Source organism: Clarias gariepinus, chromosome 24, assembly GCF_024256425.1.
Source record: "Clarias gariepinus isolate MV-2021 ecotype Netherlands chromosome 24, CGAR_prim_01v2, whole genome shotgun sequence".
In the NCBI taxonomy this organism is placed as follows: domain Eukaryota; kingdom Metazoa; phylum Chordata; class Actinopteri; order Siluriformes; family Clariidae; genus Clarias; species Clarias gariepinus.
Genome location: NC_071123.1, coordinates 6,223,932 through 6,282,309, shown reverse-complemented (window position 1 = coordinate 6,282,309; position 58,378 = coordinate 6,223,932). Strand labels below are relative to the sequence as shown.

The 58,378-nt window shown below is 37.9% G+C and overlaps 2 protein-coding genes across 3 annotated transcripts; one reads left to right on the top strand and one right to left on the bottom strand.

Moving 5' to 3' along the window:
• Nucleotides 1–3,621: 3,621 nt before the first annotated feature.
• Nucleotides 3,622–45,369, top strand: abl1 (c-abl oncogene 1, non-receptor tyrosine kinase). Of its 2 annotated transcripts, none has more exons than XM_053485305.1 (11): nucleotides 3,622–5,101; nucleotides 28,859–29,023; nucleotides 33,691–33,986; nucleotides 38,403–38,675; nucleotides 38,761–38,845; nucleotides 39,044–39,221; nucleotides 39,649–39,833; nucleotides 39,923–40,075; nucleotides 41,600–41,689; nucleotides 41,779–41,904; nucleotides 42,008–45,369. In XM_053485305.1, the coding sequence occupies exons 1-11, from the start codon at nucleotides 4,966–4,968 to the stop codon at nucleotides 43,543–43,545; spliced, it is 3,225 nt and encodes a 1,074-aa protein (XP_053341280.1). In that variant the 5' UTR covers nucleotides 3,622–4,965; the 3' UTR covers nucleotides 43,546–45,369. The 2 variants fall into 2 exon arrangements, with proteins under 2 accessions (XP_053341280.1, XP_053341281.1); XM_053485306.1 differs by lacking the exon at nucleotides 3,622–5,101 and adding an exon at nucleotides 23,135–23,712.
• A 1,314-nt stretch (nucleotides 45,370–46,683) lies between these two features.
• rab14l (RAB14, member RAS oncogene family, like) lies at nucleotides 46,684–57,880 on the bottom strand. Its single transcript, XM_053485654.1, has 8 exons — nucleotides 57,741–57,880; nucleotides 53,025–53,083; nucleotides 52,739–52,792; nucleotides 50,501–50,678; nucleotides 49,855–49,921; nucleotides 49,571–49,658; nucleotides 48,964–48,994; nucleotides 46,684–48,383 (listed from the first exon to the last, which is right to left on the bottom strand). Exons 2-8 carry the CDS (start codon nucleotides 53,074–53,076, stop codon nucleotides 48,206–48,208), a joined length of 648 nt encoding a protein of 215 aa, XP_053341629.1. The 5' UTR covers nucleotides 53,077–53,083; nucleotides 57,741–57,880; the 3' UTR covers nucleotides 46,684–48,205.
• Between the last annotated feature and the right edge of the window lie 498 nt (nucleotides 57,881–58,378).

Below are 58,378 nucleotides of genomic sequence, written 5' to 3'. Positions count from 1 at the left end.
CTTTCAGGGGACCAAACATTGTGACTATAGAGACGATGCTTTAATAGCTAAAAAACAAACTTTCAACAATATGCAGACTTATAGGAGATCACAATGCCCTTGGATAGCAATCCTCTGCGTACAGTCGCTTGTCTATTCGACAGAATCATATTAACGTGTACAATATCCTCATCACAAAAAAATGCCAAAAAACTTTTATAACCTAATACTTACTGTAATAGGGTTTGTTTTTAAGTTGTGTACAAATAAAGATAAATTTGCATTCATTAGATAAGGCTTGCTGAATTAAATAAAATTTGTTGTGTCTAATTTTGTACACTACTAAGTAACAGTGACAAATCCCATAATCCTGGTTCACGTTTTCATGAACAATTTGATGTCATACTTAGACAAATCATTTAATTATTATCATAATCACTCTGTAAACTATAACAGAGATCACTTGGTAGCACGGTGCTGTATTAGCGTATTACACAGTGACCTCGCACCCTCAGGGTCGAGGGGTCGACACATGAAGTTTGCATGTCCTCATGCTTGGTGGGTTTCCTCCGGAAATTATCAATGATTATTGGTTTCCTCACACAGTCTAAAGATGTGCAGATTAGGCTAATTGGTGTGTAATTTAGTAGTAGTAGTGTGTGCAGGGGTACCCCACCTAATACACTGAGGCCCCGGAAAAGGTTCCAGGCTTCCTGTGACCTAGTGGTATAGAGAATGAGTGGGTGAGGGAGAACGTTTTTATAAGCTGTCATCATGTACATTTTGTGTGTGTGTTTAGGCCTTTAAATGTAAACTCCCTGGTTTTTGTTCATTATTTTGATATTATAATATATCGATCGTTCTCATCGAGGGAAGCGTCTCTACAAATCAAATACAGTACAAACTTCTTTTGACATTTTTATTCCTGATGGGCGTGTCTTCTTCCAGGGTTACTCCGCCTCCACACAAAGGGCATGAAGAAATCCTTGCATTCACAAGAAGCATTTTAAAAATATATATATACTGTATGTCATTTGGTTATAAATTTATACGCCTGCTACAGGGAACGATTTAATTAGAATTTGTGCATGGGATATAAAAAATTGTTTTGTCTTTTATTTGGACCTTGTACTGAAAAAAGAACCACTGTTCTTCACATCATTTCTATGCAGATGATTGTGTATAGAAAGAATAACAGATTAATTATAGGATCTTTATAGTTATATTTATATAGCCATATTTATTTTAGCATTATACTGTGGGTATAGGTTAAGACGTAAGAACTGCATGCTGCCACAAGAGGGCAGTGTTTACTTATGTTTGATTGTACGACTGCCATCTAGTGGTAATAAATTATATAACCCAGGTTATACATTTTTACCAATAGAGTAAAATTATTGATTGTTCCTGTGTTTTGACCAGGGATTCATATAGACTTTAAGATTTTATTCAATCACCTTTAGCTTTGATTACAGCACACAATGTTTTGGCTGGTGCATGTGTGAAAATTATTCTTTCATAATTTGAGTCCTGGAAAATGCCTGTTCCACTCCACAGATGTATACTCAGTCATGGTCATTCAGTACATTCAGGTCATTTTTCTGGTCTAATCTTTTCTTCTGATTAGTCTTACTAAGTAGAAGTTTTCTAGTAAAGTAAATCCAGACAGTGGTTTAATCCCAATCCTGAGAGTTCTCATCACATTGTGTGTGCATTTGGAAATGCTCTTACAATAACAGCTGTGGATTTTACTGTTGATTTTATTACCAGTCATTTCAAATTTCCTTAGTTGTTGCATTCAGGCATCACTAGATGGATGACCACAGTCCAGATCCGGACCGAGTGACTGCTCTATCCCGAGGCTTTTCTGATAAATGAGAATAATTAATATACAGTAATTTAGCTATATTTTTCCCTAAAAGGTGGGCGTGGCTATATATATGAAAGCAAGACACAGCATGTCTTACTCTAAGAAAAGGAAAGTGGAGAATTTCCTGCGGTAACGTTTAAAACCAGTTTGTCCCATATGTTATAAAACTGCTTCTAATTAAAGCGTCACTATGTGAAGCGTCACTAGGAGAGAAAACACAGCAAATATCCACAGCGGCACTCTGAGGTGAAGGCGTGTAAAAAACCTGAACTGAGAGTTCTTTCACATTCATTTGCACTCCAGCAGCGGGGAAATAAAGGTTCACTAAAGATTGATTAAAGATTGTTGTTTGTATTCCATACAAGTATGTGGAAATATTTAAGGCCTTCAAAGTTCAAGTTGTCCACATGCTTAATGTAGTCACTGAAAACTATCAATAAATATTATGATATTTAACATATTGTTGATATGGAAATGAAATTTGCTATGGAAATTTTAAATAGCTTTTTTTTTTTTTATATGCTTACAATGACTGCATATACAGTATAGCGATCTGAATCCTAACACGAACATGAAATTCGAACTTCGGCTCGAAGATAATTTTATTAAATTTTAATTCAGGAACCCATATGTTAGCATGGTGGCTTAGTGGTTAGCACTGCCGTTCCCAAATTGCCTGTAGTGTTAAAAACACAGTTGTAAAAATGGGAATAAATACAATTGTCACTATTGGCCTCCATGATCCTTAGTTGGACTACAGAGGTTCTTAAATGGATGGATGGATAGATGTGTTTACACACACACACACACACACACACACATAGACACAGAGTGGCCTACTGACATCTTTAGAGAAAACATAATACAGTCGACCCCTGAAATTTGCTGGGGTTACTTTCCTAGTACACTTGTGCATTGAAAAAAAACAAACAAGTAATTTTGGTCGTGATAAAAAACTTCTATTTTTAAAGTTTAAGTCCTAAATATTTATTAAATATTTAGCAGTGCTAAAACGTAAGATATTGATGTTTCCCCTATATGCACTGTAAATCATGCAAGCACATTTTCTTTGGTATGCGCTATCGTTTTATTTGGTATAAGTACTCTAGGCGAAATACAGTAATAATTCACTATCCCAAGCCGCGTTTTCCTCTATGGTTGCTTTATGTTCTCTTTACAGTACTAAAAAAATTTATACAGTATTATATTTAATATGGAAATGTAGCTGGATTTATGTTAATATTTCTGTTACACAATCAGAAAATGTATTGTTAATAATGGTTTAGTGTTAAAACGCATAAAAAAAATATATTGCCATGAAAAAAAGGCAGCAAGTGTTTTTTCCCGGGGTTTCTGCAAACAATTACTAGTTCGGAAAAATCTGTGAATGACTGAGGCTGTGAACTCTGAACCGTGACTTTGCGGGGGTCGACTGTACAACGCATTGTTGCCAAAATTCAACTTTAAAAAAGGCCAACAACCTGAAGGTGAGGTATGTACGTATTTTTTGGGGCCCACACACACAGAAAAAAAGAAGAAGGAAAAAAACTTTATATATATATATATATATATATATATATACACATAAATAAATATTCAACATTTAACCCATACGTATATTCAACATATTAAATAAAATAAAAATAAAAATAGGGGGGAGGGGGAGGGGAAGAAAACCAGAAAGACAAGAAAGTTTTGTTGGCGGAAGTAACAGACGTCATGACGTCAGACGCAATCCTGCTCAGGACCCCGCCCACCTTGCGTATGGAAATATGGCGGCCCCTGCGTCGACGACTACTCGATAGACATTTATACTCCTTAAAACTTCTTTCCACACTCAAAAACACCGAAAGCCGTCAGGGGTGTCCGTACCGGGGGTGTGTGTCTGACTGTCGCGGATAGGGGTTTATTTTACACAAACAGCCTGACAGCGCTCGGACAAGCGCGAATAAAGTCAGGGTGAGTGTCGGAGCTGAAGTGCCTGAGGTGCGGGTGTAACGTTATCTGGAGCCCGGGAGGGAGAGAGAGGGAGAGCGCGAGAAAGGGAGAGCGCGAGAGCCTCTGCACGCGGAAGTCCAGGAGAGGAGTCTGGCAGCACGCGCAGTGTGTTTGAGTTCGCGATGAGTTCACGCGGTGGCTTTTTAACGGCTTAGTGCTCACGAGTTGTTTGAAAAACTTGCCAACTTGAGTTAACCTGTTGTTGACTAGCTGACTAGCGGGTGAAGCTGGGGCTAAGTGCAGACCTGTTAGCTAGGCGATGCTAAAAGTGAGCCCTTTAACAAGAAAGAGTTTCCAGGTGAGTACTGATTTATTGTCAGGGTCTGTTACACTGCACATCAGCAGGACTTTAATGCTACAGCAGGAAGGCTGTGTGTGAAATATGGATTTACAGCTTGCACAGATATTTCAGAGTAACTACAACAATAACAACAACACTATGACATGCACTAATATTAAGTGTAAACTGATCACATTCCCTTAATTTTTTTTATCATCACCCTTTTGATCATGTATTTATTTTAATGTTTAAATGCCAATGAAAAAATCCATCTATACATTTTTAAAATATATGCAATTTTTCAGTACATTTGGTACTGACATTATCCAAATCATCGCTTTAATATTCTATATTATTAACTGTATACGTTCTCAGGATAAATATTTAAGTTAATAATAATAATAGTAATAATACTACTAATAATGGTTCTCCATCAGGTCCTCATATGTGCCTCAGACTTTGAATGCTTTAGTTACGTTGTGCTCTTTTTAATCGGTTTTTAAAAATGCAGAGATTATCGTTTCTGATCACAGAATGTAGCTTTGCGTCCGAATTCCACAATTCATTCATGTACGATCTACTTCCTTGGTAACGTGTAAGAATTCAGCGCCTCTCAGCGGCTACCCAATTCATGACACACATAACGAATTCGGCGGAGATCTGGGTCGGGTTTGGCGGACAGGGAAAAGCGTCACGGTTTAGGATTTGGGATTTCGAGGTCACGCTGACCGAGAGAGCGTGCACCTTCTTGCACACGAGTCTGTTTCCATCAAAAAGCTCCCGTGATCGTAACCGTGATCGGTTGTGATTCCGGGCTCCGGCCTGGCACCCTGCCCTTATGGGGCAGCAGCCAGGGAAATTTGTTGGCGACCAACGGAGGCCGAGTCTGCCTGCTCTGAACTTCATGAAGAGCGGAGGGAAGAGGGACTCATCGCGCCATGGAACTCAACCCTGCAACGTGTTTGCAGTTCACGGTAAGGAAGTTAAAGTTGAAGTTCCTGATTTTTGTTTCCTTTTTGCCATATTTTTGGACAGGAAAATAGGAAGTCAGGGCTCAAAGCATCACTCTTGCATCATGTTCACAGAATAAATTTTGTGTTTATTGCCAAATTGGAGGCCTAGCAGTAAAACATGTAACTTTTGATAAGGATAAGGATACATTGATGGCTTGTTTAAAGGGATATTATCTCTGATGATGATGATTTTGATTTGATTATGAAGTCAGACATTTTTCTGCTTTTAAAAAAAAAAAAAGTATAACGAGCTGTGCACTGACAGCACATTCTGAGGTGGGGTTTATCATTATCATCATTATTATTCTATAACCAACAGTTTATTATTTTTTTTATATAGTCATAAATGTCGTATTATTAAACAAGTTGGTTCATGTTAGCGCTTAGGTTTTAGCAGTTATAAAAATTGTTGGTGGCGGCACGGTGGCTTAGTGGTTCACACCTCCAGGGTGTGGGTTTGTTCCCGCCTTGGGTATCTTGGGTATCCCGCCTCCAGTTTCCTCCCACAGTCCAAAGACATGCAGGTTAAACTAGGTGACATTTCCAAATTTCCCCTAATGTGTGATGTACAGTTGGGCATTGATCTGGCTCCCTGACCCCTTAAGTAATTGCCACAGAAATGATGGATATACCTTCAGGATGGGGAGTATCTGTCGCTTGATGCGCGATGGCACTTGGATGGACCAAAATACCAGGGGAAAAATTTTTTTTTTGACAAAAATTGTAAGACAAAGTACCAGTATCTTTTAGCTTAAAAAAATGAATCTAACTGTGTTTTGTGGGTTTTTTATTAGCTGGTTCAGTATACTGCATACTTTGTACCAATCAGATTTGCGAATTCTTTATATGTAAAGGGGTAAATGTTGCTAGAAAACTGTGGTTTGGTGAGGATGGGGAAAAGGAAACCTCTGTGATTAAGCTAAACATACCGATGGCATTCATGTCAGTGAGGATAAACAGTGCGACCCGATCACTGAAGAGCTCAGACTCGTTCCCCAGACCGTCTTTACATCCTGCTCTCAGCTGTCCATCCGCAGTTTGCTATGACGCGCAGTTGATAACAGGGTCAGTGCTGACACCTCTGTTTTGTTCAGGACGTACGCCGAGCGCGGCTGTCCTCAGCAGTTCCTTCCCATAACATGCTCATTGTCACGGCAGGCAGAAAGATGTCAGATCTGCGGATCCGCTCTTGCGCAACCCGAGGCTGACAACTCGCAGGCGGGTTGGCAAACACACACACACAAGCACACAGAGACAAAAAATTATAAAACCCTCCTGCCAGCTGCCAGTAAGCTGAGACCGAGCGGCCTGTCCTGTAAAGTAGGCAGGAGGGTCAACAGGGTTATTCAGGCTGTCGTTCAGGGCCGTTTATGAATCGTTTCAGCTCTTTTGTTAGGAGTCCCAAACGCTCGCTAAAGACAGCGCCGTTTCAGTATTCGCTGAAGTGGTGTTATAGAGGCTTCTCCTGGCGGGAGCTGTCTCTCACCAAGCAGGTTTGAACGACACACATTCTCTGTTCAGCGAAACACTCGTATAAAGAAAGCTTCATTTACAAGTCAAAGCTGTACAGTAAGATTACCTGCATGTGTGTAAACACTCTGGAAGCTTTTATGAAAAAAAGGTCTCTGAGTGTGCATTTGTATACATTATTTGTGATTGTGTAAAAATATATTATTCTCTTTTATTTTTTTATCATAAACTTTTACGTAAACATTTCATTTGTATCAGCTATAACAAACATTTTGAGTAAAGAAAAATAAATAAATAAACACAACAGGCTACATCGCTTTTTAAATCATGCTGCAAGATGGATAGATAGATACTTTGTGTTTTTTTGTAATAGAAAGGATATAGACAGGTAGTCTCAGTTATAAATCGTCAGTCGTGAAGACAATGGTAAAAAAAAATATATATATATATTTGTAGTATTTGTATTGTAAAAAAAACTACACAAGAAAAGAAATGTTGCTCTCTTGGTTTGCCAAAAATCTATTTAATTTTAAAAAAAAAGGTCAAATAGAATAAAACACTCTTGCCAAAATCTAATTCTTACATTCTTCTTGTTTTTTTTTTTTTTCAATTTATGCGATCCTTCATAATCTCTCAAGTAAAGTAGGCTTTTATTGTTATTTCAACTATATACAGTTCAGAACACAGTGAAACGAAACAGCTATCCTCCTGAACCAAGGTGCTAAATACAAACCAGATAAATGAACAAAAACTAGTTAACAAAGACACCTAATAAACTTTCTAGCTGAAACAAAACATATTAACACCATAAATTAACTTAAAAAAAAACCTAAGTACTGATCTCTAAAGTGTTCACACATTGACAGGCTGTCCAGTGTCCTGTGTGTGTAGGAACAAATTATCTCCCGGGTTTGTTTAGAATTGAAAACTAAGGAAAAAATCAATTAAGATTTTTATTAAATTGTGTACTTGTAGAATCGCAATACAAATTGAATCGGTACCTGGGTATCCTGATAATATTGAATCGAATGTTCCCTCGTGAGTACCATCCCTACTAGTTACCAGGTTAAATTTTAAGTTAACCAAAGTATAGTTATCTTCTGGATGCTAGAGCTGTGTGATTTGAAATCGTTTTCTTGATTCGGGTTAACAGATTCGGTTGGTCAGTTTCTGATGCGAGATCATTTTCTTAGAAAACACCACACCTGCTTACATCTGCATTTTTCATCCTAGAGTTTAATGGTGGCTGGTGCAGTACTGCCACCTACTGGACTGGAGCGTGGAGAGGGAGATCAATCTGCAAAAAAAAAAAAGATTAGCATTTTATCTGAGACATGACGTTTAAATCAACAACAATGCAAATTACGCAGCATTTGGATATTTATTAATTTCCGTTTTATTTTATATTTCCAAACATATAACAGAAATAAAGTTGCTTGAGACAAATCGGACAGTAAACATTAGTGCCATTAAATCGAATCGAAGATCACAACAGCCAAAAAATCAATTTGGATTGATTCCCAGCTCTACTGGGCACAAAAAGTTGCTCAGGATAGTAATTTATTCACCACTGATCAAAGTTCTCTTCATAAAACTTTAATATATCTGAATTGTTCATAATAGTTACGAAGAGTTTACAGTTAGTTTGATGGGTTTGACATGTGAATGTCCAATGCAGTTCTGCCCGCAGGAGCAACCGTGGATCGAAGAATATATTGTCTATAAAAATGGTTGTTAAGGGATACAAGCAAGTGGTCTGGGGTCCAGAATTACCCTGGCAGATCAGCCATAACATTAAAAATGACTGACGTGTAAAGTGAATAACATTGATTATCTCATTTCAGAAAAAGTTAGGTTTTCTACTTTTTTTTCCTGCTTGATCGATCTTCCACTCTACGCTCCAGTCGAGTAGGTGGCAGTACTGCACCGACCACCAATAAACTCAAAATGCAGATGTATGAGGTTTGTATTTTCTGCGAAATGTGTGATATTTTTTAAGCAAACAATCCTGAAACAGAAACTGACCAATCGAGTCTGTTAACCGAATCAACCGACAAAACTTAAACATTTTTAAAATCTAGCATCCAGAAGATAACTACACTTTGGTGTTTGAACAAAGTCAGCATTTTGTGTGTATGCTTAAAATAAACCCCGTAATCACGAGGGAATACGGTACGATATTATCAGGATACCCAGGTACCGATTTGATCTGTCAGTGGTATGGAGCTTGGTGTGAAATGGTTCGATCTACTGTGTCACAAATTGATGAAAAGGTTTATCCTCGCTATGATAGAAAGGTGAATAAAGACAAAGTGCATTACCGCGTGCTGTATATAAGACTGCATAGCTTTAGACCGGTCAGAGTGCCCATGCTGACCCCACGTACACCACCGAGAGCACCTACACAGGGCGCGTGAGCATCAGAACTAGACCGTAGTGCGATGGAAGAAGATGGTCTGGTTTAATGAATCACGATTTCTTGAACATCTTGTGGACAGATGAGTGTGTGTGTGTGTGTGTGTGTGTGTGTGCGTGCGCGTGTGTCTGCAGAGATTGCTTGGAGAAGAAATAGTGCCAGCGTGCACTATTGAAGGGGGCAGTCTGATGCTCTAAGCAGTGTTTTGACACATACAGTGCTGTGAAAAAAAAATTGTCCCCATCCTGATTTTTTTTTTGTTGCAAATTTGTCACTCCTAATTTATTCAGATCATCAAACTAATTTTATTTTGACATGTCAAGAAACCCGAGTAAATACAAAATGCAATTTTTAAATGATGATTTCCTTCATTAAAGGGGAAAAAAGTCACTCATACCTACCTGGCCCTATGTGAAGAAGTAATTGCTCCCGCTTGCTAAACTTTAATTGTTAACCACATGATTTTTTTTTCCTTTTGAAAAGCTGAGGTGAATTTTCCTTGCCATACCCAGGCCTGATTACTGCCACACCTGTTGAATAAAAAAAAAAACTTAAATAGGCCCTGTCTGAAGGTGAAATTGAAGCACTCTTAAAAGATCTCAAAAAACGTCATGCCGCGATCTAAAGAAATTTAAGAATTTGTATCCGATCGAGATGCCGTGGCATGACCTTAAACAGGCCGTTTATGCTTGAACCCCCTCCAGTGTGGCTGATTTAAAACAGTTCTGCAAGAAAGAGCGGGCTAAAGTTCCTTCACAGTGATGTGAAGGATTTAGATATACAGGTAGTCACGGATCTATATTCCGGGAGCATTCATAAGCCTGATTTGTTCCTAAGTCAGACAAAGTAAGTCTTATGCGCCTTTGACACGAATATACAATAATAAAGCATATCAATCCACTTGAATAAATCTGTCTCCTTTCCCCACACTGCCGTCATGTGGCCAAAAACCATAATGGCGCCTAATGAAATGCATTTCACACAAATTACATGACAGGTATTTTCTATCATCGTGCTCTCAGACTGATACATTAAAACCAGTGAGGCCGACTCATTTCTTCTGCACCCAGCCCCCCCCCACACACACACAGTATACCAGGCTTTGGACATTTTATACATTCTTTTACATACTAAAAATATTGTATAGAATTGTAAATATATGTGTCTGGTGCACTGCAGTGTCTATTTCTTGTACAATACACGTGAGCTACTTCCGTGATTGAAACGGAAGTAGAACTGCAGTCCGTTCGTATCTGCGGAATGTTTGTAAGTCAGGGAATACCTGTAGTTATCACAAAAGCTTGATTGCAGTTGTTTGCAGCTAAGGATTTCCCAACCAGTTATAAAGTTTAGGAGCAATTATCTTTTTTATTTTTTACTTTGGGTCAGGCAAGTTTGGACAGCTTCCCCCCCCATAATAAATAAAATCATCGTTTAAAGACTATATATATTTCTTTTTTATTATTATTATTATTTACTCTGGTTATCTTAGTTTAAGAAAATTTGACACAAATGAACGTATGCAGTGGCCTGTTTCAGCACCCTGCTGCACTAAATTGGTTCAAAGAACGCAATAAAGAGTTTGACCAGATCTCATTCTGATTGTATGTACAGTATTTTCTGGACAAACTAGTTCCATCCATGGAACCTCCGCCTTACGACTTACAGGTTTTATTAAATGATCTGCTGCTGGTATCTACATACCTATCTGATTATTTATAAGTAATAAGGAAATGACTGACTAGTAAACCCTGAGGATACATTACTCTTTATTTACTACTGTACATGTGCTTAGTACATAGTAGGGCTGGGCAGTGAGAGGATGTATTTGAATGACTTTGATGGAACCAGTGCTGAACCATGACAGCGAAATAGCATGAAAACAAGATGGTTATCACGCCAGTGGAATGCCAAATATACACCAGTGCCGAACATACAGTATACCGAGCCTTGACTTCAAAACGTTCTGAAACAAAGCCCGCAGACGAACCGCAAGATTAAAAAAAAAAAAAAAACATGACGTAACGATGCTTTTAATCCTGGTTTTCATTGTTTATATACAAAACCTAGAAGAATATTTTTATCAGAAAGTGGAAAAGTTTGCTTCAGTGGAAATCTCCTCAGGTAAAAGATATAATATAATGTGTGTTCATCATTGGTGTCACCTTGAGTAAAATATGCACAGTGCAACATTAAAACTACAGTTTTCAAGTGATGACTTGCAGGGTTGTTTGTAGGTCTGAGCGATAGAAGCATTCACTCAGGGCTCCAGTGCCACCAGGGGGCCTCGTTGGAATTCTGGATTTATTTATTCCTGTTTGAATTTATTCACTTATTTACTTTTAGCCAGTGTATTTATTTGATATCAAGATACTACACAAAGTATTGATTCAAGACAGGGTCAAAGTGATAACTCTCAGTCTGTACTTCCTAATAGTCATTTATATTTTGCAATGTTCAATATTAAGTTTCAGACTTTTTTGTGTTTGGCTGGTTTGTTTTAATGCTTTGTGTCAGCTTTATACCCGGGTTCCTCTCTAGGCCAACAGTTGTTCTGAACATGTATGGACTGTGGTGGAGTGGACCTTGTCGTGTGGGGTTATTCTTTGCTTTTTTTTTTTCTTTCTCTTCAGTCACCCATTTTCTTTTCTTCTTTTTGGCTGGAACTCTTGGAATCTGCACAGTCTAGACGCCAAACTCTCACCCCATGATTCCTAAGGGTCTCGAATACATGGGTTTGTTTTCAGCTAAAGGAATTGCGATGCAGGCGCCTCGGCCTGGTAATTTGCTGTTGAGCTTTTGAGAGACTCTCTGCGTTGTCCAGCTTGTACCGCTTGCGCTGGTGTGTGTGTGCGTGGGTTCCTCTCACAGAGGAGTGGGGCAATGAAATGAAACCAATGTGTAATCATTGAGAATTTTATTTTCTGAACTTTTTGTGGAACCCCTGTAGATCTGGGATGGTCCTCAGCACAAGTTATTCTGATTAAATTGCTTTATTGTATTTTTATCATAAATTATTTTCTATTTGTTAAATTATTTAAAAAAACGCGTATTTATTAGAATTATATATCACAATTCATTTGTATGGTGATATATATTTTACTTTTTTTTTTAATATTATTATTATTTTCAGTTTGCAAGTGGTTTAAAATGTTGCAGTTCTTCTATAGTCCTGCAGGTGGTGCACTTTAAACATCCTGTGTGTAGGAGCAAATATTCCTTTGTGATTCCCATCCCTAATATTTATTCATGCTTATTCACTGACTGTTTTTTATTTAACATTTAACATTTATTTAACATGTTTTATTTTTCTAAAGATAATCTCACACACATGCTACAGATGCAGTTGTTGCAACATTGAGATAGGTTTCCTATGTGCAAAAAAAGAGCTTTATATGCTTTTTCCACTATTATATGTCAACTAGGACCTGAACAAGGTAATTTGATTTTTCCCCCCTTTTGTGACCTCACAGAAGGAGAACTCTCTTCCCTGGTACCAGACACTATCAGAAACGCTTGCTTTATGAAAGCAAAAGTTTCTAAGACTTGACATTCTTGATAAAGAAATTTGGGACCTTTTTAAAAGTACATACACTTTTATTTTAATGCAATTAAACAGTGAAGCATTTACTGTCCTAGACTGTACTGTCTAAAGGAATAAAAACAAGACTAGAGCAAACACTGATTTTAAAACTGTAGTATTTAGTTCCTGGAAATATTTTTTTAACCTGATGTGAACCTAAGAAATGGTTCACTGGGGTTTCTATTAAAACTTGATATCTATGGTTTGAGGAAAATAATACACATCAACCCCAGTGATGACAAACATTGGAATGTCTTACTAACCCTGTTTAACAGAGACATTCTGGTGTTTCTAGGGCCAGTAAGAGGGATTGGTGTGTGTGTGTGTGTGTGTGTGTGTGTGTGCGCAGAAGTGCAGAGCTCAAATAATACAGCCTGTTTTGAAGGCAGAGTTAAACATGGGGCAAGCCACAGCAGTGGAGTCAGGAATGTGACCTCCTGTGCATTCCTCTCAAGTGTCTCTCTCTCTCTCTCTTGCATTTTTTTATTGCTATCTTTCTTGCTTTGTTGTTCCATCTCTCTTTCTTTGATGCTGGCTCATCAAGAAGGGTCGTTGTATATTAACATTTCCTTGAAGAGCAGATGTGGGCATCTTATTTGTTTGTTTGCTTTGTTTTCATTCTTTTATACAGATAAATATTTCTCCAGGGTTAATTAGGTATCATTTGTTTATAAACAGTGTCTTTTGATAAGGGGAAAAAATATCGAACCGGGACTATCCTGATACGATATTATCACGATACTTTGATGACTTGTATATAGCGATGTCAGCATCATGATGTCCCGATGCAAGCATTTATTTTCTTCAGATTTTCTTATAATTCTAAACAATATTTGCTCCTACACACTGCCATTTAGAGCGCATCACCTGCAGGAAATCAAGAAAAAAAATAATGGTTTTGGAGTCCTGGTTTGACTTGAACACCTCGTAAAACATATATAAAGGTATATCTAAATAAATAGAAGGCTTTTGAGTAGAAATGCTGCAATAAGCAGGTGTCATTCAAAGCTCTGTAGCTATCGAATATTTTCGATAATCGAGTATTCTACGAAAAATTTAATCGAGTATTCGGAAAAAACATTCTTTTGCCTAATTAAACAGAAATGTAAAATATATAAGAGAAGCAATGATTTATTTGTTTTCTTTTTAGAAAAATCAACTTTTATTTTTTAAATGCATACAGCATTTTATCAAAAATAAACATTGTCATTATTCACAATACTAAGAATAGCTTAAAGTTGACTGAGATGAATTAAGTGCATTACAGAGCCATACATTATTTTAAAGCCTTTTCTCAGGCGCAAAAGCTAAAAAAAAAGGTATTTCAAATGACTAAGTATCAAAAAACTAAGACAAACATTAAGATAAATAATTATACAAAAACACTACGTTGTGCAACTTAGCTTTCAAAACTAAAAGCTTCTAAATTAACAGCTCAGACATATTATAAGCCTTTACTGACAATTTCTGTTGTTTTCTCTTGTTGGTTTCTTCTTCTCTTGGCTTGCTGATATTTTTATCGCTTCTTTCCATTTTGCAACTCTCGATCAAATCAATACACCGCTAACGGTTTGCATCTTCTTCCGCTTTTTGGGTGACGTATGCGCTTCTTCTTTGTCTCTGTTTACTGGCGGCTTACATACGGAGGCGCGCTGTGTCACGCCAAACAAATGATTGCGCAAAAACATATTGCAAGCTTTTAAAATTAATCAAAAGAAGCTTCGAGGCAGAAGATTTTGCCTCGAACATGTTTTTGTAATCAAATTACTCGAATTACTTCTAGGCTTAAGTTTTCAGGGACAGTGTTTTAAAATAATTAGTTTTTTTAAATAAGTCTTTAAACATCCCAGTCTGTACAACTAGTTCAATAATATGCAACACTAATTGTTTCTGACTCTCGGAGTAAGTAAGTAGGATGACTATTTATTATAATAATTGTTTAAAATATATCATTGTCTAATATGATAATTGTCTGGGCAGACGGAAATTTAACTTATTTTTGAGATGGAACGTGATCCCAAGAACCTACATGATACCTACAGAGAAGTAAGAAGATGTGAGCTTTATGATATTGAGCTGCTTCTCTGCAAACGGTGTTGGAAAGGAACCACAAATGGAGCAACGTCCAAGAACGTATTAGTGAAGGTCTCGGAGGTCTCATCAAGACCAGAACTCCCAACATGAAGCCAAAATTTCCCAATGAGACCATTTGGAGTTCATTTTGCCAATCATGACTCAAGTCCTGAATTTACACAGAAGACTTATGGGGGGTTTCGAAATTGTGAGTCCCATCACAACAGAGACCCTTGTAAATTTTAGTCCTAGTCCTGGCTCATTATTTCTCCAGGTTTGCCACAGCACATTTCTCAAAAGTGTAGCTTTCTGTTCCGCTCTTCTAAACGAACCCATCCAATGGGTTTATGATGAAAGCACTTCTAGGATGCTTCTGTAGGCAGGTCAACCCATCGAAAGATCGGGTGAAACTTTCCTCATGAGTGTTGATTTCAGGCCAGAAGTTTTTATTTCTCGTTTTGTCTGAAATCAATTAAGATCTTGTAATTCTGAAATGTTGGATATTGTTATTTATTAAGCAGTGTATAATTTTTTTTTCCTCCCCCCCCAAACTATTAAAAAGAACCTCGTGATAACCCTTGTGCTAATCCTGATGATCACATTCGCACCAAGTGTTTTAAACCGACTGTTTAAACATGACGACCGTCCTCCGAAAGGATGTTTGGAATTACAGATTCGGCAATGGAATGATGAAAAACATCCCAGCTTTGCCTCCTGCATTTCCAATGCGTCTCCCCAGCACAGTGTGTTGTAAGCAGAGTCGCCAGGCTTCAGCTGGATTTATTTAACTCTAATGCACTCGAAGAATATGAGAGAAAGAGAGAGAGCGCTCAAAGCTGTAGTTATTATGCATTTCTCTGCTCCTCTGGCCTCTGCTGTCTTTGCCAACACAACATCTGTAGGACATCTCAGCATTGTCCTGCACGCATAAAGCGTCCCATTGCCTCTTTTCGGTCATCATTTAAGTTCTAGGTTGTAAAAGGACACATGGTGTGTTGCTTTACAACCTAAAATTTTAAACAATGAACGATTATTCAATTATATCATTTTATACGGGTCAAGTGCTTTGTAGTTCCATTAGCATTTGGCCTTGAGCTTGTTTTTTTATTTTTATGTTTATGGAAATGGATCCTGTATTTATTAGCCATGTCATTTGGAGATTGAAATGCGTGTCTGCAATACTCCCAAAACATCATAGTTGGAAAAACACTTTGGTTAACTGGTTTGCTTTTGATTAAAGTAGTTTACGTAAGAGGAACATTTTATCTATTTATACATACGTAAATGCATGTGTGTATGTACAGATGTATGTATAGAATCATGGATTTTATGCTGCTGCTGCTGCTGCTGTTGTTGTTGTTTATCAATATTATAAACTGACAAGTAGCCAGAAGAAAAATTTTGATAACTATGGAACAACATGAATCCTGAGAAACTTTTCCTTTAATTTGTCACCCAAACATGAGGGTGTCGCCTTCTGTATTGTACTTGAGAAAAATGTCTAATGTAATCCCTGCACAGTTTAGAAAAGTGGAACCTCGGATTACGAGTAACGCGGTTTAGGAGTGTTCCGGAAGACGAGCAAATATTTTTTAATAACTTTTTACTTAAAAACGAGCGTTGTCGTGGTTTATGATATCATGTATAATGCATGCGCTTCTTGTTTTGACATCAAGCGTCGCGTCATCACAACTGAGCCAACGTTACCGGCGGGTATTCATCTCCCCTGCTGGGTCTTAGTGCTCGTCTCTCACTGGTATAATCAATCAGTGTGTGTGTTTGTGTGTTTCTTTCTCTTGCGCTGCAGAGCGTGTGTGTTGTGTGTACGCGCATAATTTGACACCGCCGGTTCTCACACACACACACACACACACACACACACACACACACCCATGCTCTCTTTCTCTCTCGCCTTTACTTTGTGGCAGTGTTTGAGTGTGTTTGTTGTGTGTGTTTTTCTTTCTCTTGCACTGATGAGTGTGTGTGTGTTGTGTGTGCGCGCATAATTGGACTCCGCGCCTGTTCAAACACACAAATGCTTTTTTTCTCTCTCACCTTTACTGTGTGTCAGTTTTTGAGTGTTTGTGTTGTGTAATTTGACACCGTGCCGGTTCACTCTCTCTCTCTCTCGCCTTTAATGTGTTTGTGTGTCAAATTACGCTCGCGCACACACATGACACACATTCAGCAGCGCAGGAGAGAGAAAAACACACACACACACACAGCGCCTGTGCGCATAATTGGAAACACTTATTGGTCGGGATTTATTTTTAAGGACTTTTTTTAAGGTAACATGCAGGTTATTTGGTTTTATTTTTACTTTATATTTTGTTTTATTTATTTTTATGTATTTGTTTTTTTGGGCTGTGGAACGAATAATTTAAATTTTAATTATTTCTTATGGGAAAATGTGATTTGATTTACGAGTGTTTTTGAATACGCACCAGCTTCCGGAACGAATTATGCTCGTAATCCGAGGTTCCACTGTATATTGAATGTGAGTGAGAGGGTGTGGGAGTGCGGAAGAAATGAGTTGGCCTTACCGGCTTCAATGAATTCATCACAGAGGACGATGATATAAAATGTCTGTCCTATAAAGCTGTCCCGATGGTGAATAATCCTAATTTTGGAAAATCCTCAACAAAACAGTTCAATACACAGACCAATACAGTTGGAAACAGCTCTGAGGAACATTTTATCTATTTATTAAAGACGTAGACACAACACTGTTACATTTTACATTGGTTTACATTGTGATTTATTTCCTTTTGGCCAGTGTGGGGAAAGGGGACAGATTTTGTCAAGTGGATTGGTATGCTTCACATTGTACATTTGTGTTTAAGGTGTAAAAGACTCACTTTGTCAGACTTAAGAACAAATCCGACCTACGAACGTGCTCCCGGGACGGCAACTTGTTTGTAAGTAGGGGACTACCTGTAAAAACTACTCTATATATCTCTATATGTAAGCTAGTTTTACTACTAGTGCCTGGGTACCATCAAATTAAAAAGTTTTCTCAGTACCCCAGAGACATGTCTCTCTTGAACTCCTTTAATGGCTTTCTTTTAAAAGGAAGTTACAGGAACTTGCATGGGATTTATTGCCACATCCCCCGAACAGTCCTGACCTTGCTCAAGGCTATTTCCTCATGTTTGGGCCAATAAAGGAGTTCTTTGGAGGATATCGGATTTCTTTCAATAGAGGAATAAATTGTTTTTAGTCATTTTTACACATAACTATGTTCTGTTTTTATGCACAATTAAAGTCCCTTTTTGACTTGAACACACTACTTCTAAAGAAATAGTAAAAAATGACTAGCGCATTGATTTGTTTATCGAATATAAAAAAAAGCCACATAAAGGGACAAGGCTACTTTAGATCTAGAAATTACCGCCATAAACCATTTACTCAACTTGGTTTTTAGTTTTTCAAAGCCGTACTGGAGTTGAGATCATCCCGAATGTTAGCGTTCTCCGCTATCTTATCTGTCCTGTCTTTGTGTTACAATGTTTCTGGAAAAACGGTCCTGCGTGTTGGGCCCCGGCTCCGATACTGGCTTTATCTTTCCTCCCGATCCCACTCTTAATTTCTTCCATGTGACTGTGTTTGGTTTTGTCATGTCACCCACGCAGTGATTTTGAAAACAATAGCCTTCCAAGCTGCGCCAAAAGGATAAGAGATATTGGAAGAGATGAATATCCTGCATTGTTATGTAATTTCTTAAATTATGTCAGGGATGGATGGATCTAGTCTTTGCTTTTTTTTTTGATAGCATTTTAAAGTTAAGGTGTATAAGATTTCCATTGTTGATTTAGTGCCATGTACAAGTGTCGATATGATCAGTGGTGGAGAGTGTAATTGTGTATAAATGAGATATTTAGTAGTGGTTTAAAGAAAAAAAAAGATTGAGGGAAAACTACAAAGACAGCTGATCTGATTTGTTTGCCTGTTACAGAACAGTGGCAATAAAATGCGTGATTAATCTCTGGGGAATTTTACTTTAAATGGGGTTAATGAGTTTTGATTCCAGGAGAAGGAAGCTCGGTTAGAAAGGACCAATCATGCTTTAGGCAAGTTCAGCCTGAATAGTAAGTTTAGCCTTGTGCAGTAAGTTCTCTGAAAGTTTTAACATAGTACTAAGAGGTAGAAAAAAAGATACATCCTCAAGCTTTTACTTTACCGATGAACAAATAGATTAATACTTTTTCTACTTTGAAGTTGGCCAAAAAAATTCATACACAATTCAGGAAAATAAAAATAATATGATGTATATTATATTAACATAATATTAATAAAAATATCATATTATTATCACTATGATATCATATATCAATATATAACGTATAGCTGTAAATTTTGTATTAAAATATTTAGACAAGTTTTTCTTTTCCTGAAGTGTGTATAATTTTTTTTTCTCAGAATCTGTAAATATATATAATTATTTATTTATTTATTTATTTATTTCCTACTAATCTGACTCAGTGTTATGAATTCTCAACTCTTACACAATGAAGTTACTTTGGCCACCCTTGTTGGCTCCAAATCGATTAGCGCCCTTCATTTGTTACACATTGCACCATGCGACTTAAGATCTTGGCACTGAACAGGCTAATCCCTGGCCTGAAATGACCCAGATGCCCAGACGGAATTCTGAGAAGGAACCTCGGATAAACACTGTCACATAGCTTGGCTGGTTGCAGCGTCTCTGCTATTTGGGACTCGCCAGGCTTTTTTTTTTGTGTGTGTGTGTGTGTGTGTGTGAGCAGTGTTAATGTAATAGATGTGCAGGAAATGTGCACAAAACACTCGTGAATCATTATTAGGCCTCTTAAGGTGGTGTTTATTTATTATTTTTTTTTAAAACACAATAGTGTATAAAATATGGATCTTAAATTTGTTACAAAAATATGTCTCTTTGTACCAGTCAAAGGTTTGGACACGTTTTTCCTGATTTTTATTTATTTATACATTGTAAATCAGTGCTAAAGGCGTCCAAAATATGCGATAATCTCTTTTAATCAGTTGATATTGAGACGAGATTTTCATGAGGGACAGTTTCATTGTGGTGTTTGATGGGTTTTGCGAATGCACTTGACTTATAAGAACCGTTCCAAAACTTCAGATCTCTGTTTTTAAAAGCAGGATGTTTCGTCTTGCATGTGCTGTGTGTTTAAAATAAATAAATAAATAAATGTATGCAAGGCTACGTTTGTGTTAGCAAGCGAATGATGTCAGGCGTGCTGTGATGTCCCTGAGGCCTCCTGCACCTGGCTCATGTTTCCCCTCTCCATTAAACCGCAAAACTCTACTGACTTTTTAATTTAGCAGAAATGGGTCTGCATGAAAGAAAAAAAAAGAAATGAGTAAAAGTTTCCTTAAAGCGTGAGTATCTAGCTGTTAGTAGGTGTGCAGAAAGTTATTTGTACTTATTTACTCGTGCTCCAGGTTCTGGAAAAAGAAGAAGAAGAAGAAGAGAGCCAAAAAATAAAGGGATGGGAAGAAAAAAAAATAAAACAGAGGGAAGTGAAGGATGGGGGGGTGAAAGAGCATACCACGGCCGTCAGCTAACTGTTAACATACTGAGCGTAGCATTATATAAATCGTAATGAAGTGACTCTTGTGTGAGCTCATCACCAAACAATGTGCTTCATGTTTCTCCATTTGAAATCTCCTCCTCCTCTTCTTTCGGTCGGTTTACTAAACCTTGCGCTCAGAAAACCTAAAACTTAAAGGTTCTCAGGTGCTTTTTAAACATCCCCCTAATGCCCCCCATAATTAGCGTTCAAGCCCGGCGCTACATGTTTTGCATTCTTTTCGTGTGTGTGATTCTGATTAAAGGTATAAATCTGCATGCAAAACACTCTACTAATTACTAATGAAACCAGGGTCATTTAGTGCATCTAGTGCATCTATCTTTTTTTTTAGTTTAAATTGTTTCCAGAGTTTCATATTGTCGATGATACGAACCAGGTGTTTCGCAAGACCCTGAAGCAAAGTCCTTTTGTAAAAACGTTAATCCCTCGAACAAACGTTCTAAAAGCGAACAACAAAATCATATACGTTTTTTTTAAAAAATAACAAAAAGGAAAAAAAAATTATAAAGCGTGCATGCAGTTGAATTGATTAAATCAACACTTTTACTGTTTTTGTTAAACCGCTTAGGAACATTTGAAAGTGCCGTAGCTGGAGTGCCGAGGAAGTCCGCGTTGCAGACTAGGTGGTACGGCTCATTTCATACCTCAGCTCCGTTCTCATTCCCTTGGCCGGACTACAGACATTAACTTGTATCATTGTCATATTTTCTGTTGTTTTCGCTCCCACAAGACTGGAAATTCAAGAGAATGTCTTAGCAGGCCAACGCGGCTCTGGACTCCACGGCCGCCCAGGTTCCCGTCTGTCTGGAGACTCCAGTTGACTGGTATAGAGCACGATGATGACAGCTCCAGAAACATTAATACCTCTTTTCCACATGCTCATGGAGAAGGATAAGAGCATGGGAATGTATTTTAAGGAGGGTTAAGAACGAATCTTGCGTACATACTGTATGTTCGGAAATCAGATTATTATCTTATTGCTAGAAGTTGCGATTTATCACAAGTAACATATACAAGGTGCAATAGTCAGCAATTCATCTAAGGTTTTCCATAAAGTATACTGAATGTGACATGACCTACGGTATGGACTCGTGTTCCAGACAAAAGCCTCATTGTTTGTTTTAGACTAGCCGTGTGCGAGTGTGGTTTTGGTGACCAAGACTAATTTGGTGCTTTTGAATATTAAAGTAGAAGAAGAAAACCCCAGATCACAGTGGCTCAGAAACTAATAAGCATGTGTGACACAAAATACAAGTTTAAGTTATTGTGTTTAGTCTATATGAACAAGTTTGAGTTGTAAACTGAAGCAAGTCGGTGCGTACCGCCACCTGGTGTATCGGAGAGCGTAAACACGCAAGCGTACCCATGTGTGGAGAACTACAGGCCCAAACCCCAGCCACAGTTCCGGCCCCAAGCCTGGATAAAATGGGAGGGTTAGATCAGGAAGGGGCTCCAGTGTAAAAACCTGTGCCAAGTTCGGATTAGATGGTCCACTCTGGCGAAAATGAACAACAACCCTAGTACGCAGAACCAAAATAAAGTGAATGATACCCTGGGCAGTCTATAAATCAGTCGTGCCTAATATGAAAAAAAAAAAAAAAAAACCCTGAATGAACATCTCCTCTTCAGCAGAGGTAAGTTTTCGTCTTGTTTCCCTGTGACAGTCTTCATAAGATCCAGTTTCATCATGATGCTCGATGGCTTTTGCGAAAGCACCTGACACAACAGAGTTCTCGCAAGAACCATTCCAGAATGGCCGACCTTCCAGTCTTAAAATAACAACTGGCTGATGTTGTTGTTTTTGTTACTTAAAAAACCCTAATGCCATATGTGTCATTTCATAGTTTTGAAATTTCCAGTATTGTTCTAGAAAATGTCCCAAAAAAACGGCGAAGTGAAGAGGTGTCCAAACTTTTGCGCTGGTACAGTACACTCCATTAGAATTGGATAATGCTTATAAATGGATAATCTAATTTGATTTGTGTTGCACGCACATAAATGGAAAAGAAATTCATGACCAATACACGTTTCGCGTTTACTTCAGCTGAGTAATTTACATTCAGAGCACTGAACCATGCTGATTAAAGACTTTTATTTCATATTGTTCTCCTCGGGTAATTATCTCATCGACAAAAAATGACCACGCTTTGTTGGACTTGACAAATTCAATTAAAAAAAAAAAAATGTATCCAAAATAGTTGAGCACGAATATGACAATAGCGTTTTATATATATATATATATATATATATATATATAAACTGATTTGGTTAGACCATTGTAGGAAAACATACCACAGAAATTACAGTACATAGAGGTCATCGCTTTAGCTTGGCTCATGACAAACAAGCTGTGATCGTTCAACTACGCACAAATTGCAAAAAAAAAAATAATTTTTTTTCAATGCTTAGTCATTTTGGATTTTATTCCAGTTGTTTTGCTAGTTCTCAAGTCAAGCCCGTTGCTTAGTTAGCCTCGCTACTTAAACAAAACAAAACAAAAAAATAGAGTTACGCTTGCCAGGACATTTTACAGCACGCTGGACGCTTTTCTATTCTTCTGAGCTGTAAACATTTCGAGAAGTGAATCAGAAGGGGCTAAAAATCTTTTTGTTTCATGCGACAAAAGGCAGATTCCCGCTCTCTCACAGGCTGACTTATGGCCAGAGAGAGAGAGAGTGCCTCGCTGTCCCACTCTGTTGATGTGTGTGTTTGAAATTGTGTACATTTCCGTGTGTGTGTGTGTGTGTGTGTGTGTGTGTGTGTGTGTTTTGGGGGGAGGTGGGAGGATCCAGCCAGCTGATGTCATTCAGTTCAGCAGGCAGCGCCTGAAAGGGGCCCTTTGTTGGCAGAAAGCAGCTCCAGCGCTCGGCTTCTCCTGCTATCACTCTCCCAAGACGTCAGAATGGCACCATCGAGAGACAGAACCTCTTCATGACAAACTCTTAACGTTACTCTTTGATCGACTTTAAGAGGTTTTTTTCTGGTCTGGATGTTTTTTATCCCCAGTAAAAGTAATCAGGCAGAGCTGGAATGGAGAGAAAATGGAGCCTCTCACACTGGAAAGTCGGTAGAAGAAATCCATAAAAGTCGTAAAGTGGATGCAGCTGTGGAGTCGTGCGATGTGGAGCCCAGCTTTTACTTTGAAAAATTGATGTCTAAGGTTTTTTTGACTTTTTTGTTTTTGTTTTTTGTTCAGCTTTTGATGATTGATTTTTTAATTTATTTTTCGTTGTTATGGGTTTTGAAGTCAGAAGTCAGCTTTTGGATGAGCATTAACTAAGACGCTAAACTTGGCGGAAAAAAAAGGTCCTGAGACTTTTTTTCCCTTTCGAGCAGGATTGTACAAATCAAATGAAAATGTTGGAAATCTGTCTGAAATTGGTGGGATGCAAATCCAAGAAAGGCCTCTCTGCAAATTCCACCTATAACCTTCGAGGTAAGAATTTGAGATTGCGTGGGAGTAGCACAAGAAATTTAGCACGGCTTGGTTTAAAGTGTGTGTGTATGTATGGAGATATATATATATATATATATATATATATATATATATATATATATATATATATATATATAATGTGTGTGTATCTGTGTGTGGGTCTTCACGAAGAATCCGTTACGGACAAGCGTAGTCGAGGGAACTTGGGGTTGATGGTCTTTTGAAAATCATAGGTTTTGGCAAATCTCAAGGCCTCTGAGCCCTTCTATGCCTGGTTGCTTGGAAAGTGGAGGAGGGGGAAGAGAGAGAAGGAGAGAGCAAAGCCAGACACTCTGGCTCACAGCAAAGAATCGGGGGAGGTAAAAAAGTCAGGGAGGAGAGAATACTAGGAAATCTGACTCCAGCCTGATTGCCTGCATATGTTCAGTGTAAGCAAACATTCAATTGTGTATAGAAATTCACACTCCCTTGTGTATGTATAGGAAAAGGTGTTCTGCTTCGTGTTTACATGTGTGTATGTTGTCACGGGGTTTCTTCTTTAAAAAATGTAAAAAGAGGCAATAAAAAAAATGTGTGAGGGGGTGTTGAACTTTTCCTAAGATATTTAGCAATTGAGGAGTTTTTCTGGGAAGGTCATGCTTCATGTGTCCTGTTGTGTTGTTGCGCAAAAAAAAAAATCAAAGATGGAAAAAAAGTAAGTTGGATTAAGAAAGTGTAACAAAAACAAAATAAAAAGCCAAAGAATAATGAAACTTTAAATAAGTTCAAATAAAAACGTTGACAACTTTTTAAAAACCTTTTCCCCCCCAAAATCTTTTTTTTTCTTATCGCTTACGTACATACAGTTTATTTACCTTATTGCAGGCCTTATTTTTCTTCTTCTTTCTACTGGTGATGTTTTTTAGGGATTTTGCCAACTCTTTCTCCAGCCTACATCTATCTTTCCACCGCCATCCCGGTTTTTCTTTGTGAACGCTCCACTAACTTTGAATTCAGTGTTAAGATAAAGAAGCCAAGTGGTCAGCCGGCGCTTTAGAAGTTCCCAGCACAAATTACGCTTTTTACCCTGAGGGGGAAAATTAGCAAAGGAAAAGGAAAAAGAAACAACAACTTAAAGCTGTAGTATTTTTTAACAAATTAAGGGAATTCAAGGTTAGGTTTGAACAAAGGGGTGTTTAGGTCAAAATGGAACTTGTGATAAAATATCTAGAGAATGAGGGCGTAAAAACTGATTGACATTTACAGAAGATTTCAAGCACAGTACGATGAGATTCTTAACCGCAGTAAATGGTAAACATATTTGCCTGGTTTTAAAAGAAGGCCGGACGTCCGTGAATGACGATCCTGGCCCTGAATACTCAGCGAGAGGAACGTCTGATCTTTGAAAATCAACAGAAAACTTCAATCGTCATCTTGTAGGAGACGCGCATCTGTCTGTGGGAGCTGTACACACGATGATTTACACGTTACAGAAACCTGGCTGTTGCCGCATCCCCCTACGGTCCTGACATCGTTCCAAGCCATTTCCACATGTTTGGGGCATTAAAGGAGTTCCTGGCAGGCCAGCGTCTGAGAAGCGTCTGGTGTACTGAGAAAACGAGAAATCTTCCTTGATGGTGTCCAAGCAGTAGTGAAACACTGGAATGAGTGCATTAGTGTAGCAGGGGATTATTTAGAGACATAAAAAGAGTTTTTAAGTTTTCAAAAGTCCCAGTTTGACTTTTTATAATTTTTATAATTAAATTTGTCCCATCAAAATTGTTGTTATTTATTTTGCAAGATTTTTATTTATTTATCTATACTAAAGCCTCCAGGTCATGTCGAAGCCTCACATGGCTTTTACAGTCTAGTAAAAAAATATATATATATATTGTTTTTATTGATGTATATAAAGATCAATCATTTTGCTTAATAATCACAGCTATACAGTTTGGGTTGCTATAGGTTACTGTGGTACGGATGTTAAAACTTTTTGTCATTTTGGTTATGTGTTTGATGGTTTATTTCCAGATGAAATGACTAGTCTGTATGGTTATATCAACATCACTGGTTAAAAAGAAACTTTTTTTCTCCAGATTTTTCCAGATTCATATAAACTTTAACTCGAGAGAAAATCGAGTTCAGTTTTTTTGTTTTTTTTTAAACAGGAACTCAAATGACCAGATGTGCACTGACCCCAGATGTGTAATGTTCTTGCAGTAATGTGAGTCACCTCGAAAAATCTTAAAATAGTAATAGAATTTCTGAGCTGTTGGTCGAATTTGGCTCATGCTTTCCTGCCCATTTTCCACCGACTCAGACACGGAAGAAAGTCTGGTTCCAGTGAATGACCATGAAGCCAGCATTTAACCCTGAGACGTTCTCACAGGAAGTGCAGGAAGATGGAGGTCAAATCTTTTCATCCTCTGCTGTGAACAAGGCAAAGCTTAATGACCTATAAAGGGCTAGCAGAGGAAAAGGAAGCGTGACGAAGTAAAGATAAATAGTAGTCTAGATGTTGAGATGTGGCTGGAGTTTAACTTTGAAGTGGGCGGATGGAGATATTCTGTTGTAGGATTGTTAGAGCTGAAAAGAAAATTATAGATCATTTTTTCATTAAATTAGAGATGTTATTAAGTAATCCTTAATAAATTCATTGCCATTTAAGAATTTAACCGATTAAAAAGTATTAACCAATAAGGTTTGTTTTGTTTGTAGCGGTAACCTCGACAACATCCTTACTAGCCGGCTAATACAATGCTTTGTTAATAACTTAATTTGAAGACCCGGGTCTCACCAGTTTCTTCCAGGAACACCACCTCAGCCTGCTTACAATCTACTTCCTCTTCCACCTTTTTTATCTTCCATGGAAAGCTCAGTCACAAAACCGATCGCGTTCATTCCAAAACAGTTTCGGGAAACCGACCGTTAAACATCACGACCTGCCATATGTTCTTCATGAGTGCTTTACAGATGAGTCTGAGTTTTATATACTGAAAGAGCGAGAGAGTGCCCGAGCGAATCAATACTTCGCACGCGTTTAAATAAGATTTTACCCATTTTAAATAATGAGAAATGTTTTTTAACACATGGATTGTGCAGCTAGAACTTTTTAAATAAAACATAAGGCAGGAAATGTTGTCACTAGTTTAAATTTACATTTACAGCATTTGGTAGACACCCTTATCCAGGTCGACTTGCGTTTGATCTCATTATACATCTGAGCAGTTGAGGGTTAAGGGCCTTGCTCAAGGGCCCCACAGTGACAATTTGGGGTTTAAACCTGGGATCTTCTGATTATGGTCCAACGCCAACGTAGCCCCAAATTATTACTGACTTATCGATAATTTATTGTTAACGTTTCAGGATGTTACTTAAGAAAAACATGCTCTAGTGAAAATATCCACCTTTTTTAAATATTTTAATTTTTTTTACATTATTCAGCAAAACAACAGCAGTGCTACAGGTCTCTGGACAACAAGAATTTTGTTACACATTCCAAAGGCTATAAATGCATAAGAGCAGAGACAAAAATAAATGAAAATTATAAATCAAGTTTAGAAAGACATAGTCAATGGGTACCCTTAAGAAAGTTTCAGAGAGAGAACCAAATTCGCCAGAACACCTCAGATTTTTTCCAGTGGTAAAAGTGTGGTCACCTGACTCAACCACATATTGACCGAAGGTACCTGAGCAGTTGACCATAATAATAGTATACATTTTTATACAGAAATTCAGTACACAATGAATTTCTACATTTTTTATTACGTGTTAACAAAAGATAATCAAGACTGATTTTGTGGGACACAACCATGATTTGGCGATTACGATCACTATGTACAGTAATGTTTTGCTCTGAATATCTGCTCTAGTAATTTTTCGATCAAAAGCTTAGAATACACGACTTTAAATTATCAGTGCACAATATGCCGAGAGAGAAAACCCCTGAAACGAGATGCGCCGGTTGATCTGTGATTCAGGAATGATTTGCGCAGGTATTTTGCCATTAAATAACATTTTCAGGGAAGGAGATGTTTTGTGGGCGATGAAACGTTTATAAATAACCCAAGAGACTAACGAAAAAGTTTTCTAGCTGATGACATTTTTTGCGGTTGCTTAACAGCCACTGAACAGTTCCTGAGTACACGGTTAATAAGCTTATAATAACAATTGCATAAACGTAAAATGGTGGATTTTTTTTTATAGATTATTTACAGCAGGCTAAGCACCATTGCAGAATATTTTTCCTTGCTAAAAAAATTAAATGTTTGTTTATGTTGGTCCAATTGTTCACATTAGTTTCCTGTTAATCAAGTAAAAATTTGCCAGCTGGTTTGCATACATTTGGTTGACTCTAGTCTTAATATCTCGGTCGTGTCTAATCAAACAGTATTTGATCTCCGTTCTGAAGGGATACACAATGCTTGTGCTTCTCCAGACTTGCATGAGAAATATGTGAAATCTTTCCGCTCTCATCTTAAGGAACATTACATATTCCGTCATGAGCCGATTTAATAGCATATTTTTCAACACCCCTAAAAAAAACCGCAACAAAGGGTTACATGCTGCGCCTCCAATCCGACAAACTGGAGGAGGATTCACACTCTTCTCTGATGAGAGAGTATCCATCTCTTGTTTGTCTGGTTCTTGCCTCATAGCAACATCACAGCCAGTTCTTTGTCATTTGTTTATCTTCCACTATCGCTGCCTCATTTCCTTGCCAGACCTCTTTCTTATGTCTCATCGAACAAAACATGTTTTTCCAACATCACATGATGTGTCATTAAAGCTTTATGGAGTTATAAGATAAGAACAAAGAAGAGCCATGTAAAAATCATAAAGTTTCTCTGGTTAATTGACGTCAACAAGGGATTTCATCAACATTGCAATTTTATATCCAGATGTGACGGTTTATTAGGTTTTGATTATTAGAACGAAGCAGTGTGTATGTTGCGAAAGAGCCTTGAAAATGGATGTTTTGGGACAGCTAAGGTCACTAAAAGTTTTTTTTTTTTTTTTTTTTTTTTTTTTTAAATGAGGAAATTCTTCGTAGTTAGTCAGAGGAATAAATGAGATCGTGGTGATGCCTAAGAAAGCTGATTTAACGTTACAGGTTTTTTTTGTTTTTTTTCTTGCTATTCACTCTACACTTTCATTTTTATTACAGAAGCTCTTCAGCGACCGGATTTTGAGCCCTCTGGTCTGTCTGAGGCGGCACGCTGGAACTCCAAAGAGAACCTGTTGGCGGGACCCAGTGAAAATGACCCCAATCTGTTTGTAGCACTGTACGACTTTGTGGCGAGTGGTGACAACACGCTCAGCATCACTAAAGGTAAGTTAACGAGAGCTGTGCGATTTATTTGACAATACTGCTTAATTTATATTTTGACGCTTGATTTAATTAATGGAAGCGCACTTCGCACCATTGATTTGCAGAAAAATTGTTTATCAATGTGCAAATGTTCCAGTCTGAAATTGATGAATTCCTTAATAATAGGCCACAGTTTGTGTAGAAAATACAAACCGCTTCCATGTTCTGGAAATATTAGAATTTTTGAAAGTGTTTCTTTGAGTTTATGAACAGTTTGTTCAATGAAAAAAGAGGAAAAAAGAAAAAAATCACACACAACTCTGTTAATGCGTCTTTCATACTTTTAGTAGTTTTAATACTTTAAAAACTGTATAATAAACAGCTGTTTGAGACAAATCAGACAATAGTGTAATTAAAGCTGTAGTCTGATCTGAAGCAATTTTGAATGTATAAACTTTTACTTTCTTCAAAGGCGTCAATGCCAATTTTAGTCTTAGTTTGTGAAGTCTGTAATAGTTTGCACTTTTATGTTTTAAGGTACTTCAAAAAGTAAACTTATCAATTAACGCTTGTTCTACCTTTTATCACTTTATTCATTTAAACTAAAGACAGCACATAGGCTCGAAAGAGCAAAGCGTTTCTCCTTTGTTGTCTTTTGAAAAGCTTGTTATAGTAAAAGATTTCTACTTCAGTTTAACCCTTTGTAGGGCCCTCAGAGAAGGTACTAGGTAAGGGAATTACCAGGAACCAGACCATACAATATTATCACGATACCTGGGTGCAAATTCGATTTCTATGTTCTTTCACAATTTTATAAATATCCCAGTTCGACCTTACATTTTTCTGAAAGCACTTTGTAAATAATTGCTCCAACACACAGGATGCTGTGCCTTTTGCCAGTTTGTGAATGATATAGAGCTAGCTACTTACAGGATTATAAAAGACCGGCAACATTTTACCAACTAAAATGCCACCCTAGATAAATTTAAAAATAATTAATCAGCGCAGTCATCCCTCGAAATTTGCTGGGTTATGTTAGAGCACCTGGGAATTAGGAAAAAAAATTGGATGTGGTAAAAAAAAAAAAAAATGCCTATAAATAAAAATTTTAGAGTTTAAACATATATTTTATATACATAAAAAATTATATATTGGCATGTAAAAAGCTTTAAAAAATTGTGAAGGATATTTGCGGTTTTCACAAAATTTCTAGTTAGGTTCTAAGGAAAAGTTCACAGACAACAGCGAACTCTGAACCCGCGACTTCGCAGAGTTGAATGTACATGAATTGCCACACGTGTAACCAAATCGAATTTTTATCCCCTCTTTAGAAGTGGGAAATAATTTTTCTCCAAAAAATGCATATATAGAGAGAAATCTCAAACTTTAAGGCATATTTATTCAAAGATAAAAAATGTTCAAAAATACGTTTTCTTCAAATGTATTTTTTTTCTTGAGGTACTGATACTGACAAAGTTTACCAACTGTGGTACTTCTCCTGATTTAGTGTTAAAGCAGCAGATCAGACTGCGGTTCGGAGTGAGTTAATAATTGGTGACGTCAGACTAATTATAAACTCAGTGAGTCAAGTTTGTTTACTTTTTTCTCCTCTCAGAAAAAGTACTCGTTTCTTACTGACCCAATGATTTTAATGCTAATCAAACCATTATATTATAAAAATAAAAAAAAATTCTCTCTATTTTTTTTTTTTTTCACAAGATCTGATGAAACATTCCCCACAAACACACTCCGTATTTACATTTACAGTTAAAACGCTCTCTGAATGAAAGCGCACTGGACAGTTGGTTCGGTAAGGAGTTAAGTGACTGGCACAAGATGTCCATTCTGGGCAGCCGAGTGACGTCACTGTCTGGAAATCCACATATTTATCTCACATTCTCCATCTCCCCTCTGCTTTCTTTATCACGCGCAACATGTGCGTTCTTTCCACCCGACTAGCTGAAAAACACCATGGCAGCTGCAGCTGTGGCCGGGCTAGTCACGGCTTTTCATGTGGAGAGCATAGTCTACTTCTTTTCATTTTCCTTTAGTTTACACGATAAGATTCGCAGCACGGAACGGACCTTTGATGCTTAACGCAGAAAACTGTAACCTCTTTTTGTTTCGACTACTTTAAAGAAATTGATCCAAGACTAATTTTTTTTAAATAATGACTAGGCTTAATATTAGAACAAAAGTAATGCCACCTTCTACATAGAGGAAGAGTATATGTGGTGCTGTACAGCACAGTGGATGAGCTGTGTCGCTTGATGTTAAAGCACACTCCAAGGTACCGCTCTGTTTGGGATTTCTGTTTGCTTGAAATCCGATCTGTGGAGTCTTCTAGTCTGAAACACCACAGAAAAGTAAGCGAAGATGACTCCCAACACCGATACCAAACAACATTTAGACAAAACATACTATAATAAATACTTACGTCTTACAGTTTTGAGTTCAGAGAGCCTCTGGGTGTTTTATTTTAAGACGCTCGTGCATAGCTCTTGTGATTTTTATTGAGTTTTATCTTTACCACTGAACGTGAATCAGCTGTTCGCCGATCACGCTCGGTAATGTCGTTTAAAGACCTTTATCAATATGCTCATGAGAGCTCGTTAAAATACATATAATTCTGGTTAATTATGTTAGAACTTTCTAAAGCTCTGAATTTGTAAGAATGTAAGAATAAGGGCTTGATAATAAACACGATTCTGAATTTTATTTTATCAGTAATTAACGTTTGAAGTTTTTGCATTAAATGAATTTCCTGCAGCATTTTTTTTTTTCTTTTTTGTATCAGTCTGCTAAGTAATGATGCGAGTGGTTTTTATTCCATGGACGGAAAATAAGAAGAAATTTGCTGTAAAAGTGACCGTGTTACCATATGGGTTTATTAGGTCATGTAACCATCTTTAAATAAGTAGTTATATATAATAAAATGTATATAGTTACAGTACCAGTCAGACGTTTGGACACACCTTCTAATTCAATGTTTTTTGTTTAGTGATTTATTTTCTACATTCTAGAACAATTTACAGATTTCAAAACTATGGAATAACATGTATGGAATTAGGTAATTAAGCAACAACAACAACAGTCAGTGATCATTTTAACGTCAGCAATTCTGGAACAGTTCTTGTGAGAACCTTTTTTCTGTCAAGTGCATTTACAAAACCCATTAAGCACCATGATGAAACTCTCTCATAAGACCTTCCCAGGTAAGCAAGACCAAAACTTAACTCTGCTGCAGAGGAGATGTTCATTTAGAGTCACAAGTTACCTCAGAAATCACCAATTAACAAACTGTACCTCAGATTAGAGACGTTATGAAGGATTTACAGATCATGAGTAGCAGATACATCTCAATATCAACTGTTCAAAGGAGATTATTGTGTATTTTGGACGACTTCAGCGTGGTTTTACAGTGTAAAAAGAAATAAAAATAAAGTTAATTGTAAAAGTAAATGAGAGGGTGTGTCTAAACTTTTGACCGGTAGCGTATATATATCGCATCTACCGCAATGTGAATTTATTATCATTATTATTATTATCATTATAAATATAAATTTTACTTATTTTTCTTTAAATCCATGTGTTCCACAATAAAATTTTCCAGAGAGGTGTTTCTAGTTAAAAACCTTTAGCAGTGAATAATACGTACTGTAACTTTATGTTCACGTCTAATCTAAAAATAATTCATTACTATTCAATCTCACATCTTTCACATCCAGTTTTTATTCTTTCCTACAGAGACGCTAGATGATGAAGGGCGCATTTGAATGACTTTACTATACTTATTTTTTTTCCCTTCCCTTAAAATGTCAGGGTCCGTCTGTGTGTCCAGAGCTGCATTCCTTAGCTCTTGTTACTACAAACCTCTCCTGTTATTTTCATTGTGGTTACTGAATAACATGCTTTGTATGAATAGCTAAAAGCTCAGGGAGTTGCACACAACATTGGGCGGTTGTAGAGAGACAAATGAGGGGTCATCGGTTTCAAGACAAGTTCAGGAATTCGGTGACGCTCAGCGCAGTTTGTACAGACAAAGTTGTGTAAGCAGAGGAATAAGGATGTTGTGTATAAGGAGAGAGATGGATTTAATCACAAAGCAGCCGTTCTGAATGTCATTGAACGGGTACAATTTGTCCAGGTTTAAAAGTCTAAAAGAAATATATTAATGGCATAAAACATAAAGATATTAATGATCCTAAATCAAGCAGTAAGGTGTAGATATGTACGAGTATATATTTATTCGCGTGCGCTTAATACTTTTAAGAGAGAGTGCTAAGTAGTTGGATAAAAAGGGAAACCTTATGTTCGGACTGCAGTGACTTTGTCATGATGCATGGAAAAACCTGAACATTGTGGTAATGGTTATCATGAAGCAATTAGCATACAGGAGTATGCACACTCCCACCACGTCAGACTCTCCATTAGTCTCTTCTACTGTATGTCATGTCCGGATGTTATATGACTCAAACTTGTGTGATGTTTCTTGTTGGTGTTCGGCCTGCTTCTCCACTGCAGAATGTCCTTCTACTTACACTACAGCCACAGGTTTAGTCTGAAGGATTAAAGATAATGATTGTAAACCCTCCAGGTTTACAGTATCGTGTGTAAACGTACACAAAAGCACAAATGCATATTTGCGTTCTGTGCCAATTCCAAAACGATGTTTTCCTGTTTATTAGGAGAGAAGCTGCGAGTGCTCGGGTACAATCATAATGGCGAGTGGTGCGAGGCGCAGACCAAGAACGGTCAGGGCTGGGTGCCCAGCAACTACATCACTCCTGTGAACAGTCTGGAAAAGCACAGCTGGTACCACGGGCCAGTGTCGCGCAACGCCGCGGAGTACCTGCTCAGCAGCGGCATCAACGGCAGCTTCTTGGTGCGAGAGAGTGAGAGCAGCCCAGGTCAGCGGTCCATCTCGCTACGCTACGAGGGACGAGTCTACCACTACCGCATCAACACAGCCTCTGATGGCAAGGTGAGATCGCGCGAGCACGCAGACATTCTTTATGCTGATTGGTCAGAAGCTCTGACTAATGACACTGACTATAATTCAATTTGTAGATCATTAATTTAATGTTAGGATAATCAGTACTAACACAGAAATGCCTTGGACACATAGTCAAAAGCTTGGCCGCACCTTTTAGTTCTGGGATCTTTCCTGATTTATATTGTAAAACAACGCTGAAGACGTCCAAAATGCATCATAATCGACTACTCATGCTTTGCGAAGTCTTTATAACATTTCTAATCTGAGATGCTGTTTGCTAATTGGTGATTTTTGAGACTGTCACTTTAAATGAACTACTACTCTGCAGCAGAGGTAAGTTTTGGTCCTGAGAGGGTCTGCAAATACGGTTCTTGCAAAAACCGTTCCAGAACAGCTGACCTTCATGTCTTCGTTGTTATGTAATTACCTAATACCATACGAGTTGTTTCATAGATTTGAAATCTCCAGTATTGTTTTAGAATGTACAGTCATGGCCAAAAGTTTTGAGAATGTAGAAAATAAAGCAGTAAACCAAAAAAGTAGTTCTGGAATCTGTCCAGAGTTTTGACTGGTACTGTAGCTGTTCTAAGTGAAAGTTGTTTGTTTACTAGGATGTTAGATTAAATTTAACTGTAAATCAATCAAAAATATTATATATTATTTTATAATAAAAATGTTATCTTTGGCAAATTTCTCTGGGATGAGCAGAGAGGTTGGCAAATTACACAAATCCTGTATTTGACTCAAAATGGTTTAAAAGTAGAAGTTCTTCATTTATTTGTGTAACTGAGTAAAAGTACAAAATTACTCGCCTTTAAATTTGCTTAAGTATCAAAAGTTCACACTGAGTCAGGGCTTGTTCTAGCTCACACGAGCTTTTTTCATATATTATATTTCATATATTATACATATTACATAATGTTGTCTCTCTGTCTGTCTCTCTCTCTGCGCTGTCGCCCTCGGCTTGCTCACCAGGGACAAACTGACCATTTTGATTCATAGACATTCACATTTCATACAAACTTAAATAACTCTCTTGATTGTGTAAAGCTGCTTTGCTGCAATGACGATTGCTAAAAGCGCTATACAAATAAAATTGAATTGAATTGAATGTTTGTGAACGTGCCATTTCCATCGCGATCTGCAACCAGCTCCGCTTTTGATTTCAAACACCTGTTACATCATTAGGTGTGTTTTATAAAAAAAGCAAGCCACACAGTTATGCATAATAGTCAGCAGGTGGCACAATTCCTGCTTCAGATTCTACTCACTGGTGTTGTTGGGTAATGCAACGCCATGCAGAAATGTAGTAAAGTAAAAGTACAGCTATTTGCTTTTTTTTTAAACGGCTTAAAAAATAAGAAGTATCTTCTAAAAAAACACTCAAGTAAAGTACAGATATGTAAAATATGTATTTAGTTACCTCTTACTTCCGGATACATAAATCACGTGCTGTTATTGGGAAAATAGTCAACATTTAAAGTCGTAAGAGTTAGTGATGGGTCGTTCATGAACGATTCGTTCTTTTTAAATGAATCTTTAACGTGAATCAGAAGAACGAGTAGTCTCGGCTATTTGTTATTTGTAGACATTTTTTTCATTTTCTACTGGGCGTGCATGCGCAAATCATTGCAAAACCTCGGTAGGTTATGTACAGGAAACAGAATTGAGTGATTCTTTCTCAATGACTCTTCTAGTCCGAGTTGTTCGTGACTTCTTTTGTCACGTTACTCTCATAGACACTATGCGGTGCAATAGACTCAAAAGATGAATGACTTAGACTGGAAGATATAGGAGGTAAGCTGCTCATTCTGTTTATTATACATGTCCTTAGCTGCATATTATTATATATTTTTATTACTGGAACTATAGCCAAAATATGTGTATGTAGACGTATTGGGGGTCTGTTTGTTAAAAATTTAACATTTTATTTTATTTTTGATGAAAAGAATAAAATGAACTAAATGACTCAAAAAAAAAAGATTTGTTCATTTCGATGAACGAGATTCAAAGAACCCAATCATTAAAATTATTCAAACTTCCTATCACTAGTAAGAGTAACTCTGTTTCACACTGAGCCACATCACACCACCCCGGCAGTTACACAGACACTTATTTATTCTGTCTGATAGAATAGAGATTATGATCTTATAAGATGTGCATTTACATTACGCACAGAGCAGTTAAAAAAAACGTAAATTTCCTGACGTGCAAAGTATGTCCACCTGCTGTGAAGTGCTTAATCTGCAGAAAATATGCAGAACTTTGAGGTTAGCTTTGACTTCCCATCTTTTCTGACAAATCCTGGTTTCTGCATTATGGTCAGTTAGAAGAATCTGATCTGGGATTAGTTAGATTAGATGCTTCATTGTGTGAGAAATGCCACAGAGACAGGTTTCTTTCATCAAGTTTATAGATCAGCGACAGAAGCGAAATGTCTCTTTTGCAAAACACACGTGTTTTACTTCTTCTCTCTTGTACATCTTCAACATTTTATCACGTTCTTAAAATGTGTAAAGATGTAGAAAGGTCCCGAAGCCGTTTTCATTGCCCTAAATAATGTAAATACTTGGTGTGGTTTTAGTGGTTTAAAGTTGCTCATTGTATATAGAGAGGAATTCCTGATTAACTTTCCAGACGCATTCCAGAGTGATACAAATTTATAAGAGCATCAGTTGAACTTAACGTCTTCTCTTCATTTCCACACACTTCTTTGGCCTGCAAAATGTACGAATGCTGGATTCATTCAATCAGTTTTATTATTAGTAAAGAATGCTCTGTAATAGGCGAGAATGTCACTGCTTCGCATTGCTCAGAACGCTGAGGTGAAGCCGAGGAACGGTGGGTATTCGAGAAACGTCTGAAGTGATGATTCCCCCTGACTCGGGCTGAGCGTCTTTTAGTCACCCGTTTTCAATTAATCTTCTCCCGACTTTGCACCGCTAAACACGGGGTGATTAATTCGGTGGTTGTCTGGATCCCTCTTGATTTATCAGGTTCTGTTTTTTTTTCCCCCCTGGTGGCTTTTAAAGGCTCAGCTATGATTACCTCATTCCAGGAACTCGAATCCTCAAGCTGTGCGTCACTTCCATTTTTTTCGTCATGATAATAGTTATCCTGTTAGTCATTACCGTGGCAAGCGTACAGCAACTCGCAGTGTTTTTTTGTTTTTTTTTTGTAGACCCGTGTACAAATGATAAGACGGTGCTTAGCAGCATGCTGAGTTATTTCTGATAAACGATTAAATTGGATTGTTTGGGCTGTGCAAAGTTTATAGACTGAGTCAGTGGATTTATTATGTTTTTATTTATTTTTTTACGCTTCTGGAATACACGTGTGATTTAATCAACGCCTCAAAGTTTATTTTCTAATAACATCACTTCCTGAACATTAATTTTTCATAATTAAAAATGAATATGAATTACACATTTGCAGTTGTATTTATTGTTGTAGAACATCCATAAAACTAGGTAGGCTCGGTTATCAAAAATGTCTTTCCATACAGGAACAGCTTTCCTTCTGATTTTTACAAAGCACTGATGCTGGAGGATAATGCGAAATAAATAAAAATGCAATCGAAAATTTAAACTATATTTATGTAATGTGACTCCCATGAGCTGCTACTATAGAAAAGATCAAATTTGATCACAAACATTACTATTTAGCTTGTAGCCTGTCAGAGCTGCTGTTATAGAAAATGAATCAACAGCTTTGGACCAATCAGAATCAAGAAATTCAAAACAGTAAATTCAAATTTGAAAATTCATACACAATGTCATACACAGTACGATATGCAGTGAAATGCTTACACGACCGCCAGTGACCTTAAAAGTAAAAGCTTATTTATAAGAAATAAAAATGAATAAAAAAGAAATACAATAGAAAATAAAATTTAGCTAGGTGATATATCTAAAAATATTTCTGTACAAATAAAAATATTATGTCCAATATAATACAATTTAGAAAATATGGAAATTTTGTGTAAATAAAGAAAAATTACTAGGGGGTTTGCAAATATGCACTATGGCACTATTATTTGCAAGCCTTATTCCCTGGGAACTCCTGTATTTCCACTGTCGCCTTGCACCTCCAGGGCCCGGATTTGGTTCCCTATGTGTGAATAGAGTTTGCATGTTCTTCGCATACTTGGTGGGTTTCCTCCCACAGTCCGAAAGACATGCAGATGAGATAAACCGGTGTAGATGATGAGTGAGATTTTGGATACATGTGAATTGTCCGCCATCTCTGATAAATCTAACGATTCGTATAAATAGACATGTTTTTGCATTTGCCGTATTATCATATGTTAAAAATAAAAATGAATCTAGGCTGTGAATAGAAATGTCCCTGTACACAAAGTTTGAAAGCCCACATGCTAATTTATTTCACTTACCTCCTGCGCAGCTCTACGTGTCGTCAGAGAGTCGTTTCAACACACTGGCCGAGTTAGTGCATCACCATTCCACTGTAGCTGATGGTCTCATCACGACACTACATTACCCAGCGCCCAAACGCAACAAGCCTACCATCTATGGCGTCTCGCCCAACTACGACAAATGGGAGATGGAGCGCACGGACATTACTATGAAACACAAGCTGGGTGGAGGCCAGTATGGAGAGGTGTACGAGGGAGTCTGGAAAAAGTACAACCTCACTGTTGCTGTGAAAACACTAAAGGTGGGTAAAGCGTGTGTTGTTTTTGCAAAACAACACACCACAGGAATGTTTTATAAATGTATTTTTTTGTGTGTGTATTTTGCAGGAGGACACAATGGAGGTGGAAGAGTTCCTCAAGGAGGCTGCAGTCATGAAAGAAATCAAGCACCCCAACTTGGTCCAACTATTAGGTAAGTCTCCAATTAAAAGTCAACCAATTAAAAGAGCATCAGTTTGATCCATTTATTTATTGATTACAATACAGATCATAATATTTGCTTTAGTACTTGTGTGCTGGTAATTAAAGCATCCCAGCCTCTTGATGATTAGATTGGTTTAAAGCCAATGAGAAGCAGCTCTTGTAGGCTAATCAGATGTTATTATCTAAGGTGTTTGTACGCGGGAGCCTCCGTTCTACATCATTACCGAGTTCATGACCCACGGTAACCTGCTGGACTACCTGCGCGAGTGTAACCGCGAGGAGGTCAACGCCGTCGTGCTGCTTTACATGGCCACTCAGATCTCCTCTGCAATGGAGTACTTGGAGAAGAAGAATTTTATCCACAGGCAAGAGAAGAATAAAGGGCGGAAATGCAACAAAGTGCACGTTACTTAATCTAGGTTCACATTGCACAGTTATGCATTGCACATTGTGCATTTTTTTTTTTTTATAAAAGCATTAATTCTGTGAGCTTACTTTATTTTTATTTTTTTCACTCTTAGCATCATTCAGTTGTCAGCACGTTCCTTTATGGCTACCTCACTTACTAAAACCACTAAGTAGGCATGATGTAGTTTTTTAGGATAATGTTTGTGACATTTAAGTTTTACAGTGATCCTGATTTATATCATTTGACATTTTTGTAGATATTTACTTATTTGTAATAAATGAAAAAACAAACTAACCAGTGATCTTATTTGTAAAAGATTAAATTCTTATGAAAGTCCATGGTTAAATAAAGCGGTAATATCTCTTCCTCCTCTTTCTCTTTAGGGACCTGGCTGCCCGCAACTGCTTGGTGGGGGAGAACCACTTGGTGAAGGTAGCAGATTTCGGTTTGAGTCGTCTGATGACGGGAGACACGTACACGGCTCACGCCGGAGCCAAGTTTCCTATCAAATGGACTGCGCCAGAAAGCCTGGCATATAACAAATTCTCAATCAAATCGGACGTATGGGGTGAGTGAAGGACTTTGTCCAGGATATCCGCTCTCGAGCATTAAAGAATAGTTGCACTAACTGTTTTCTTTTGTTTGTTGATGCCTCAGCTTTTGGAGTGCTGCTATGGGAGATTGCCACCTATGGGATGTCCCCATATCCTGGGATTGATTTGTCCCAAGTTTATGAGCTACTTGAGAAGGACTATCGCATGGACAGACCCGAGGGATGCCCGGAGAAGGTCTATGAACTAATGAGAGCCTGTGAGTATTATTCTCTCTGTCCACTTTCATTTCAAATGCTCATTTATGCAGTATCAGAAACGATGTGATGTCTGTGACGTGGTATCAGATGAGCTAGTTTGAGTATTTCAGAAACTCTACTGAATAAGATTAGATAAGATATACATTACCTTAGGGGATTTTTTTTGTTACAGCAAAAGAAAAATACTGCAAATAGAAAATAGGGACAGTACAGTGTTTAAATACAAAAGAAAAAACAATACAGTAGTTGAACTTTCAAACAAATTGCATTGGTCAAACTAATCACACGAGAGTTATTTTGCACAGTTTAAAATGTTGTAATTGCACAGTTTCTGTAAGATATTATTATATTTAACATATTGGAACTATTGTAACTATATTTTAAAATTTAGTTACAATATCTTGTAAAAAACGGTCCAGCCTTAACAGAAGCTGCTGCAACAGGCTGCCACTCGTAGTGATAGAAAGTTTGGATCATTTTAGTGATTAGTTTTTTAAAATCTCGTTCTTTAAAATAAACAAATGGTTTTATTGAGTCATTTGGTTAATTTTATCAAAAATAAAATGTAACATTTTTAATAAATAGATCCCCAACACGTCTACATACAGTATACAAATTTTGTACTAAGAACATATTATGATAAACAGAATGATCCACTCACCTCGCATATCTTCTGGTCCGAATCGTTCGTTATTTCGTCACGTGACACCCACAGATGCTATGCAATGAGTTACACAAGAAACAGAATTGAGCGGTTCTTCCCATGAGTCTTCTAGTCCGAGTCATTCGTTCTTTTGAATCTATTTGCACTGTATAGCGCCTATGGGAGTCACATGACAAAAGAACAAACAATTCGGACTAGAAGACTTGAAGGTAACTATTCATTTCTGTTTCTTGTACATTACCTATGGATGATTGGCGAGCATAGAAAATAAACAAATCACTCTCTGAGATGAGGTAAGAACAAGAATCTGAGGTCATCATGGGTAACAGGTTTCCCCAAACTTGACCTGGATTTCTACAACTGTCCAGTTTTGGTGAGTCTGTGCCCAGGATAATCTTAGATTTCTAATCTTGGCTGGTAAGATTGGCACCTGATGTAGTGGTCTGTTGGTGTAGTTTGTCCATCTTGTGTCAAGGCTAATGTTTTGTGCACTCATACCAACAAAGCGAGCAGAACTGCTCCTCGCTTAATGTTTTTGTTTGTTTGTTTCCACCAGTTTGTGTGAACTATAGAGAGTGTTGATTGTTTCCTAAGAACTTGAGAAATACTCAGTCCAGCCCATCTGGCACCAACAGGGATCAGAATTTAATGTGTTTAATGTGAATAGTAACTGAAGCTCTTAACCTGTGTCTGCATGACTTTATGCACCATACTACTGCCACGGTATAAATGATTGGATAATGTGGACAAAACGTATACACCTATTTATATCTTTAGATATTTAGATCTATGTCTTTTGAAGCAAAGAACACAATATCAGATTCTTATATTTTTGACATTTTTTTATTTGGGCTTATAGGTTGGAAATGGAACCCAGCAGAGAGACCATCCTTTGCCGAGACCCATCAAGCGTTCGAAACGATGTTTCAGGAATCTAGCATCTCAGACGGTATATCAGTATCTCTCTTTCCTGAGGAAGCATGCTTTGTGTTTGTACTTCCCATCGCGTTTAATAACACAGTGATTTTCCTTTGGCAGAGGTGGAAAAAGAATTGGGGAAGAAAGGGAAGAAGCTGACACTAGGCTCCATACAGCAGGCCCCAGAGCTTCCGACCAAGACTAGGACGATACGCAGACCCATGGAGAAAGACGGGGACAGCCCAGGTAAGTTAACATCCAGAGGAAACCCAAATAATTTGTCCAAAATAGATGCCTGGTTCTACTGTAGCATATTGGTTTCATCTGAGATCTGTTTTGTTTTTCCCAGACGGTGCTGAAGCAGAGGTAGCTGTATCTCCAATGCTTCCTCGAAAAGAAAGGCTTTTGGTAGACAGCAATCTAAACGAGGAGCCCAAATCCAAGACCAGCCTCAACCCACTGATCAGCTTAATCAAAAAGAAGAAGAAAACCGCTCCCACCCCTCCAACACGTAGCAGTTCCTTTAAGCACTCCAGGGATGATTTCAACAATGGCTGCTCCCTCAGCGATGCCACGCTAGGTTTCGACCCTTCAAAGTTCCTCTGCCTCAATAATAACGGATCTAGCGGGGTCACCAACGGAGTTCCCGCATATCCTGGACAGGTTTTTCCTCCACACCCAAGGAAAAAGGGCACAACAGGAGCTTCCGGTTCTGGGAGACTGGCCACGACTCCACCGGGCGAAGAAGATCTGTCCAGCTCCAAGCGCTTTCATAGGTCCTCCTCGGCCTCCAGCATGCCCCCAGGGTCAGACCGTACTGAGTGGAAGTCAGTCACTCTCCCCCGCGACGTCCAGTCTCGCCACTTCGACTCGAGCACCTTGGGAAGCAAGCCTGCCCTGCCCCGCAAGAGCACACCCCGTGGCGGCACGCTTACCCCACCCCCACGCCTGTCCAAGAAAACAGAAGACGCTTTAGACGAGGTTTTTAAGGATTTTGAATCTAGTCCAGGATCAAGTCCGCAGACCCTAACCCCCAAGCTGGGTCATCGGTCGCAACTGCAGAGTGACGGCTCCAAAACGAGTGCCTTCCAAGCAGACCTGCTCAAATCTAACGCATTTTTTGCCTTGGGAGCTGCCGGGGAGGAGTGCAGGGCGCGCAGACACAAACAACCCCTGGATATCTCGAGTCAGCGAGAGAAGGACAGGGGAAAGTTTTCAAAGTCCAAGCCGGCGCCTCCTCCGCCGCCACCCTCAAGCGTAAAATCTGGGAAGGTTTCAAGAAGCCCAACACAAGACCTAACTACTGACATCAAAGTCAAAGTCAGTCTCGACCTAAGCCCGTCTGGCTCTGAACAAAGCAGGTCCTTCTTGCCCCAAGAAAGTACCAAAAAACTTAGCACCTCGAAAGCACCGCCATCAAAGACCACACCCACTTCTCCAACCGGTCAGCCACTGGGAGTACCGCCCAGCTCGCCTGCTGGAGATCCGGGCTCGGCTACGGCTTTCATCCCCCTCGTGACTACGCGCCGCTCTCTGAGGAAAACGCGCCAGAACGAACGCATTCCCAACTCGACCATCACGCGGGAAATGGTCCTGGAGAGCACTGAGCTTTTGCGCGCTGCTATTAGCAGGAACTCTGAGCAGACGGGCAGTCACAACGCGGTCTTGGAGGCCGGCAATAACCTGTCCAAGTACTGCCTGAGCTATGTGGACTCCATACAGCAGATGAGGAACAAGTTCGCGTTCCGTGAGGCCATCAACAAGCTGGAGAGCAGTCTGAGGGAGCTGCAGATCTGCCCTACAGCCACCGGGGGCGCCAGCACGCCACAAGACTTTACTAAGCTCCTGTCTTCTCTCAAGGAGATTAGTGACATTGTTCAGAGGTAGCGGATGTGCCCGATCCTCCCTTTTAGTTTCCCCTCTTCAGGGTAACCAGTAGAAAACAAATGATCATCTTGACAAGGGGGGAATTTTTTTTTTTTTTTTTTTTTTTTTTTATAGCTGTGACATCCTTTATTTTTTATTTTTTTCCTAAACAATCTGAAATCACCTCTCATTTTCAAAAATACTGTAGGACTCGATAGACTGTAGGTTGCATATCATAGGAAAGAAGTGTCTTGTCGTTAAGCACAAATTTTAAAGAAACTTCACATCAGTGACACATGAAAATATCCAACCCTGAGTATTATTAACGTCAGAAATTTGGGTCTGTGATAACGATATTAATGATTATCATACGCATTTTCTGATTTTGTTGATTGCAGTATCAAAGTCAAAACCTCACATTGCGGGGCTCACTCAAGAAACCTGCTCTAGTTATTTTATGTACAGATGGGAGACTATCACGGTTTCGACCAAGACCTTTGTTCCCCAGTTGTGTTGTTGTCCCCCCCCCCTGTAAAGGGTTGTGTTGTGATGTGTTAATACTGACCCCGGTTAAGTATTAGAAAGAAAAAAAATCACTGTGCCATAAAGGGTCCAAATAATTGCGGTTCTTTTGCCTCATCTACAGACGTGCCTTAAAAAAATTGTTGCCCTTAAAGACTGAATCGACAGCAACGTGGCCTTGAAAAACCAGGACTTGACTGAGCGTTTTTTTTTTTTTTTTTTTTAACTTATACATTCAGCTACAGTAATTGACACGGACGTTTGATCCTGAACACTACTGTCTTCTAGGAGCCGGATAAGGACTGGTAAAGCAAGACCAGCAAAAAATGACAACTTGTGTATCTGAATGTTTGTTTTATGTTTTATTTTATTTTATCTAATGATCTGAAGAATGCAAGCTGGCACTCGTTACATCACTTTATGTTATGCACAACACTCACAAAGATCCCAGTTGCACCTGGTTGTTCTGTGTATCAGCATTCTAATCTTAAATTAAAACTTATCACGTCACTACTGTCGTCTCCTCAGGACAGGACATCATAGCAAAAATTCCTCCCTTAAAAGAAGTTTTTTTTTTTTTTTTACGAAACGAAATATCATAGGAAGATTAATATAATCCAGGATGCATGAAACAACCAGGTGTTAACGGATTTGTTCAGACTTTATAAGGATTTAGAATCATTGACATGATTTAAGGTGGTCTGATATCCCATGGTTTAGTGGCACAGTCGCTCACCTTTGTCTTATAAAACTCATTTATGGTAAAGACTGAGATGTATCGAGTGCTAGGAAATCGTATACTTAACCAACCAATGAACCTTCACTGCTAAATCAGAAACACGTACTTGAAAAAACAAAAATTAATTAAAAAAAAATTTCATTGTACTCGTATCGTTTTACAGTAGTGTTTGCATTCTCGACACTTAGCCCTCTGACTGCGATGCTTGAGGATGAAGCCAACCACAAGCCTTACTTTTAACGTGGTACTGCCAGTGTTTGACTTCTGTTGTTTTTTGTTTTTTTCTTCATGAAAGTCATGCCACTACTTTTTTTTTTTTTAAATGCAAGCATCACGATTTTGTACACTAATTTTCTCATCTTTGTAAATACACATTTCTTACTGTCTCTTTTTGTTCTTTGTAACCATGGTGCAATTTCCTGCGTAAAATACAATATTTTGTTACTTGACTGATGCAATGAATGATATTCTTATTTGTTTGTTTGTTTTTGGTCTGATGATGGTTTACACGTTTACTGGAACATTGGTGTTTGATATCCTTTATGCCACAGCACTTAAACAGGAAACGGTGCTTAGTTTTATTTTTTTTTTTTTAAATGGAGCTCATGCAGTTGTTGGTGGATTGCCAGGTGAATTACAGTAGTTCATGACTTTATGACAGGGATTTTATTGTAGATGCTTCTCATAATCCAAGCTTAATAATAATAATAAAAAAAAAAATCAGTGTGTGCACATTCCATGACAGGAACGTCTTGAGGATTTTCTACTGCCTTTCCCTCCCCCCCTGATCCTTTCAAGGGATGGAATTGCTGGTTAAAGATGTTATTCTTCTTATGGCTTCCACATGACAAAATATAATAGATATATAAAATTTACACCGGTCAGCCATAACATTAGAACCACCAAGGTTTCAGGTTCACATTATGAACCTGCAGTGTGCTGTGCTGTCTGGCCCCGGAGTGATGGCAGCAGATTCCTCTGGGTTGTACAAAAACAATAATCCATGAAATGTTAAACAGCACATGCTGTTATTGGAAGATAAACTTTGCGTTGTAGTAATGTTTTATTACTCAAATTTGGATGGTAGGTGTGGCCGTGCTTTTGTTTCGTAATTGCACACTCATGATCGTGTTTGTTTAAAAAGAACATCTGTTGAATTTTGGAATGAACAAAAAAAATTACGTGTTACAATGAAGTGCACAGAATGAAGGTGTGAAAGTAGATTAATCATTTTGATTCATACACATTCACATTTTATAGAAACTTCGATCATTTTCTTTTGATTGTGTACAGCTGCTTTGCCACAATGAAGATTGTTAAAAGCGCTATACAAGAGAGATTTCGTTGAATTTTCAATTGCACACTCATAATTGCGTATTACAAAATGTACAGCGCCATCTGTTGAATTTTGAGATGGACTAATGATTTTTTTTTTTTTAGATTTTTTTTTCTTTTTTGATTTCTACTGTATGTAAATTTCAAAGTAGCTCATGATCTTTTCCTGTGGACAGATTGTGATGAAACAATTACCTTGAATTATCTCAAGATCAGCCAAATATGCCTGTGAAAACCCCATTGAAATTAATTCAGTCATGATGTGTGTACAAGAACAGCCAAAAATTTCCAAAAACCATCTTAATGTGTTCTGTGACTCATCTTACGCCACCCCAAATTATTTTTTTTTGCAAATATCTTAATGAACAGTCATGTCAACTTGAGTTTATTTTTTTATACATCATGGATAAACCGGCTTGGAATATTGAGCATTCAATTATAATGATGTATAATTCCAAACAATATAAAGTTTTAAATATCACCAACCAAGATTAATGCAATAAACCCTTTAAATTTATCCTCCAAAAGAACCCACCACCACAAAAAAAATCGAAAACAAATAATTTCAGTTTAGAATATTTTATTATCCTTAAAATCAAAATATCAACATTTTAATCATATACACAAAAGGATGCATTTTAAATGTTAGCGCAGCTCCTTCAGAATGTACTTGTATGTATAAAGTTTATACATCAGGACGCAGCCGCGAGTGGTTAATGCATACGCTGAGGACACGGACAGAGTACGAAGAACTCGTTCCCTCGGCACGTTTGCTTCATTTATAACGAAACCACTTGCTTCTCCGCATTAAGCCGTGTTCCTCTCTCTCTCTCTAAACCTCCAGTGAAGAGCTAAATTTGAAGACGGATAGAAGGATTTTGCCACATTGTAAGCCAAAAGGAGGTAAGTAAGTGAGTAGTGGAATTCAACCAGAACACCCTGTGAGCAAAGCGAGTGTGTGCGCGCCCCCACACACACTAAGTCATAGAAAATGTTAGCGAATTTCCTAGGCCAGGGTTACCAGTGACTCCGCTGTACAATGCAAAGAGATATATACAGCTGCTGTATTGTGTTTTATATGGTACAGTGAATGAAAGCGGCACTTTCTCCCCCTCTAATGGATTTACACCTTTTTGTCATCTGCTGCGTTTCTACACAAGCCTATAAGACAGCACGGCGGGCCAAATTTACAGCCAGGACGAGCGCATCTACCGAACGGTGTTCACAAACGAAGCTTTTTCTTTTTTCTTTCTCCCTGTCGCACAAAGATCAACACAATAAAACAAAACGAGCAACCGTGTAAAACTGCATAATTAATTCTGACAGAAGAAACAAAAAAGATCAAACAGTGATGGTTATAATGTTAACGTCGATCATAAGACAGTAAGGCAACAAATCAAATGCTGGTTCTAGTTCTAACATACATGGGTCGGGGAGGGAAACTGAGGCCCAGCACACACACACACACAGATCGAGAGAGACTGGATGGGGGGGGCGGACACTTAATCTTTTAGAAGATTAAGTAACAAGTGCCTGTTTTTAAAGTGTCTGGTTTTGAAAGCGAAAGAGAGAAAAGACTCTCCAACATCCTCCTTCCCCCCTCAAAAAAAAATAATGAACACGCACTGGAATCTGTCAGGATTTTGCTTCTAGTTTGGACGTACCATCTGATCCTGAGTATCGGTATTACGGCCAATACTGCGCGGAATCGATCGTTGATTGTTCGGCGATCTGTTGTGTTAAACACCATCATGCCGCCATCACGCCTCGGAAGCGTCTCCATACCTCTGACCGTGTATCAGACACTCAGGCAGAGCGTGACGAGGGGAAGATTTAAAAAAATAATAATAATAAAATGACAGACGGGTAACCACGTGAGAGAGAGAGACTGATAGAGAGGGGAAGAAACATTGACAAACAGTCGAGCCTGCGTGTAGTTGCCTCCGTTTGTCTGCCCCTGCTCTCACATACCCCCCACCCTCCCCGCTGCATGTCGGGAAAAGGACAAGGCCGGGTGGAGTTATGCGAGAGGGAGAGGGGTGAGAGGGGGTGGGATGAGAAGGTTCGGGTGGGTAGTGTTGGTCATTAGCAGCTGCATCCTTCCCTCTGAGGCTGTGCTTCACTGGTTAGCCGGCCACCCTGAGGGGCACTCGGCTTGTGCTGGACCCCCGATTCGGCCGCGTTCAGGTCCAGGCTGCCGTCCTGAATGTTCTGGTAGATCTTTTTCGCCGCCTCCAGGAAGGCGTCCTCTACATTCTCGCCTCTGTGGAGAACAAAGATGATCATGATGTTTTTTTTTTTTTTTTTACGATGACAAGCCTTTACTTAATAACAAGCCTGACGGAGTTCCTCACCCAGGAGAACGGAATCCAATTTGAACTGTTTAAAAAAAATACTATAATAGTTTTTCTATGGTTACAGCTCACTCACTGGAATTTAAATGGAGACTGTGCTAAGGCTAATCATTCATGTGTTATTTTGACTCCAGTGGCAGTAGGTTTACAGGAAAACCCCCTACCCCAAAAACCCAACTCTTCACGACAGGAGTGTATGCTTTTCAATAACATGGGCAGGAATTTATTTATTTTTGTCCTGTCTTGTTCAGCCCTTATAAAGCCAGTATTAGTTCTACACCATTGAATGTGATAACTGTACGTATAAACTCATAAAATATGCGAACGGACGCATTAAAACACTTCCATCAAGATGCAGCACAGCCCCCACCCCTCTATTCATTCTTAAACATCATCATGCCCTGTTCTGTTTTATTCCTCACTCATCAACTCCCTCCTGTAACTAAAGGCTGCAAGTGCAGGCCTTCATCACTGTCGACACCAACTTACGTTTTTGCGCTGGCTTCCAGGAACAGCAAACCTGCAGAGCACAGGAAAGAAACAAAAGTAAAGCAAGAGCAACAGCTACTGTGTGTGTGTGTGTGTGTGTGTTGGGGCGTTTACAAAAACCTGATGTGTGGTTATTGTGCAGCATGGGTAATAATGTGTGTTATACTTAGCTAGTTAGTTTTTGTTAATTTATGTTGTAATTTATGTTAGGTCTTTCTGTCCTGTCTCTGCTAGCCAGCTAACAATGCCTCTTGGTTTACTAGTTTAGTGTTTCTGTTAATTTATGTTGTAAATTTATGTTGCATGTAGCACCTTGGTCCTTGTTTTTTAGTTCCCGGTGATCAGCCCCGGATATAAACGATTCGGTACTGAGCGCAGAAGCTTCAGTGTTATCACGGTTATAACTTCCCTCCGTGAGCAAATTAGTCTCAAACCTACTCATCAATCCGATAACCCACAAACCCACAGTCTAAGAGAGCAGAACCATTGACTCGGTTGTGATCATGTGACGCTCGGCAGACAAAGCGCATGCTTACTACAGTTATCATGACCTCGCTCGTTTAACAAGTCAAAATTTATTTAAAAAAATTGTGTGTATAAATCTTACCGTTCTCCTCTGCAAACTGCTTGGCTTCTTCATACGTCACATCTCGCTGAGCTTCCAGATCTGCTTTGTTACCTATGAGAATGATCACCTGCAAATAAACACACACTTTCTAAAATGAATACACAAACAGTGGTACACTCATTAAAAATACATACATCTTGAAAGAGGCTTTTGTTTCTGGAACAAGAGTGAAACGGTGCGCTTGGTCTCTACTGAGACGCATTAACCAAACTTTATGTGAAGACTTTGGATTGGGGGGGACGACGACAAAATGCTCTACTCACAGTATTGGGGTTGGTAAGGTTCCTGGCATCGGTAAGCCAGCTACTAAGGTGGTTATACGTGCTTCTCCTGTCAGAAAGGATAGAAAGACAGAGAAAAAAAACAAACAGGATTTGTGATGAGAGCAATCAAATACACAAACAATGCCAGCGGAGCACAGCAGACTGACAGCACGTCAACACCTGACCTTATATTCTCGTTCGTAAGTCAGGGACTTACTGTATAGTGTAAGATAGTGTTCTTAATCATAAAAAATGCTCCGTTGGCGTTAGCCAAATGAATAAAGTGTAATTGCTAACAATATCTAAAACAAATATCCATACAGTACGATTGTTCAATCATTAAAAACACATACATCTTGATTTTTTTTTCTTGAAGTTTTTGTTCCGGGACAAACAAAGAGCAGGAGTTTCCTGTGATCAGGATGTATTGTATCTAAGCTTGTACTGGACTCTTTCCATGATAGATGGGCAAAATATTTTGGATTGGTTCAGGGAAAAAAAAAATGGTGAAGAAGTCATTAGGAGAGAAGAGACATTTCTGAGGTTTCTAACTCACTGAAACCATCTCAATACACACAGCTGCAAATAATAATAATAATAATAATAATAATAATAATACTACTCTGAGGGACGAGCAGATTTCTACCTGGTGATGTCGTACACCATGAGCGCTCCGGCGGCGCCCCGGTAGTAGCTGCGTGTCACGGCTCTGAAGCGCTCCTGCCCTGCCGTGTCCCAGATCTGCAGCTTAATCTTCTGGCCGCTAACCTCTATAATCCTCGTTCCAAACTCCACGCCGATTGTGTGGGGGCAGTCCGCCATGACTGCGGGGGAAAGATGCAAGAGATGACATCATCTGTATGATCGCTAAGGAAACAATGCCTGTGGACAACTGTGGATATGCGATATTTCACAGCATGCTTCGAGGATGAGCCAACCTGACTCTGCCGAGAAATGATTCAGTGGGAATTCAAGCATTTATACATCGCATTTTTATTTATTAATTTTATTTTTTTTGCTATCCACACTTTCGTTGTATTGTTGAATTAGCCGTCACAAAGGAGCGCTGGTATTTTTTTGGTTATCCTTCAAACCAGGGCTGCAAGAGTAGCAAACAGGATGTGGTTGGAAATAGCGCAGATCAACCGCAATCTCCATGAATCATCAGACAACAAGCAAAGCGTTATAATCTTCTTTAAGTGTGTCTGATAAAGTTCACTTCATTTAAAAAAAAAAAAAAAAAAAAAAAAAAGCATCTTCACATTGTTTTGACAAATGATTTCCCAACCCCCAAACATCCAGAACTGACTCACATGATCACTGGTACTGTTGTATGACAGGAAACAGACACACAGACAGCTCTGGAATCAGATTAGTTACCATGCCATACCGCAGTGGAAAAGTGTACCGTGTGGTCAAAAGTATTTGAACATAAGACCATAAACCTACAAGAAGATCTTACTCCAGATGTAGTGTTTAATTTGCACTCCACTCCAGCTTTATTGAGGTCAGTGTGTGTCTGAGTTCTTATGCTGCAATCTTGGCAATCTAGGAGTATTGTCATACTGTAAACAAGCCTCTTAGTTCCAGTGAATAAAAAAAGTATAATTCTATGGAATGGAAAATTATAATTCCACGGCAGAAGAATGACGTCCTATACGATCGTGTGTGTCTAACAGTTTAGAGAAGGACTACACACATACAGTATAACCATATAACCACTTAAGAACCACAGTCCTGCCATATAGCTCACAAAAACAGACCCAAGCACATGGTGTCAACTTCAAATAATGATAAATGCCAATGGGGGGGGGTTTCAGTTAACCTGCAAGTGCTCATACAAAACACTTTTTTATTTCAAACTCAGCTTAATACATAACCCGTATACTGTACAGTACTGTACTGCTGTGTCTCCCGCCGTGCTAGAATGTAAAATACCGATGTTACCCTGATATGTGCTGTAATTCATATCAATATCAATATTAATTTCTTTGGTATGCGCTCGCGTTTTCTGATGAATTATTGCTGTATTTACTGTAGGGTAAATATGGTAATAATTCACCATCACAAGCCGTGTTTTTTCCTCTATGTTTGCTTTGTGTTTTCTCTACAACACTAAAAATGTATCCAGTAATATATATTATATACGGAAATGTAGTTGAATTTCCGTAAATGATTATTTTTTTTTGTAAATTATATTGTTCTTAATAGTTTAGAGTTATGAAAAAAGGCGTAAAAATTTTTAGCCTTTTTTTATAATGTAATATTTGCAAGTTTCAGTGAAACTGCAGTGCTATCCGTGAACAATTATAAGTTATGTTCTAAAGAAAAATCCGCGAACGACTGAGGGTGTTGATTGTATTTCTACAATTTCTATGATAATACCAGGGCACTTTTGTGTAAACAAAAAAGCTTGCTTCAATTTAAAAAGACTTTGAAATGCAACTGTATATTTATTAAACAAAAGAAAGAAGTTATATATAAGATTTTTCCTGTTAAAAAAGAAAGACAAACAGATTTCTCTTTGCCTCAACAACACTACAACAGCTGACAAAGGTTCTCTGTCACACTCTGTAACCTTTTTCTCTTCAGACTGCACAAGTTCCTGTTTATTTTGCGCTCTCAATGGGACACTTGTGTGGAGTGATGCAGGATGCATCCTCGGTGAAAGACGGGCGGCGCATCCGGCGCTCAGTCAATAGTCCTAAACGCCCGTTATGTGTGTTAGAGACGATGTTCATCATGCGCTATTCACCATCAAGAGCCTCGTCTTACTGATACAGCGATGATTTACAAAAAAAAATAAAAATCCCCCCTTTTAGGCCTTATGAGTACTTCTTTGCTTTAAAATGGTGTGACTTACATATCTGGGTGCGGTACTTACATTTCTTTTCTGTAAACTGGTGAAGCAAACACGACTTCCCTACCCCCATGTCCCCTGAGGAGAGAGAGAGAGAGAGAGCACAGGGCATGCATTACATTCCACACAGAGACGTACAGTAATGTGGGGCGATGTGTCACAGAGGCTATGGTGACCCTTCTCGTCTACACTGCGAGTCATTTACGGGCAGTGATGCTTTCAGTGGGACGAAAGACAAGAGAGGGGAATAAATGCATAGTCATGAAGGATTAAATATAAACATAATGCAGTCTAGCAGTGTTCTACTCACCGATGATGATGTACTTAAAAATGTACGAGTAGTTGTACGGTGCGGTGGCCATTGTGGCTCTAAAAAAAAAAAAAAAGCAGAGAGAGAGGGAAAAAAAGTTAAATCATCTCTGCCTAATCATCAACAGGTCATGTAATCATATAGATTGTCTTGTGCTCATCCCAGGACTAATTCACAAAATTCACACTGAACATTCTTTCTGCACACATTTGTCATAGTAACTGGCACAATATCTTTAAAAAAGGTTCTGATCTTTAGTAACCAGTTTAGATTCAATCTGAGATGATTTTTCTCAATGGAAAATAATTTTAATTTTATTGAGTATTTTTTAAGCAAGCATATTCTGTTTCTTTGCTTTTTGTCGTCACTGAATGACGGGACCCAAAAGACAAACTTCTTTTTAAAAAACGAGTTGATGAACAGAATTAGTGGCACTCACTCTGATAAGGGGTCTGTCTGTAATCTAACTTTTATTTACAAGTGGTCAAACTTTTAGTTCACTTAAATTTTCCACTAGCAAGGCTACAACGTTTAGTTTTTTTTTATTTTATTGATAAATCTATCAATATTTTTTTCTAATTAGTTCATTAACCTAGCATTTATTTGCCTAATTAATCCATTGGGGAAAAAAAAATATGATTTAACCTTTTATTTAAGTAATTCAATAAAAAAAAAATTATTAAACCCAATATGAAAAAAAATAAAATAAAATAAATCAGTCCAGTGCGCCATGGTGCATGCAAACAGTGTTGTTTTCATACAGTCAAATTTCTATTCATACAGAATAAATATTTTTAAAGGGGGGAGAAAAAAAAAAGAAATCTTGCACATAGCTTTTCTGCTTCCTGACACACACACACACACACACACACACAAAACACACACAAAAAAGTCCTCATTTCTTCATACAGTATTCTGCCTTAAAAAGACCCAGACTTTTCTTGTATTTTAATGTAGTCTTGAAAAATAATTCCACAGGCTTCCTGAAGGACTTTTCGGCTCTCATATTTGGCAAATGTTTGTCTCTCATTTTCGGTCCAGTCTCTTATTAGTTTCAGAAAAATGTTTTTTGTTTGTAAAGCCCCCCCAAATCTGTAACAGATAATGGTGTATAGTGTGTTGAGTATGATTTACTCTCTATATATTCATGATTAGAATGTAAGTGATTAACAACTTTACTGATGAATATCTAAGGGCTGTTATGGTTACACAAGTGCTTTCCTCCTACACTGCCCATGGGCAGAAGATCAAAAAGACGCGTGTCTTGAAGGAAGCATTCTTGAAGGACGGCCTTCACTCTGGCAGCTGTCCAATGATCGTGGAGGTCTAACTGGTGGACGAAAATCTGTCTCAATTAGGGAGAAAATTAAGGACAAGTTGCCTTTTTTAAGTGTGAAACTTAATCGATTTAATCACTCTTTAATTCAGACTTGTCCAAAAAAAAAAACTAAAACAATATGTAGGAAAGCAAAAACAGTTAACTTTAGTAACCTAAATTATATACTTCTAATTAAATTCAAAACTATTAAAAATAAATAAGTTCATTTTTGGAATAGTAAAGCTCTGATCAGGCACTGATTGGGGGAAAAAGAATCTCTCATAATCACTAATCCAATTTTTGTTCAGGGAGGAAACAGAGCACGTCCAGACGGTAATAAGACTAGACATAAGCCAGAGGATATTATCGTGTTATGCATTAAAACCTGGCCAGGCCTCTGAAATATGACTTAATTAAATTACCTTGATTTGTGGGCTAAAAGGCATTCAGAGCCCTTCTCTGAATATAACCATGTGTGTTAATCCACAGACACATACACACACCACTATTACACTCACTAATAAAAAAACTACAAAATGACAACAGTTTGGACTTAACACACTAATCTGCATGCTTTTATAGCAAAGGTTGCTAAAGAAGTCGCCACACCAGTTTTTTTTTTTATTGCTATCACTTTTGGAATCTGTTTTGTTTGTTTTAATTAAATACAGCATGACTGATTGTTTTCCCCCTTTCATTCAGAAACTTGTTTGCGTCCAGCTTTCCCAACTCATCTCATGTGACACTTTCATTAGACTACACCTTCATTAGCAGGAGAATAACACACATGCTTGCAAGGTGATCCAAGATCACAGATCTGATCTCTCCACACAGAACACTACCTTTCTATACCTGCAGCAGAGGTTGTAAGCTGATAAAAGCTCTCTCACGTCAATGCGCAGGCCTGCATTCAGGCGAAACGTTGAAGGAGAGCATGTGACTAGACTGCCGCCTCAGCACTTTCCTGATTCAGAAAGCAGAAATCTCTCACAAGTGTTTCTTATTTGCTGCAGAACAACACGCATGCTGATCAACACAACAAGCGAAATGAGTTCTTAACCGCAGTGTGAGACAGCAAATTGAACAAAACAGTAATTTTTTAATTTTTTAATTTTTAGGGTTGCAGTGGAAATTTAACTAAAAAAGGTTTACTACACAACCTTGATCATGGAGCACGGAAATACAAGTCTGAAGTATGCTCATCGGTCCTGAACACTTTGCTGTGGCGACGTATTGGGACCGTTACAAAGCACTTAAGTCTACCTCCATAAATCTTAAGTTTTAAAAGGATGTGAAACATCTACACTGCTACACATTCAAGTGTTAATTTAACTGTGCTGTGGAAAATATTTGTCATTGTAAGATCTACATTCTTAAAACAGTGGAAAATAGTTTATTGTGTTTTCAGGTCCATTATTTGCATATTTAAAATAAACAGGTGAAGAGTTCTATTCAGCAATGGACAATGGGAACAAAAACACAATACCAAAAAAAAAACACCCCCCAAAAAAAGAAAAACATTCATAAAGCATTTGTCAATGACCACAATATTTAACTGCCTAATAAACATCATCACATTTTACTTACTTGAATTTAAATATTAAAAGTTAATCCTGGGAATGTCTGAGAAGCTTCTGCAAGTTAATTCTTGTGCAATGTTATTGCTTATTAATTAATTATTTATATGGCACATTTAATAATGGCCTCTATTCTGAAGCAGCTTTATGGATACTGAGATATAGATACACGTATAGCTTTTACATATCCACTTGGTCACATTCGTTTTGTGTATATCGTTTGTTGTTATTAATCGTCTCGCAATCGTTAAATTTAAGCCTATGAAATCAGGCTAAGACTACTGACACACCTGTCATAGAAAACTAATCGTCAGAACAAAAAAATTGTGAATACATGTGTTAAGTAAATTTGTTATACACACACATCATAAATGTCAATATCAGGAGTCTATTATGAATCAAATCAAATTTGCGTATGAAGCCAGTACTGTGAATCGAATTAAATCAACTCATGAAACCAGTATTATGAATCCAGAAAACAGAAATTATAAAAGGAAAGCATCTCGTGAATTCAGCATCATGAATCAAATCGAACCAAATCATGAAGCCAGGATCGTGAACAAATCTATTAGACCCATTAAACCAGAATCGTGAATCTAATTCCACTGACTCATGAAGTCATAATTATCAATCAACCCGAACACAATCTGGTGAAAATTAGCAAGTTACCTAGCGTCTAACAAGCTTTCATGTTCTGGCCTACATGAAGTATTGTTTTTAAGGTTAGTTGGTTTAAACATTTATTCAGGAATTAAAGGAAAATACACAATTTTTTTCTTGTAGTAATTATTTTCCCACTTCAAAAACACAAACTTCTTAAAATTGAAAGTTCAAACTGTTAAATTTACAAGGTTCAACAATTTGAAGGCAATTTCTGCTGTACTAACTTGGAGGTATTTTAAATATTTCTGACACTTGATTTTAAGTTGCTTGAAAGTTAGAGTTTTTTTTGGTTTAAGCATCAGATTTTAGGCAAACAGTGGCACTATTTTCTAATATGTCTAAATGAATTTTGTCTCAGACTGACTTAAACAAGAATGCATGTCGTTAGTAAGTTATAACCAAGTTTAACAGAAGTCATTTGCTTATCACTAGTCATTCCGGACCTTTGACCTTGAATAAATCTGATCCGGAGCTTTGAATATTAAGTTTGTGAACTCCTGGACTTCTCAGAAAATGTTTGGAGTTTATTGAGAATTAAACCTCAGGGGCATTAATAATTGCATAATACCATAAATACACTTGTGTACAGCTAACAAGTTATTTATTTAAGACATTAACTCACAAGGACTGGAACATGTCTTTCACATTAATAAAAAAAATTAAGGCACGTTACTGTCTATTTGCTCTCTTTATTTATTTTAACATTAAGTGAATGTTTTAATTTTAATAAATTCAAACTAGCAATGTGCAGCATTAGTTATTATTGACTAGTAAGTAGAACACACCAACATCCCTAGTGTACACACACTACAGATGCTAAAATAATTTGACAATATCTATATAATTATTAATAACTAACACTTAGGATATATACATTAAATAAAACATGTAATATAATAAAATGTGGGTGTAGTCCAGCAGTACCCTGCTTCCTGTTTTCCCTGACACACCAATAAGCTTCCTGCTACATTGCTAAGAAGAATGCTAGCTAGGCTGCCTACCTGAGTGAAATTAGCTAGCATGCTAACCGGTTTTCCCAGAAGTGTTTCCTCCAAACATTAGGTCCCCTAGAAACTGTTGGGGCCTTTTCGTCATAATAATATGAAGGCAGTGTCGGATGAAATGACTGCCATGATTAGACGCAGATAAAATCCTTACCAGGGGCTGTGGTGTTGATTTGACTCCGAGCGGATCTGCAGCTTCCTCTGGGCTGGAGGAGGGAGACTGCCGCCTGTCCAAGATGGCGGCGCACACCACACAGGGTTTCCTCTAGTGTACACAAAGGGCGGCTGATACTACAGACAGTGTGTCAGAATTAACTTACCCGTGTCTGTTATTAGTTAAATAAAACACTTCATAAAATAATATAATACATGAATTATATTTATTAGCTCACAAGCTAACGAATGTGTGCATCACTCAATATTCTTAACCAGTTAAACCAATAAGCTCACATTAAAACTTTACTTTCAAGTAGTTTCATATACATTTGTTAGCTTATTTATTAGCTTACTCAAACAGGAGTGAAATGAAACTAGCAAGCTGACAAGAATGTACACATCACTTAATATTTTTAATCAATTAAACTAATAACCTCACGATTAATCTTTACTTTAAAATAGTTTCTAATTTATTTATTAGCTTGCTCCGATAGCAGTGAAATGAAACTAACAAGCTAACAAGAATGTGTTCATCACTCAATATACTTAAATCAGTTAAACTAATAACCTTACATTAAAACTATACTTTCAAATAGTTTCCAATTAACCTAGGTATTCTAACTGTAAAATCTTTAC

Bases quoted from the DNA above. Each gene is read 5' to 3' on its own strand.
- abl1 (XM_053485305.1), top strand. From the start codon at position 4,966: ATGGGGCAGCAGCCAGGGAAATTTGTTGGCGACCAACGGAGGCCGAGT. The intron at 29,024-33,690 runs GTAAGTTAACGA...CCTGTTTATTAG, and splicing joins CACGCTCAGCATCACTAAAG to GAGAGAAGCTGCGAGTGCTC. The intron at 41,905-42,007 runs GTAAGTTAACAT...TGTTTTTCCCAG, and splicing joins GAAAGACGGGGACAGCCCAG to ACGGTGCTGAAGCAGAGGTA.
- rab14l (XM_053485654.1), bottom strand. From the start codon at position 53,076: ATGGCCACCGCACCGTACAACTACTCGTACATTTTTAAGTACATCATC. The intron at 49,922-50,500 runs GTAGAAATCTGC...CCTTTCTGACAG, and splicing joins ATGGTGTACGACATCACCAG to GAGAAGCACGTATAACCACC. The intron at 49,659-49,854 runs GTGAGTAGAGCA...GTTTATTTGCAG, and splicing joins ACCTTACCAACCCCAATACT to GTGATCATTCTCATAGGTAA.